Here is a 72,089-nt window from a genome sequence, read left to right on the forward strand (position 1 = left end):
CCTCCAGAGAAGAAAGGGTCCAGGATAGGCACAGTGTTATTAACCTGTGCATATCGCTGCAGGGGCCTCTGCTCCTGGTAAATAAAAGAGAGAATTTTAGAAAAGTTTAAAAACATGTCATTGTTTTGAAGTTCATGTTTCTCACTTTCTAACTTATTTGTGCTTTTACTTTTGTAAGTAATGTTGTTTGTTCAATAAAGTTTCCTTGTACTTCTGACTTGCTCTGTTTATGCTCAATATCTTACTTTGCTCCACAGTGTCAGCCATGTATGAATTTCTGGATTTACTCTAAAGAGAAATGATTACTACTAATGATTTATGTGCTTCACTAGGATGTATAGTACACAAAGTGGAATACAGTACATCCTAATGATAGAAGACATGAGGAGAAGGTATGTCGAATGCTGGTTATTTCGTTTGAAATACATCAGAGACACTCAGTAAAACAAACAGTAAAATAATAGTGTTATTAGTGGGGAATTACTGTTCACCTTTTATTCTTAGCTTACGTCCAATCAGATGAATAGTAATAGAAAGGCAGTGTAGGAGGACAGGGGGCGAGAAGTAATACTAACACTGTACTACAAACATCATATTTGATAGAAAAGGTACAAATAAGTTCTCATCCTAACATGTCATGAACAAATCAGCCAAGTTTTTAAGGCCACCTACCCAACCAGAGAGGTGAGCTATCAGGGCCCTCCTCCTCCTCCTCCTCCTCCTCCTCCTCCTCCTCCGCACCCTGTCTAATCTCTCCTGGTTCTCCCTCCGCAGTCGTGCTGCTTCCTCCTCGGCTTCACGGTACATCATACCTGCCATGGCAGCAGCCACCACTCATTCCATTGGTTTTTGTTACGTTTTGTGATGTTTTGTAACTCCACTACGTGTGCTTCTTACAACTGTGATGCCGAGTACGCTCGTGTTCCAATTGTTTGTTGAGCGCGATGCGTCCCCGTAAATTTGCATTTCCGCACTTGCGAGGACACCTTGCAAGTAGTTACTCGTGACGTAGGCGAGTACACACTGGCACTCTAAGAATTGGAAAACGGCCCGGATTTCCTGGGGTGCAATTCCCCAGGAAATGATTATTAATACCTCTGGTCAGGAGCAGTTGGTCATTAGGGGCAGGTGGAGCTGAGCACCACCTGATGAACCAGTGAAAAATAACTGCAGGCAAAGTACATTATTAATCCTTTAAGATCATCTATAGTATTTCATTTTCTGTGAATATAGCTTCCTCCTGAGTTGCATATTTGTGTGTGAGGATTGAACTTCCTGGTTCTTGGTCTCCTCTTGCTGCTTCAGGCTGAGTTTTCTCCTGATCCACACTGATGGTTGCATGAGTTGGACCAGCTCCTCTCTCTCAATGCAGTTTGTATTTCATGCAGTCAAATGTAAGTGTTCATGCTCAGGCTGTGGTACATTCATTCAGATCACATGATTTTTATGGAGAGTGGGGCTTGCAGCCCGAAGCCCTGCTCCAGGATGATTTAGAAGCTCAGAGCTGATTGGCTGGCGTCAATGGAGGCACTGCTTGACAGAACCAGAGTGAGTTGTGACGCCAGCTTATGCGCCGCGAGAGCTAACAGTTAAGAATCCAAATGAATGAGGTTGATTATTTACTGGTGTATAAATGTAAAACTCTGACTTTAGAGGAGAAACTGGAGGTAAAGTGAGTGTAAGGTCATAATAAAATCTGTGTAAGAATCTCACTTGTAAATCAATATGCTGCTCGTCTAGTGGAGGAATTCTTTCCTTGCAATCAGTCGGCCCGTGTTCAACTCCCCACCGAGACACAGTTTAGTTTATTAAATGATTTAATCAGAGGCTATTCCCCGTGTTAAACCTTTTCACAAGATGGGATCCTACAGTATATGGTTGTCATAAAGATGTTGGATCTCAAAACTTCTGCACAAACTTTAGTTTGGTATTAAGTGGTGTTGAACTCTGCGCTCAGTAGACCTGAAATAAAATCTCACCACCAAGTATTTACATGTTGAAACACCACCGCCTCTGGTGAAGAAACATCTGATCTCAATAAATAAATTCATTAGTTCAGTTATGTTAGAGATTTCTAATGTGTGTGTGTGTGTGTGTGTGTGTGTGTGTGTGTGTGTGTGTGTGTGTGTGTGTGTGTGTGTGTGTGTGTGTGTGTGTGTGTGTGTGTGTGTGTGTGTGTGTGTGTGTGTTCAGTGAAGTGTATCAGTGTGCAGCAGTCAGTTTCTGTTCAGTCTGACTGAGGGAGGTTTTTGTACGACGGTTTTTCACTGTGTGAACACCCACTGATTGTTGATGTAATGAAGACTCTGACAGTAATAAACTGCAGCATCTTCAGCTTGAACTCCACTGATGGTCAGAGTGAAGTCAGAGTTTGATCCACTGCCTGTAAAACGATCTGGAGTCCCTGATTCTCGACGGTTGGTCCAGTAAAAGAGCAATTTAGGAGGTTGTCCATCTCTCTGTTGGTACCAGGCTAAACAGTGATCAGCACCACTACAGACAGAAACATCCTGACTGGTCCTACATGTGATGGTGACGGAGGCTCCCAGAGCAGAGCTGACTGCTGCAGGCTGAGTCACTGTGACCTGGCCTCTGGACTCTGAGGAAACACAGACAGAAACATCAAGCAGCCTCATGGTTTTGTGGGCTTCATTTCAGAGGGACGGATGTTGACAGAGGAGAGGAGTTTGATTCTCTGGACTTTACCTGTGAAGCAGCAGCAGAGGAGAGTCCAGATGAGGACGCAGATCACACTCATGTTTCTGATGAGGAGGATTTCTCTGTCTTCTGTTGTCATGAAGGACGGCTGTCAGTCATCCAGTCTTCAACTGTCAGGACTATAAACTCTCCCAGAGCACTGGAGCATGGTGCTGCTGATGCAAAGTGGCTCTATGGAAATGTTCTGACTGACTCCAACAGGGACCTGGATCACTTTCATCTCTCAGTTTCACTCTGGATTCAAACTTTTATGACAATATTAAGGAATTAAACTGAATTATTAAAGATATATCTGTAGTTTTTATATTTTTTAAAATTATCAAATTTTTGCTGTCAAATCCCTTCAGGAATAAATTCCAATAGACATAATAGAATAAATATAAAATAATCTTTAAAACGCTCTCTATAAATATATGTATTTCAAGTAGACATTGCAGATGAAAGAACTGTTCTCTTGTGTTCCGTTAGGATCAGGTGGTAAAAGTTGTTTTGGTGAGTTTGTTGGTTTCAGAATCAGAGAGTGGCGTCTCTCTACAGTCAGAGGTTTTTGTACAGCGGCTCAATGAGTTTGTATCACTGTGGTACACGTTCGGTGGAGGAACCAGACTGGATGTTGGAAGTAAGTTTATTCTCCTTTAATACTTTCAACTAAATAATTCAAATTCATACATTAAACCTTGTTTTGAATGATTTGAGATTAGAAAGATGTTTTTTTTTCTTAATAATTATTGTAGTGATCAAGTTTTAATCTCCATTGATTTCATGTAGTTTAGCTCAGCTCTGTTTCACTTTAATTTGATCACAGAGAAAAGTTATTAGTTTTAAATTTACACCGGATTAAAATCTCATTAGTATTAAATGACAAAACCAAAGATCTTGTCAGTCTTTAAATGTGCTCAGTTAGAGCCTGATGGCTGTGGAACACACTGTTTTAACTCTACCAGTCTCATGTTGAAGCTGTTTTTACACTGACCTGTGTATTTAGGGACATTTCTGGTGCACTGGTCTGTCTTTGGGCTGAGTTTTAGTTGACATGTCCACTGTTTGAAATGTGTTTGTGTTGGAATGTGTGCAGGTTTTATTCTTCTTGTTTTATTGAGTGTCTCTTCATCACAGCTGGATTTATTCTTGGTTCTATAGAATGTTTCCCAATTCTGTTTCTCTTCTTACTTTAAAATGCATCATTAATATTGTTATTTTACAGTAAAATAGAAATACTGATGATACATGTTATAAAATTATGAAAACCTCTTGATATATATTTCACTGTTTTCTTTTACATTTTGCTCTAAATAATTGAAAATATTAATTTAGATTTGAAGTTCATGTTAAAGTTTCCAGTCATGAGTTGTAAAGTGTAAACTTTCTGATAACGTTGATGCAAATGAAGAGTAAACGTTGAGACATCAGCTTGTGTTCCTTCCTGTGTAGTTTGAGGTATTTCAGGTCAAAGTGTTGGATGATTCTCTCTGTGCTGATGTGCATGAGAGGCTTCTTAAAGGGAAGTGAAACAATGTGTGAGTGAGTGACTGCTGGAGCAGAAAAAGCCTCTGACAGCAACTTCTTCCAGGACCAAATCAGCTGTCTCCCACTAAAGCTGTCCAGGTGTGTGCTGGTTGATTGACAGCTGGGTGCTCCCTGTCCTCTAATTTGATTGGTGTCTCCTAGGTGATACCCGCCCCACCCTGACGGTGCTGCCCCCCTCCAGAGAGGAGCTGCAGCAGGGGAAGGCCACGCTCATGTGCCTGGCCAACGAGGGCTTCCCCTCAGACTGGAGTCTGAGCTGGAAGGTGGAGGACAGCAGCAGCAGCAGCAGCAGCAGCAGCTGGGAGGAGAGCAGGAGCCCCGGGGTGCTGCAGAAGGACGGCCTCTACAGCTGGAGCAGCACCCTGAGGCTCCCTGCAGACCAGTGGAGGAAGGTGGGCTCTGTGACCTGTGAGGCCACCCGGGGCTCCCAGACTCCCCTCAGAGAGACACTGAGGAGAGACCAGTGTTCCCAGTCCTGACCGGACTCACTGGGACTCTCACACTGCTTTTACTCTCACACTGATCTCACCTCTGTCATTCACCCTCTTTCACCTTCTTCTATCATCAAAGCAAACTGACTTCATCAATATTCATCTTCTTTCATCATCATTTTCTTCAAGCTTTGACAAAATAAAGACAGTTTTCACCTCAATCTTTGGTCTTTCATGACTTTTTTACAACAATAAAATCATCATGGCAAAGCGGTTTAGAAGATGGATGAATGGAAAAATAGTATAATAGAGTGTTTATATCCTCACATCCTTATTTATATCTTTCAATAAAAGCTGGAAGTTGAAACGTGTTTGCATGTCCTATAAATGGTAGGATTAGATTGTAACAGTGGCAGCCTTGCATTTCAGACCTCGGCCTTCACTAGTGCTGGTCTGAGTCAATCCACCCCTCAATCACTTTTTTATGGCTACAAAAACCAGGTCATCATGCAGAGATGCAGTATAAAAAGCCTTTGCATCACAGATAGATACTCGTGTGGCCAGAATAAATACCTTTATGGATGAAAAGAATCAAAGTTCAAGTCTCCTTCTGTTTCAGCTAAATAAAAAAAGCCGCTGTTATTCCCAGAATTCCTGGGGGCCGTGGACGGTGACAAACGTTTTTCATGGTTTGAAAATAATATAATGGGGAATAACATAATCCTGAATCCTGCCATGGAACTTGTAGTGAGCACAAGTAAATTGTACCGGACCTCTGTGTGCTTGGAGCCCTGCGGTGCGTTCAATGACCTCTAGGAAAAGTTCCACTTTAAAAATGTTTTGACAATAAATATGCAACCAAATCTCTTTATCTTCTCCTTTAGCCATTGTCGGTGGACAAAACCACTATTAAACAAACACAACTATAATATTGTTAATGCAGCTCGCTCCAGATGCAGTCGGCTGGCGCTGGAGAGTGAACTCTCTGACGAGCCAATCAGAGGGCTTGAATACGCTGACGTCACCCGAGGCCTGCTGGCGGGTCCTGAGTCACCAATATCTATTAGTGTCATAAAACCTGCTGTTTATTAAAGGTTTAGACATTTTGAATCATAACTGAAGTAATAAACATAAAAGAAACTGTTTTTATGAGAAAAGGAGAATAAGTCCCAGAGGAAAATCTTTTTGGATTTTTATCTTAACAGACATTGATTGGCAGAGAGCTTGGTTATTGCCATACAGATTTTGTATTGTCAATAAAATTAAGTAAGTACATATTAATATTTTGCACAACATATATTTAACAAATGTAAACTTATACAAATTTTTAGAAAGTGAAAATGAATCATTAAGTCATTAATTGTTTTACTGTTCCTATTCAACTATCTTATGGACTAAAATTGAGAATTTTATACTGTGTAAAACTAAAATCATGCTCAAATTGATTGTAAACATGTAATTGCATATTTTGATTACAAAAATAAAGACATAGAATTTATAGTTTATTTAATAATTCTAGTTGGAAAATTTCACATTCACAAATGCAGATTAGCAAAGGTAAACCCAGATTATGTTCAGTTTTATATTGAATTTAAAGAAACACATTAAAACACTAAGTAAAATAAACACCAAAATAAAGCATTAAAACTATTGAGTTAATTAAAGAATTATTCCAAAAAGAGTAATGAGACCCTCTGCTTCCCTCGTCCCTTTTGTGTTTTCTTTTTTTTTAATTATACTTTTCTTTTAAAATAAATAATGTCATCCTTATTTGTATTTGTTATAGTTATCTTTATAAGTTCATACCATGGAGCTTAAGATTATACTAATGTATTATTTGTGAGCATCGTCTGTTAAAATTGTTTGTTTTTGTTGTTTGATGTTTGTTTGCTCTGTTTGGATGTTCCCCCATTTGGGCAATAAAGTAAAAAATGAAATAAAATAAAATAAAATGAATCAATTAAAAAAAAAAGAGCATCAATATCAAAACCTGATTGGTTGAAGCAGCAGCGTGACCGACACTTATTTCACGTTGCAGTTGCAGAGGGGCCAGAATGAAAGTTTTTTAGACGTCTTTCTTGGACGTTGTCTGGATGTCTTTTCTGGACATCATATAGACGTCAATATTTGACATCCAGAAGACGTCCTCAGACGAGCCAGAATGAATGTTTTTTAGACGTCTTTCTTGGACGTTGTTTTCACGTCTTGTCTGGACGTCTTATGGACGTCAATGAAAATACGTTTCAAAAGAAAAAGGACAGGTCATCAGTCTTCCACAGGACACACACAGACACTTCATTTAGCATTAACATTACATGCAGTTTTTAGGAATGTGGGAGGAAACCAGAGAACCCTGAGGAAACACAAGGAAATTCCACAAACAGCTCCAGCTGGATTCGAACCCACAACCTTCTGTCAAGCGAGAGCGCTAAACAGTGCAGCAATGAGAGCATTAACAATGACAATGACATTTGATAATGCTGATAAAACAATGACTCATGTACATAGTTGTATTCACCAGATGAAAAGTTATCAAAGTGGTGAGTTTCTCCTTGGAGACTTAAAAAGTCTGAATTTTGACTTTATTCTGAAAATATTATATTAAAGTAAAATAAATAAAATCAGGATTTTGACTTTAAATACGTCATTTACAAAACATTAATGCATCTTTAATGTGTCCAGAATCATCGTCCGTACATGGAAAATCAAAGAATTGAGAATAATTTTATCACATCTAAAACTAAATGAGTGGAAACGCTGGCGTTAACAGCCATACGGTTCAGCAGAAATCAAGGTCAGATGTTATTAAGTTTGTGGCTGAAGCAGCAGGAAGATTTGTGGGAGTAAAGAATGACTCCCCACAGACACTTCATGCTTCTAAGAGGGTGAGTCAGGAGGGGTCAGTCCAGAAGTCCAGCAGCCGGTCTGACACAGGGGATGAGGAAGGTGAAGACATGGATGATGGTGACTTCATTGATGGTATCCAGGACGTTTCCTTTTTTCATAATGGTCTGAGGAAAGGAGAGGTGGAGGTCTGCACAGCAGAGAAAAGACAGAACATGTGAGAGAAGAGACAGGAGAAGAAGCTCAGAGCAGAGGTGGTGAGGCTCTGAGGTCAAGCGTCCAGAGGGATGGACAGTCCACAGAGAGGTTGAAGAAGTGAGGCAGTGTCAGGGCTGATGTGTGACAGAAGGACAACAGGAAGAGAGGAAGTGAAGCTTTACAAGGACGTCTACAAAATGTGCTTTGGAGTCGGTGCTGCTGCACATCCAAGTCAAAGAATCAACAGAGATTCAACAGTTTAAAATGAACTTACTACCAAAGGTCAAAGAATCTGCTGAGAGCTCAGCACTTACAAGAATCTAAAGATTGTTTTCCATCAATCAGTTGATCAATAGATGAGATATTAATCCATCAGTGTGACGATCAACTTGTTTGGCCTTTTGTCAAGAAAAGTGCCAAATTAACTAGAAAGAAAATGAGAGGGACACTGTCATGTGTTTAGGTTAAAGACATTATATGGTCCTGAAGTTTCTAAGGTTGTTAAAAAGTGTGCTATAGTTAAATAGTTAATGTAGTGACACATCTTCATCTTCTCCGTAGAGGATCGTTTTTTGTTGTAGCAGAGTGAGTGTTCCTCTCGCTCTACGATCTTTGCTGTTTTGTCTCTCGGTGAAGGTAAGCTAGCAGTACTACAGAAACGTGGCTGAAACTTCACAGGAACACGCTGTGTCGCTCTTAACACTTGAGCCTAGGGAAATTTTCGTCTTTGTAAGTATCTGTGGGTCATGTATAGTTCAAAATGCATCGGTTGTTGTAGTGACTGTTGTGTTACATGTGTATATCGAATTCAGTGTGTTTTCCATGCATGTATAGACAGTAATTGTTCTTTTTTCTGTATGTTTACAGTAACCACACTTTCACACACTTTCACATATTTACACACACACACACACTAGAAATCACTAAAACAAGAAAAGCAAGCCTTGTGCACAGTGTTTTCTTTGATGGTTCGCTGGCTGTCTAGCAACACACTGTCACGTGTTGTGAGGACAGCATAGACACTTTGGTTTAAAGTAGGGATGTCCCGATCAGATCGCTAGATATCGGATCGGGGCCGATATTGCTGATTTGTAAATGATCGGGAATCGGCAAATCCAGCCGATCGCCCCGCCGATCTAATTTAAAAAATATATATATTTTCCCGTCAGCTGCCGTAAAGCGAGCCCCGTTTGCAACCTGCCGTAAACTGAGGTTAGCAGTCTAAAACCATTGAGTGGATAAAATGTCAGCAGTCTGGAGGTATTTTAAGGTTGACAACCAAACCAGTCCAGCGGCCAGTTGGACTATTTGCTTCGCCACAGTCCCGAGAGGTGGAGCCCCACTACTTCGTTTAACACAACTAATTTGATAAGAAATCTAAAAAGTAAACATGCGGCGGAGTACGCTCAGCAAAGACGATCATCCGTGGAAAAAAAGATGACGTAATCGCCCCCCTCCTCCCCCCACCGTGGTCCTAAACGTCACCTAACAACCACAACAATCACGGACTTCAAGCTAGACCTAGATATATATATATATATATATATATAGAGAGAGAGAGAGAGAGAGAGAGAGAGAGAGAGAGAGAGAGAGAGAGAGAGAGAGAGAACAAAAGAAACCCAGAAAACGTTCAGATGTGCATGGCTATACATTGCATTTGACAATTATTATTGTATAATTGTACTACTACAGTATTTTTGTTATTGCTATTCTTATAATTATTGTATTCTCATATTATTATTTTATTTTATATTTATTGGTATTCTCATTGGACTATTATTATTGCTATATTATATTACCTTATTATAATTATCTAATGCTGTTTATTATTATTAGAGTTTTTATTATTTTATTATAGATACTGGATTCTTATAACATTATTGATATTATTTTTATAACCATTACTACGGCTGAGTATAGCCAGTAACCTATTTGGCCAAGATAACAGTATTATCACAATACAGCGATTCTACTCAGTATATCTCTGGAAATTTCATCCACGATACATTAAAGGGGACATATCATGCTAAATCCACTTTTTTAGCCCTTAAATGCATTTTGTTGTATATTTAGAGTGTTTAGAAGTACAGAAAAGTTCAAAGTAGTCTCTTCAGGTGCTCCGTTGATATCTTTATATTCTGTTTTGGTCATATTTTGCAGTCTGTTTCGATTTTTCTATTCTCTATTACGTTTTTTGAACAATGACGTCACAGTATTCGCAGCAGAACTGCCAGATTAGGACATCGACTCCAGGCCCAACACTTCGAGCAATCCGCCATTTTTGTTTCTCGCTGCGATTTTGTAGTCCAACCTCAAGGATGCCGAAGTTACGAGAGGATAAGTGGAAATGTTCGGTTGTTGGATGTAGTAACCCACAAGCTTCGTTACACCGTCTCCCAGCATCAGAACCTTTTCGAAGTGCCTGGTTGAGTTTTATTTTTCACAGAAATGTACCCACATCTGTGGGTAAGGTCATTTTTGTGTGCGCGAAGCACTTTAAGGACGACTGCTTCAGCAACCTCCGCCAGTATCAAGAAGGATTTGCCGAAAGACTTGGTCTGATTGAGCGGTCAGTTCCTTCTATCTATGGAGACGACGAACAGAGCACTTCGGTAAGCTGTATATAACGCTAAAAAGTGTGATGATAAGACGTCCCTGTCATTGTTTTGTTAGCATTAGCAGTTGCACCGTCTTCATATGTTAGCGCTGTGTGCTCGTTTTAGATCCTATGATCCTATGATATGGCCTACGTGATTTAATTTAGTGTAAATATAGTAACACACCATTGCGTTACATCCATATGAAGACGTTGTTCTGCAGGTGCATCATCGTCATTTTCATCTCGCTCCGCCGGGTCCGACTCTGGCTCCAACATGTATGGCTGGATGGACAAATCTTCCCTTGTTGACATTTTGTCAATAATGTGTGAATATAAAGTTTCTGCGCCGCTAGATAATTGTATCTGTTCTATCAAACTACAAAGATGGCCGAACAGGGTGACGTTGAACCGAGTGTCACCTCTGCAACCTGGAGAGGAGGCGGGGTTTGAAGTGTCTCATTTGCATTTGAAGAGACCGCCCCAAAACGAGTTGCTCTCAGAAGCACATCAGAAAAGGGGTAGAAAAGGGGCCTGTGGAGCTCTAATAATGAGGAATTCAGACCCAAGCATTGCAGTTCCGCTTTATATAGACCACAACTGTATGATTTATATGTAAAAAGGAAGGATTTAAAAGCAGGATATGTCTCCTTTAAGACGTCTGTCTATCTGAAGAAATTCACAATTTATTGACTGAACCCACTTCACAGGAATTATACAACATTGTCAATCAATTTCACAATAATGACAGCCCAGTACAACACATTAACACAGTAAACAAAGTGTGTACTGTACATTAACACACACTAAACAAAGTGTGTACTGCACATTAACACACAGTAAACAAAGTGTGTACTGCACATCAATGCACACAAACAAAGTGTGTACTGTACATTAACACACACTAAACAAAGTGTGTACTGCACATTAACACACTAAACAAAGTGTGTACTGCACATTAACACACTAAACAAAGTGTGTACTGCACATTAACACACAGTAAACAAAGTTTGTACTACACAATAACACATACTAAACAAAGTGTATACTGCACATTAACACATACTAAACAAAGTGTATACTGCACATTAACACTCACTAAACAAAGTGTGTACTGCACATTAACACACTAAACAAAGTGTGTACTGCACATTAACACACTAAACAAAGTGTGTACTGCACATTAACACACAGTAAACAAAGTTTGTACTACACAATAACACATACTAAACAAAGTGTATACTGCACATTAACACTCACTAAACAAAGTGTGTACTGCACATTAACACACAGTAAACAACGTTTGTACTACACATTAACACACACTAAACAAAGTGTATACTGCATATTAACACACACTAAACAGAGTGTATACTGCATATTAACACTCACTAAACAAAGTGTGTACTGCACATTAACACACACTAAACAAAGTGTATACTGCATATTAACACTCACTAAACAAAGTGTGTACTGCACATTAACACACTAAACAAAGTGTGTACTGCACCTTAACACACACTAAACAAAGTGTGTACTGCACATTAACACACACTAAACAAAGTGTGTACTGCACATTAACACTCACTAAACAAAGTCGCTACATGCATGACGTTTTTAAAAAGTCAAACAGTTTGGAAATCAGTTTAAAATTCAACTTATAATTCTACTTAGAGATTTAGGAAACCTCTTTCCATCGTCGATGTTCATTCACCCCTGCCGCCGCCACCACCACCGGTTCAAGATGGCGGAGCTGTTGATGTGTCCCTCCCCAGTCTATGGTTTTCTCTATTAAGGAGTGTGTTTTGAATTGGGAAGTGTTTTCTTAATTAGGAAGTGTTTTTTGGATTGGGAAGTGTTTTTTGGATTGGGAAGTGTTTTCTTAATTAGGAAGTGTTTTTTGAATTGGGAAGTGTTTTCTGTAGTTTGCAGCGTTTTGCACTTCCAGGCCACCGTAGTAATCAGTTACTTTTTACTCTGATTTCTGATCACAGCGATCTGTAATAAAGTCACAATTGATTTTAATCAGACCAAAACTTACATCATGTGTGTTCAGTACCAGTGTTGGCGGTAACATGTCACGAATTGCGTTAAGAATCGGAACCAACAAACATCACCACTAAACCTTAACATTGCTTCAACAACACATCTGCAGAGATATTACAACTTAATTTAATCAATCAATCAAATAAAGATTATTTGTCCCTGGGGGGTAATTACGTAAAAGGTTGCATAGAAAAAGCAGCGCAAATAAATAAATAGATGAATAGATAAATAGTTCAACAACAGACTACAACTACCTCACCGGGTAAATAAATACCAGTAGTTAAACACTGATAATCTTTAGTCTTCTTTAGGATTATATGATGCATTAGCAATTCTGAGTCGTGGAAGTTCAATAAATGTTGTACTTTTTTCATTCAGCTCACAGTATTGATGTAAATCATTAAATAATAAACGTACCAAAGGATCTGGACAGGCGGTGCAGTGGTAAGCCTTGTAAATAGTGTCAGTGAGCATTCAGGATCTCTCATCAATCTTTGATTTCTCAGGTGAACTCATAAGGAATCGAAAGATCAAAGGATGTCTCACACAAACAAACATGTCACAAAGGGTAATGACTTTGATACAAAGAGTTTTGTCTTTTATGATTTATTTATTTGTTTATTTATGAACATGTGCAAAAATAACAAACCAGAGAAACAAACAGACTTATTGTAGCACACAATAACATGTTAGCTCATCCACAAACCACAGATTAGCATGGGAGCTTGTTTATGTAGCACATGATAGCAGGTTAGCTTATAAACAAGGACTTTCCTGGTATTGTGTAATCCTGGTGTGAATGAAGCAACAGTGTTCTGACCACCTGCAGTTAGTGATGTCATCACAGTGGGCGAGAGGACGGATTTTATCCACATATTTTGGAAAAAAACTCCTCAGAATCCACAGTTTTCGGGCAAATATTTTCATAAAATTATCATTTCTTGAGAGGAAAATGTGTTGTCTTTCAGTCTGTGTGGGTTTGGAAGCATACAGACGTAAACTTTAGACACTAGGAGGCGCAGTTTGATGCAGACACATGATTTTGCTCCATCTGACTCATTTATAAATGTCTCTTGAAATCGCTGGAACCAAAAAAAATGACAGCGTTTTAGTGTTTCTAGGTGGCACTAGAGAGCACATTTTGGCACTCTGGGGGTTATTGTTTACATTTTCCTATATTTTTCGCCAGTCTTGATGAGTGTGCCAAATTTGGTTAGCATTTGAGCGTGTTAAGGGTGTAACATTTATTTTCCCTCAGAGGTAATAGCATTTGCGTGAGGGCCTTTTTTGGATGAAAATCTTACTTTGGAAGGCAAAATTGCAAACTTCCTGTTGAATCTAGGTTGGGGTATCAGGTGATTTTTAGGTCCTGATGAGACAAACAATTGAGTTTTGGTTTGATCTCCAGATGACATTCCTACGGGCCGTGGTGGCCATTTTAGTGTTTCTAGGTGGCGCTAGAGAGCACATTCTGGCACTCTGGGGGTTATTTTTTACATTTCCTTAATTTTTTTGTCAGTCTTGATGAGCGTACCAAATTTTATCAACATTTGATCGTGTTTAATGGGTCAAAATGTGGCTCAAAGCCGCGTCAGGAGTGGGAAAAAACAATAAGAAGAAACATATGAAATACAATAGGGTCCTGGTCTTTCAGGCTTGGTCCCTAAAAAAAATACCATGTGCAGCAATAACTTTATTATCTGATTATATATCCTCCAGGCACTTTCTACCACTTGTCCCATTTTCCCAGAATTGTCCAGAGACTCTGTGGCAAAGATCAGTCGTTCCTTTTTATGTCTTTTCTTCATGTCAGGAGAATTTTCCTCGTAAGAAAACCTCATGGAGACAGAAAACACAGGAATCAGACTGAGAGCGATTTGAGAAAGTTTAAGACCATTTTATTACATTAGTCTTGCAAGAAGAGACAAAGTCACAGTCCAACCTCTGCATGATTGTCCAGGAGTTTGTCTCACTCTGAAGTCAGACAGCGCCCCCTAAAGGCTGAATTGTTTTAAGTCTGCATGAAGGACACCAAAAGCAGCAGAGATGTTTGAACAGTGCTGACACAGGTCATCCTTCAACACAGACTGAACATTACACATCATTCTTTATGAGACAAAACAAGATTTCAGTAACACTTTGTAATATGTTTGATAATCAGACGTTGGTCTTCTGTATTGTGTCCATTGATATTTAGTTTATTTATTTTCTTTTTTAACTGTCTATGTCTCTCTAGGCCAAAGAAATAGGATGAGTTTCTCTCTCCAATGAATAATTGGTCTAATTCAGATTGAAGCTTGTTTAATTCTATTGAGTCTTCTCTTGATAGAACATTCTTTTTACCCAGACTGTTTAATTAAAGGACGATGTTTTGCTGTTTTTGTTTGTTTCTTTTCGTGATATTTTTACTGATTTTAATCCCAAGTTCATTTACTTTAAATTTGAACCTCTCCCATTTACTAATAGAAAACATTTCCAAGGGCTCAAGCTCTAAAATCAGCTGTTTTACTTCCTTACAAAATACAGTGCTATCCAACAGTGTATTATTACATTTTTAAATCAAATTTATGCTGGGACTATTCTTTGGAAGTACCAAGGATAATGTTATTATGCAATAGTCAGTTAAAGGTGAGGCAGAGATGTCCTGTTTGTTCAGAAACTCTTCAGAACACAGCAATGTGTTTGACTCGATCAGTGTTAGCCCCGCCCACTGAGTTTGATGGACGAGTTTAACAAGATAAAATTAATTCATGAAGCCGTGCAACACCGGACCATGAAATAATTAAATACATCATGAAATAATTATAGATGTTTTTACATCAAATTAATTCATTTTAATTCATTAACGACACATTTGATGACACATTTATGTATTTAATTCCAATTTAAATTAATTAATGACACATTTAATTATTTATTGAATGGTTTATTTCATTATTTAATTTTGGCACCGTCAGCCCTCCATAGGAGCACCACCTGATGAACCAGTGAAAAATAACTGCAGGCAAAGTACATTATTAATCCTTTAAGATCATCTATAGTATTTTATTTTCTGTGAATATAGCTTCCTCCTGAGTTGCATATTTGTGTGTGAGGATTGAACTTCCTGGTTCTTGGTCTCCTCTTGCTGCTTCAGGCTGAGTTTTCTCCTGATCCACACTGATGGTTGCATGAGTTGGACGAGCTCCTCTCTCTCAATGCAGTTTGTATTTCATGCAGTCAAATGTAAGTGTTCATGCTCAGGCTGTGGTACATTCATTCAGATCACATGATCTTTATGGAGAGTGGGGCTAGCAGCCCGAAGACCTGCTCCAGGATGATTTAGAAGCTCAGAGCTGATTGGCTGGCGTCAATGGAGGCACAGCTTGACAGAACCAGAGTGAGTTGTGACGCCAGCTTATGCGCCGCGAGAGCTAACAGTTAAGAATCCAAATGAATGAGGTTGATTATTTACTGGTGTATAAATGTAAAACTCTGACTTTAGAGGAGAAACTGGAGGTAAAGTGAGTGTAAGGTCATAATAAAATCTGTGTAAGAATCTCACTTGTAAATCAATATGCTGCTCGTCTAGTGGAGGAATTCTTTCCTTGCAATCAGTAGGCCCGTGTTCAACTCCCCACCGAGACACAGTTTAGTTTATTAAATGATTTAATCAGAGGCTATTCCCCGTGTTAAACCTTTTCACAAGATGGGATCCTACAGTATATGGTTGTCATAAAGATGTTGGAGCTCAAAACTTCTGCACAAACTTTAGTTTGGTATGAAGTGGTGTTGAACTCTGCGCTCAGTAGACCTGAAATAAAATCTCACCACCAAGTATTTACATGTTGAAACACCACCGCCTCTGGTGAAGAAACATCTGATCTCAATAAATAAATTCATTAGTTCAGTTTATGTTAGAGATATCTAATGTGTGTGTGTGTGTGTGTGTGTGTGTGTGTGTGTGTGTGTGTGTGTGTGTGTGTGTGTGTGTGTGTGTGTGTGTGTGTGTGTGTGTGTTCAGTGAAGTGTATCAGTGTGCAGCAGTCAGTTTCTGTTCAGTCTGACTGAGGGAGGTTTTTGTATGACGGTTTTTCACTGTGTGAACACACTCTGACTGTTGATGTAATGAGCACTCTGACAGTAATAAACTGCAGCATCTTCAGCTTGAACTCCACTGATGGTCAGAGTGAAGTCAGAGTTTGATCCACTGCCTGTAAAACGATCTGGAGTCCCTGATGCTCGAGAGCTGGCCCAGTAAATGAGCCTTTTAGGAGGTTGTCCATCTCTCTGTTGGTACCAGGCTAAACAGTGATAACCACTATAAACATAAACATTCTGACTGGTCCTACATGTGATGGTGACGGAGGCTCCCAGAGCAGAGCTGACTGCTGCAGGCTGAGTCACTGTGACCTGGCCTCTGGACTCTGAGGAAACACAGACAGAAACATCAAGCAGCCTCATGGTTTTGTGGGCTTCATTTCAGAGGGACGGATGTTGACAGAGGAGAGGAGTTTGATTCTCTGGACTTTACCTGTGAAGCAGCAGCAGAGGAGAGTCCAGATGAGGACGCAGATCACACTCATGTTTCTGATGAGGAGGATTTCTCTGTCTTCTGTTGTCATGAAGGACGGCTGTCAGTCATCCAGTCTTCAACTGTCAGGACTATAAACTCTCCCAGAGCACTGGAGCATGGTGCTGCTGATGCAAAGTGGCTCTATGGAAATGTTCTGACTGACTCCAACAGGGACCTGGATCACTTTCATCTCTCACTTTCACTCTGGATTCAAACTTTCATGACAATATTAAGGAATTAAACTGAATAATTAAAGATACGTCTGTAGTTTTTAAATTTAATTTACTGTTTTTGCTGTTAAATCCCTTCAGGAATAAATTCCAATAGACACAATAGAAAAAACAGAAAATAATCTTTAAAACAATCTCTATAAATATATGTATTTCAAGTAGACATTGCAGATGAAAGAACTGTTCTCTTGTGTTCCGTTAGGATCAGGTGGTAAAAGTTGTTTTGGTGAGTTTGTTGGTTTCAGAATCAGAGAGTGGCGTCTCTCTACAGTCAGAGGTTTTTGTACAGCGGCTCAATGAGTTTGTATCACTGTGGTACACGTTCGGTGGAGGAACCAGACTGGATGTTGGAAGTAAGTTTATTCTCCTTTTAATTCTTTCAACTAAATAATTCAAATTCATACATTAAACCTTGTTTTGAATGATTTGAGATTAGAAAGATGTTTTTTTTTCTTAATAATTATTGTAGTGATCAAGTTTTAATCTCCATTGATTTCATGTAGTTTAGCTCAGCTCTGTTTCACTTTAATTTGATCACAGAGAAAAGTTATTAGTTTTAAATTTACACCGGATTAAAATCTCATTAGGATTAAATGACAAAACAAAAGATATTGTCAGTCTTTAAATGTGCTCAGTTAGAGCCTGATGGCTGTGGAACACACTGTTTTAACTCTACCAGTCTCATGTTGAAGCTGTTTTTACACTGACCTGTGTATTTAGGGACATTTCTGGTGCACTGGTCTGTCTTTGGGCTGAGTTTTAGTTGACATGTCCACTGTTTGAAATGTGTTTGTGTTGGAATGTGTGCAGGTTTTATTCTTCTTGTTTTATTGAGTGTCTCTTCATCACAGCTGGATTTATTCTTGGTTCTATAGAATGTTTCCCAATTCTGTTTCTCTTCTTACTTTAAAATGCATCATTAATATTGTTATTTTACAGTAAAATAGAAATACTGATGATAAATGTTATAAAATTATGAAAACCTCTTGATATAATTTTCACAGTTTTTTTTTTCAAATTTAGCTCCTAATAATTGAAAATATTAATTTAGATTTGAAGTTCATGTTAAAGTTTCCAGTCATAAGTTGTAAAGTGTAAACTTTCTGATAACGTTGATGCAAATGAAGAGTAAACGTTGAGACATCAGCTTGTGTTCCTTCCTGTGTAGTTTGAGGTATTTCAGGTCAAAGTGTTGGATGATTCTCTCTGTGCTGATGTGCATGAGAGGCTTCTTAAAGGGAAGTGAAACAATGTGTGAGTGAGTGACTGCTGGAGCAGAAAAAGCCTCTGACAGCAACTTCTTCCAGGACCAAATCAGCTGTCTCCCACTAAAGCTGTCCAGGTGTGTGCTGGTTGATTGACAGCTGGGTGCTCCCTGTCCTCTAATTTGATTGGTGTCTCCTAGGTGATACCCGCCCCACCCTGACGGTGCTGCCCCCCTCCAGAGAGGAGCTGCAGCAGGGGAAGGCCACGCTCATGTGCCTGGCCAACGAGGGCTTCCCCTCAGACTGGAGTCTGAGCTGGAAGGTGGAGGACAGCAGCAGCAGCAGCAGCAGCAGCAGCTGGCAGGAGAGCAGGAGCCCCGGGGTGCTGCAGAAGGACGGCCTCTACAGCTGGAGCAGCACCCTGAGGCTCCCTGCAGACCAGTGGAGGAAGGTGGGCTCTGTGACCTGTGAGGCCACCCGGGGCTCCCAGACTCCCCTCAGAGAGACACTGAGGAGAGACCAGTGTTCCCAGTCCTGACCGGACTCACTGGGACTCTCACACTGCTTTTACTCTCACACTGATCTCACCTCTGTCATTCACCCTCTTTCACTTTCTTCTATCATCAAAGCAAACTGACTTCATCAATATTCATCTTCTTTCATCATCATCATTTTCTTCAAGCTTTGACAAAATAAAGACAGTTTTCACCTCAATCTTTGGTCTTTCATGACTTTTTTACAGCAATAAAATCATCATAACACCTTCTTTGGAGTAGAAATTTGACTTGATAGATACTCTCAGGATTCCACCTCTTGTTGCTGAATTACTTTCATATGAAACAGACTCAAAACACACAGTCAGTCAGAGGAAGCTGTGCTCTTCATTCATCATGAACAAATGTGGTTAAATACAAGTTCAGATAACTTTGACAGTTTACATTTTTTAGATTAAGTGTGATCAAGTCCCAGAATTTCCATTTTCTTTAGTTACACAGATGGATGATTTTCTGGAGGTAAAAAAACAACATCATCAGCATAAATGTTGATTTTATAAATTCTTACTGCATTTAATGAGCAATGTTGGAGCTTCTGTCTCTTCCTGTTGATATCAGGTTAATAAATACTCTGATGAATTACAGTGAACATCCAGACGGTTCTGATTAAACATTTCAACTCTTTGTTTACTACAAAAGATATTAGGAGACGTAGATGTGGAGTAAAGTAGATTACATGGAGAGTGATATTTCAGGTACTTTGCATTATAAGAAACCTAAAAATTCTTTTGAGTTCAAAATAAAACTCAAGAGAAATCTTTAAATTGTACATCTTTGCACGACTTATTTCCACCTGAAACAAATAAAATCTCCTCCTTTAGAGATGCTTTGATTTAGTCTGAAGATTTAGCAGAATTAGAATATAAGTATTGAAAAACGTCTGTTATTATTCAGAAAGGTCCATATTCTACTTCAATTGAACTTTATTTATATTTCACCAAATTCAACACAGTCATATCCAGGTACTTTTACTGAGAGAAAGAAAAACATATGTGGATAGAAGGTGAGAAAATGATGAGAGAGAGAGAGAGAGAGAGAGAGAGAGAGAGAGAGAGAGAGAGAGAGAGAGAGAGAGAGAGAGAGACAGACAGACAGACAGACAGACAGACAGAGATGTTAGTGATATGTTTTGGAGGACAGGGAGCCAGTGGAGGTTCAGGAGGACGGGGGTGATGTGTTCACAGGAGTTGCAGTGGGTGAGCAGACGAGCAGCAGAGTTCTAGATACACCAAAGTTTATTGAGGACTTTTGAAGATGAGCCGAGGAGAAGGTTGTTGCAGTCGTGGATTCAGGAAGTGATGAATGAGTGGATGAGGGTTTCAGCAGCAGAGGAGGAGAGTGAGTTGTGAAGGTGGGCCGTGTTTTTGAGGTGAAAGAAGGCGGTCCGAGTGATCTGGTTGATGTGTTGTTCAAAGGTGAGCTTGATGTGGAGAATAACTCTCAGATTACAGGTGTGAGGTGACGGAGACAGGGTGGAGTTTCCAGTGGTCAGGGTGAAGTTGTCCATGTGTTTTGTGAGGGATTTAGGTCTCATGATTATCATGTACAATTTGTCGTAGTTTAGTTCATGTTTCATGTTTTATCCATGTTTTTATTTCACTGAGGCAGTTGGTGAGGGTGGAGCAGGTTGTTGGGGTGACAGATTTGGTTGAAATGTAGATCTGGATGTTGTCGGCGTAGCAGTGGAAATGAAGATGATGTTTACTGATGATATTGCCAAGAAGGAGGATGTAGAGGATGAGCAGGAGGGAGCAGGGATGATCAGAAAACTCTCCATTAACTTCCATTACTATGCAGATGATCCACCAATGGATTTCTCTATGAAACCAGATGATACTGATCAACTTGTCAAACTAGAAGCTTCTCTTAGAGACACAAGAGTCTGGATGAATGATCATTTTCTGCTTCTGAACTCAGATTAAACACAAGTTATTATAGTTGTCCCAAATCATCTGAGAGAGAAATGATCTGAACATATAGTAACACTGGATGGTATTACTTTGACCTCCAGTACCACTGTGAGGAACCTGGAGTTACTTTGGACCAGGACTGATCCTTCAGCTCCACATTAAACAAATCTGCAGGACTGCCTTTTGTCACCTGCTTAATATTTCTAGTATCAGGAACATGTTGACTCAGAATGAAGCTGAGAAACTAATCCACACATTTGTTCCCTCCAGAGTAACTATTGTAACTCCCTAATATCAGGGTGTCTGAATAACTGCTGAAAGTCTTCCACTGATTCATAATGCCACAGCAAGAGTCCTGACAGGAACCAGCAGGAGAGAAGAACATTTGTCTTCTTCTGGTTTGTGTTTTTCTTTTTTTCTGCTCCTGCTTCATTTCCCCGGCCGGACGGTGTCTTGGTCCAGCTCAGGAGATTGCTGCTTGGACCTGCTGTCTTTTATTTATTGTTTTTAAATCTTTTTTTTTTTTAGCTTTTTCACTTTTCCTTTTACAACAAAAGAAAAATGTGTATAAACAGATGGGTTGAAAAGTAAGAGGGTCATTCAACGTAATGCATGATGGGGACAAGAAAAATAATCAGAGTATCAATACTGAATCAATTGAGCTCAATCTGCTTCTACAGCTGAACTAAAGTCCATGACTGTCCGTTGTCCCTTCCCACCCTTTAATTAAAACTTCATTCAAGACACAACTACATAAGGAACACAAATAGTTAAATGAAAAACAGAATTGGATTGGAAAACTAAGACGTAAATAGTTAAGTATGAGAATAAAGTAAAGAAAACAACAGAAGGAGACCTACAGAAAATAGACGGGGGAGTGGAGGGGAGGCATCTCGTTAGTTCCTGGTTCATAGTAGTATTGGATAGGGGTTTTATAAAGGGTTGCCAGGTTTCATAGAAAACAGAACTTGAGTTTGTGAGTGAAAATGGAATCTTTTCAAGTTTAATGTGATTTAGGACCTCCTTTAGTCAGTTGTTGTGTGTAGGAGGAGAGCATGTTTCCATTTGAACAAGGCCTGGGGCCAGTAGTGTTGACAGGCGATTACGCAGCGTTTTGTCACAGGTAGATTAGCTGTTGTAATTGGGGGCGACCCAAACAGTGCAGTGCAAGGTTCAGGGAAAAGCTCCATCTCAAGCACTGTAGCAAGGGGATCAACAATCTGCAGCCAGAAGCCAGTGAGATTTGAACAGGACCAGAGCATGTGTGTTTGGTTGACAGGTGACTGTTTACATCTATTACAACTGCCACTGGTGCCTGGGTACATTTGTGCCGGTCCAGCAGTTCTGTAGTGCACTCTAAGGAGAACCTTGCATTGAAAGAAGCCGTGCCGAGCACATATTGAGGTTGAGTGAACTCGCACATGAATTTCGTCCCATCGGCTGTCTGATATTGACGTTCTTATTTCCTCCTCCCAAGTCTGTTTCAGTTTGGTCATCTGGTTGGAGTTGAGGGAGTCAATGGAGTTGTAGATCACCTAGATGGAGCGTTTCTGTGCAGGGTCAAGAGAGAGCAGTGAGTCAAACTGAGACTCGGGTGGTGGGTAGAGCAGTGGAGGAAGGTGGTTTGGACAAAGTGCCTGGTTAATAGAAAAATTAAGAAGTGAGAGTGAGGTAGTTCAAGCCTGATTGAAAGCTCCATAAAATCAGTAAATATTTTCTTTATAAAGATCAGATAAATAACCATTTATAAAGGTTACTGACGGACAAAACAGGTCCTGAAAGATGCGTACGCCACTTCCCACGCAAAGTTTGTGATTTAAAGAAATAAGCTCTGCGGGAGAATGTGCGTACCGGTACGCCGACTTTGAACCTTGCGCACACACATTTTGGAGACGGTGGAAACTGGCGGTGCCGATTGTGAGGTGGAGAATTGAAGCCAGATTCATCTCATACATTTAATGTCTTCAAATGTCAGACTTATAGATCCAGGTGATCATAAACAGCCGAGCTTCAGTGTTATAGATGTTCCTTTAATGAGCCATTTCTACTGAATCAGCAGCACGAGGTTCATATGACAAACTTTCATCTTGAAATGATCCAGAGCGGTGGATAGAACTGACTGATTATCAATTGTGACAAGGTGTTTAACAACCGGTCCCATTGCTAAGAACGCATATAAATAGCACGGTGACAGTCGTGCATGAAGCTGCACTGTGGATGCGCTGCACCGCCATGCGCTCTGGACGCTCTGCTGCTGGAGACAGACGACCTCCACGTCACCCTCCGCCTCCAACTCTCCAGTGACTGAGGATACAACACAAAGTCCACTGAGCCTTTTTACAAGTCCCTGTTCAAGTATTTCATTCATACATTTAATCAACAGATAAAAGTGAACTTTATCGGTCCGCTGTGGTCTCCACCAGAAAGACACGCTGGCCGTCACAACCATGAGGGCTGTTATGGTGTCCAGCAGTGTGCTCAGGTGCTGCCCCCATGAGGTCACTCTCCTCGGGCCTCCACCTTCAGATCAGACTCTTCCTCTCCACCTCTGCAGTCACTGATCTCTCTGTGGCTGCCACACTGTTTACAGCAGTGACGACGTGCTGCCAATCGCTTGTTTTTACTTTTATTAGTGACTCTACTACCATGACCACCAGTGATGCTGGTTAGACAAGTAATCTAACGCGTTGTTATTTCCAAACCAGTAATCAGATTAAAGTTACTTCTCCAAGTCACTGTGCATTAATATTGTAGCGTCCAACAGGACGAGTAACTTGTCTGTAAAGCCGCTTTATCATTAAACAGAACCGGCCGCTCGTTCTCTCTCCTCCAAACACACAGGCCGTTTTCCAATACCCATACTCCTCCATACTTGTGCTCTCGTGTACCTGTTAAACGTCATCAGTGGGAGACCAAGTACTGTTTCTATTCTTAGGCCGTTTCTCACCGAGTACACATGGAATACCCGGATGTATCCTCGCTCCGCAAACTTTATCGAGGATGCATCGAAAGAGACCTGTTCAGTCTTGGGAAGCCAATTTACCCATAATGCATTTGGCAAGAGATGACGGAGGAGATCGCAGAAGGGGAAACACACAACGGTGCGTAAAAGATCTGAAATATTAGCGTCATTGTTTAACAGAGTGTAGTTTTAAGAGTGTTTTAGGCCAGACTATAGTTGTTATAAAATGTTGTTATGAGGTTATTTCAAGATCACGCTTACTTAAACATTTGTTCTGAGGTTTTCGGAGATTGTGGATCCAGACTGAGACGAGGCTGGCTGTGGTTCTCTACTGTGGTTAAACATGAGATATAATTGTTTTAGTGTAAATCTAACAGTGTTCATCTACATTTATATTTGCTGCTGAGGGGAAAGATCATGTTTAAAACTTTTTAACTTGACTGAGAGGTGAAGGTTCTACTGGCCATAGTGTTTTGTCTCAATTGCACTAAAGATTTCTACCCATCATACTGGAGGTTCTACTGGTTCCACTGGTTCTACTGGAGAATCTACTGGTTCTACTGAAGGATGCTGTGGATTCAAACTAACACCATGCACTATTTGAACCCAGGACTACTGAGGAACCTGAAGCCTGGTCCAGTGGAGAAGAGGAACTCCTCCAGATGAGGATCGGAGTGAGGATTGTTTTTGATGCTTGAATTATTACATGTATATACTTTATTCATACATGTGTTAATAACTTACTGAATTGGTAGTGTGTCATTCTTTTTGTTTTATGTCCTCCTCATAGACCTCATGATTGTTGAAATTCACCCCAGACAATTTCTTCTTTAAAGCAACATTACATTGTTTATCAAATGAAACAGAGAAATGTTCAGTTCTATATTTTACAGTCATAAACAATCATTTACAGTCTGTTGATCTCTCTGTCTTTATCCATCTATCTACATATATTTACACATGACTAGAGAACATGACTACATGAGGAGAGCTTCCTGTCTAGATGTAGTTCTCCTCTCTGAGGCCTGCAGGTCGTTCTTCAGCAGCAGGTAGCTGAACAGTCTCGCTCGCAGATCACTTCCTGCCAGGTCCCTCTGGGCGTCCTCAGTGTCACTTGGTCGTCTCCATCATCATCCCTGGAACTTCCTCCACCACCTCCATGATGTCACCAGATGCCACACAGACAGGCAGCAACAAGAGGACCTCTCTCCAGGCTCTCAGAAAGATGGAGCACCAGCAGGTTTGACCTGGTGTCTGTTGGGTTTCAACCTGCCTGTCAGTTAAAATTCACATGGAAAACATTTGATATATTTTGATGTAATCATGAATCAGAATTTATTATTTCCTTCGTGTTCATGACTGTGAATATTGAGATAAAGCAGGTTGCCAGTACAGTGATATAATAACAACTGTGTGCTGCAGGCATGGGTACAGTACTTCCTCCATCAGCCAGCAGAAAGTACCTGGTAGATATAGTACTTCCTCCATCAGCCAGCAGAAAGTACCTGGTAGATATAGTACTTCCTCCATCACCCAGCTGGTACCAGTACTTGCTGGTACATGGAGGATCTGTGCAGGACAAGAGCATCCTGCACAGATCCCCAGTTGCCAATGTACACGTCAATAAACCTCATATATTACAGAGTCTTTTTTAACAACAGGTAGATGCAGGAAAGATTCTACCTTGCTGGCATGTTTCAGCTACATCTGTAGTCTTCCTCAGAGCTTCATCTGGTTGTGATGACATGTCGGTCTTTATCAGGTGACCGGTGTCATTAAAAAAGAGTCTATAATATATGAGGTTTAGAACGACAAAATGAACACAATTCAACTTTCAATAAACCTCCTTTGGTATGACAAATAACTCCACTATGATAGAGGGGAAAAGTTTGTTGTTTAGGTAACAGATGTGTTGTGGCTCTGCAGGAGGAGGAATTAGAACGTGGCTCCATCAACGGCCCCAGCAGGAGGAAGAATTAGAAGGTGACACCATCAACCAGCAGTACAGTAGAATGCCTGATGACCAGCAGGAGGAAGAATTAGAAGGTGACACCATCAATCAGCAGTACAGCAGAATACCTGATGACCAGCAGGAGGAAGAATTAGAAGGTGACACCATCAACCAGCAGTACAGTAGAATGCCTGATGACCAGCAGGAGGAAGAATTAGAAGGTGACACCATCAATCAGCAGTACAGCAGAATGCCTGATGACCAGCAGGAGGAAGAATTAGAAGGTGACACCATCAATCAGCAGTACAGCAGAATACCTGATGACCAGCAGGAACATCAGTATCAACATAACGATGCTCCTGGAAACCCTGAAGCTGGAGTCACGACACCTCCAGGAGAGAAAGGTTCCAGGATAGGAACATTATTGACCTGTGTATCACTGCAGGGGTTCCTGGGAAATAAAAGAAAGAACTTTAGAATTTTTAAAAACAATGTCATTTTTCTGTGTACATAATGTTTCTAACTTGTGTTTTTACTGTTGTAGGTTCTGCTGAAGTTTATTAAATAAATGTTCCTTTATCTTCTGCTTGATATATTTCTTTGCTCGATAGTGTAAGCCATGTGTGTATTTATGTATTTACTCTCACACAGTATAAACCATTTATGTATTTATTCTAAAGAGAAGTTGTTACAACTAATGATTGGAGTGATTAACTGTAGGATGTATAATAGACAAATGTAATACAGTACATATTAATGACATGACCAGAAGGATGACAACAAGCAGCAGGTAAGAAAAGCTGGTTAATTATTTAATAAACATCAAGGATCTTCATTAAAACAGTAAAATAATTGTTTGTATTAGTAGGACATTTCTGATCAGCTGCTTTTGTTGTTACTGAACTCCAAGGAGATGAAGAGTAAAATAAAGGCTGTATAGGAGGTAGAAGTAATAGTAACACTGTACTATACATGGAACTATACACTGTACTTTATACAGTACTGTACACGGTACTAAACACAGTACTATACACGGTACAATACACTGTAATATACACCGCATGTATGTGACAGAAAAGGTACTATTTCACAATAATGTTCTAAAATTTAGATCATCATATAAAATATCAGGTACAAATCACCTTCCTGCTGAACCAGAGAGGAAACAGGTTCCTCCTCCTCCTCCTCCTCCTCCTCCTCCTCCTCCTCAGCTTCAGGGTCCATCATCCAGCCATGACAGCCACAGCGTCATGAAGTACTCGTGTTCCAATTCTCCATTAACGCCGATGCGTCCTCGTAAATTTGCATTTCCGCACTTCCGAGGACGCTGCAAGTAGTTACTCATGACGTAAGCGAGTACACACTGGCGCTCTAAGAATTGGAAAACGGCCACAGACACATGCAGCGCATGCAGTCTGACCTGACCCGCCCCCTTCTCCACTCTCAGCCAATCACAGACCAACTCGCTCTAACGGTTCAGGTGACACGAAACAATGGAAACCAAGAAATGTCAACACTAAACCATATTATTGCCACAAGAACACAACTGCAGAGATGTTGAACTCTTTTGACATTTTTTTCTTTTTCAATCAATCAATCAATCAATGAAAGACTTAATTTCTCCTCAAGGGGGGTAATTAAAAGGTCAACAACAGACTACAACTGGGTAAATAAATACCAGTAATTGTAAAAATCTGATCATTACAAAATGAGTCAGATATAAATACAAAGAATGAAGGTCAAAGGTTAAATCTGGATCAGCAGGAGGCCAGGCAGTGATCAGAACTCACTTTGTGGCCAAACCAGTTGTCCTTTTTATTTAGAGACGTGGGGCGGTGTCGGCAACTGTTGAAAGTAACTAAAAAGTTACTTGTAATCCAATTTAGTTCCTTTTAAAAACAAGTATTCAATAAAGTAACTAAATTACTTTTTAGGCGAGTGACTAGTAATCAGTAATCTAATTACTTTTGCAAGGTAACTGTGGCAACACTGGTGACCACCAACTAATATAATTTTCCTGACCTCCACCTCCTCCATGACTATTTCTCTCTCTGTAAAATTCCTTTTCTTTTCTTTTCTCTCAGGATTTAGCGTCAAATGCCGGCGATCAACGGGCCGATTGAGATGCAAAGATATTGACGAGACACTTTGCATCGACCATTTATGGTTGAAAGTGGACGTGTTGAGGGCGGGACATCAACTGTGGGACCTTCCAGGTGGACTGTGATCTATAACAGGAAAGTGCAGTACGCACGGTTTCACCAATCTGAATTTGTTTGGGCGCACGCCATTTTCAGCTTTAGAGCGCACCAACATTTTTAGTAGGAATCCTACGCAGTGTTTTATAAATGAGGCCCCAGGCCCTTGTTTTGCCAGATTTAAAATGCAGGATGTGATAGGGAGGGCGGAAATAGATGGTTTTTAACAATCAGTTCTTAAATTGAGGGGTAATTCAAGCTTTAATATTTACGGAACTGCAGCCAGATTTTCAAAGAATTGTTGACAACAGGGTTCTGTTAGATGTTATGAATGTTAACAGGGAGACGAGAAGTGAGGAGGGACTGGAGAGAGAACCTTGAAGATCGCCGTTCTATTTGAGCCCATGAAGGATCTGTGTCGGCTTCATTGTCCAGCCAATGACAGAGCTTATTAATATTGCATGACCAATAGTATTGTATGATGTAACTGTCGAAAAAAAGATTTTCTTATAAAGATTTGAATGTGTTGGAACAAATAAAGAAATTTAGGGAGATTATTAACCTGTGTTTTCTTCGTCTCCAGGTGGTGTAGGTTGACTGCAGCAGTTTCCTCCGTAGTGGTGGTGCAGTCTTCACAGTCGTCTCCCTCTTACTATGATTCTGTGAGTATTTGCAGTGTCACAGGTGATTCAGTTGAGGATTCCCGTCTCATTCGGTTGCCCTGCCGCATGCTGAGCTCCGGCCCTGACCTCACCCTCTTTCTTGTCCAGTTGCTCATTTTAGTGTGAACATGTTTGACTGGTGTGTGACCTTGTTCAGTTCTATTTCTTTTTATCTATTAATTTAATCAAAAATATTTTTTAATTAATTTGGAAATGGTCTTGTCTCGTGGTATTTTTGGACCTGTTTGACCTTATGTAGTATGTAGTACTACCTTATGTAGTAAAAGACCTTAGATAGGATTTCCTGGGGTGCAATTCCCCAGGACATTATTATTATGACCTCTGGTCAGGAGCAGTTGGTCATTAGGGGCAGGTGGAGCTGAGCACCACCTGATGAACCAGTGAAAAATAACTGCAGGTAAAGTACATTATTTATCCTTTAAGATCATCCATAGTATTTTATTTTCTGTGAATATAGCTTCCTCCTGAGTTGCATATTTGTGTGTGAGGATTGAACTTCCTGGTTCTTGGTCTCCTCTTGCTGCTTCAGGCTGAGTTTTCTCCTGATCCACACTGATGGTTGCATGAGTTGGACCAGCTCCTCTCTCTCAATGCAGTTTGTATTTCATGCAGTCAGATGTAAGTGTTCATGCTCAGGCTGTGGTACATTCATTCAGATCACATGATCTTTATGGAGAGTGGGGCTTGCAGCCCGAAGCCCTGCTCCAGGATGATTTAGAAGCTCAGAGCTGATTGGCTGGCGTCAATGGAGGCACTGCTTGACAGAACCAGAGTGAGTTGTGACGCCAGCTTATGCGCCGCGAGAGCTAACAGTTAAGAATCCAAATGAATGAGGTTGATTATTTACTGGTGTATAAATGTAAAACTCTGACTTCAGAGGAGAAACTGGAGGTAAAGTCAGTGTAAGGTCATAATAAAATCTGTGTAAGAATCTCACTTGTAAATCAATATGCTGCTCGTCTAGTGGAGGAATTCTTTCCTTGCAATCAGTAGGCCCGTGTTCAACTCCCCACCGAGACACAGTTTAGTTTATTAAATGATTTAATCAGAGGCTATTCCCCGTGTTAAACCTTTTCACAAGATGGGATCCTACAGTATATGGTTGTCATAAAGATGTTGGAGCTCAAAACTTCTGCACAAACTTTAGTTTGGTATGAAGTGGTGTTGAACTCTGCGCTCAGTAGACCTGAAATAAAATCTCACCACCAAGTATTTACATGTTGAAACACCACCGCCTCTGGTGAAGAAACATCTGATCTCAATAAATAAATTCATTAGTTCAGTTTATGTTAGAGATTTCTAATGTGTGTGTGTGTGTGTGTGTGTGTGTGTGTGTGTGTGTGTGTGTGTGTGTGTGTGTGTGTGTGTGTGTGTGTGTGTGTGTGTGTGTGTGTGTGTGTGTGTGTGTGTGTGTGTGTGTGTTCAGTGAAGTGTATCAGTGTGCAGCAGTCAGTTTCTGTTCAGTCTGACTGAGGGAGGTTTTTGTATGACGGTTTTTCACTGTGTGAACACACTCTGACTGTTGATGTAATGATCACTCTGACAGTAATAAACTGCAGCATCTTCAGCTTGAACTCCACTGATGGTCAGAGTGAAGTCAGAGTTTGATCCACTGCCTGTAAAACGATCTGGAGTCCCTGATTCTCGTGTGTTGGTCCAGTAAATGAGCCTTTTAGGAGGTTGTCCATCTCTCTGTTGGTACCAGGCTAAATAGTGATCACCACTACTATAAACATAAACATTCTGACTGGTCCTACATGTGATGGTGACGGAGGCTCCCAGAGCAGAGCTGACTGCTGCAGGCTGAGTCACTGTGACCTGGCCTCTGGACTCTGAGGAAACACAGACAGAAACATCAAGCAGCCTCATGGTTTTGTGGGCTTCATTTCAGAGGGACGGATGTTGACAGAGGAGAGGAGTTTGATTCTCTGGACTTTACCTGTGAAGCAGCAGCAGAGGAGAGTCCAGATGAGGACGCAGATCACACTCATGTTTCTGATGAGGAGGATTTCTCTGTCTTCTGTTGTCATGAAGGACGGCTGTCAGTCATCCAGTCTTCAACTGTCAGGACTATAAACTCTCCCAGAGCACTGGAGCATGGTGCTGCTGATGCAAAGTGGCTCTATGGAAATGTTCTGACTGACTCCAACAGGGACCTGGATCACTTTCATCTCTCACTTTCACTCTGGATTCAAACTTTAATGACAATATTAAGGAATTAAACTGAATAATTAAAGATATGTCTGTAGTTTTTACTTTTTAAAAATTTCCTATTTTTGCTGCCAAATCTATTTAGGAATAAATTCCAAAAGATATTATTGAATAAATATAAAATAATCTTTAAAACAATCTCTATAAATATATGTATTTCAAGTAGACATTGCAGATGAAAGAACTGTTCTCTTGTGTTCCGTTAGGATCAGGTGGTAAAAGTTGTTTTGGTGAGTTTGTTGGTTTCAGAATCAGAGAGTGGCGTCTCTCTACAGTCAGAGGTTTTTGTACAGCGGCTCAATGAGTTTGTATCACTGTGGTACACGTTCGGTGGAGGAACCAGACTGGATGTTGGAAGTAAGTTTATTCTCCTTTTAATTCTTTCAACTAAATAATTCAAATTCATACATTAAACCTTGTTTTGAATGATTTGAGATTAGAAAGATGTTTTTTTTTCTTAATAATTATTGTAGTGATCAAGTTTTAATCTCCATTGATTTCATGTAGTTTAGCTCAGCTCTGTTTCACTTTAATTTGATCACAGAGAAAAGTTATTAGTTTTAAATTTACACCGGATTAAAATCTCATTAGGATTAAATGACAAAACAAAAGATATTGTCAGTCTTTAAATGTGCTCAGTTAGAGCCTGATGGCTGTGGAACACACTGTTTTAACTCTACCAGTCTCATGTTGAAGCTGTTTTTACACTGACCTGTGTATTTAGGGACATTTCTGGTGCACTGGTCTGTCTTTGGGCTGAGTTTTAGTTGACATGTCCACTGTTTGAAATGTGTTTGTGTTGGAATGTGTGCAGGTTTTATTCTTCTTGTTTTATTGAGTGTCTCTTCATCACAGCTGGATTTATTCTTGGTTCTATAGAATGTTTCACAATTCTGTTTCTCTTCTTACTTTAAAATGTATTATTAATATTGTTATTTTACAGTAAAATAGAAATACTGATGATAAATGTAGAATAATCAAATCCTCCTGAGAGGTTATCTTTATTTACTGTTTTTTTCACATTTTGCTCCTAATAATTGAAAATATTAATTTAGATTTGAAGTTCATGTTAAAGTTTCCAGTCATACGTTGTAAAGTGTAAACTTTCTGATAACGTTGATGCAAATGAAGAGTAAACGTTGAGACATCAGCTTGTGTTCCTTCCTGTGTAGTTTGAGGTATTTCAAGTCAAAGTGTTGGATGATTCTCTCTGTGCTGATGTGCATGAGAGGCTTCTTAAAGGGAAGTGAAACAATGTGTGAGTGAGTGACTGCTGGAGCAGAAAAAGCCTCTGACAGCAACTTCTTCCAGGACCAAATCAGCTGTCTCCCACTAAAGCTGTCCAGGTGTGTGCTGGTTGATTGACAGCTGGGTGCTCCCTGTCCTCTAATTTGATTGGTGTCTCCTAGGTGATACCCGCCCCACCCTGACGGTGCTGCCCCCCTCCAGAGAGGAGCTGCAGCAGGGGAAGGCCACGCTCATGTGCCTGGCCAACGAGGGCTTCCCCTCAGACTGGAGTCTGAGCTGGAAGGTGGAGGACAGCAGCAGCAGCAGCAGCAGCAGCTGGGAGGAGAGCAGGAGCCCCGGGGTGCTGCAGAAGGACGGCCTCTACAGCTGGAGCAGCACCCTGAGGCTCCCTGCAGACCAGTGGAGGAAGGTGGGCTCTGTGACCTGTGAGGCCACCCGGGGCTCCCAGACTCCCCTCAGAGAGACACTGAGGAGAGACCAGTGTTCCCAGTCCTGACCGGACTCACTGGGACTCTCACACTGCTTTTACTCTCACACTGATCTCACCTCTGTCATTCACCCTCTTTCACTTTCTTCTATCATCAAAGCAAACTGACTTCATCAATATTCATCTTCTTTCATCATCATTTTCTTCAAGCTTTGACAAAATAAAGACAGTTTTCACCTCAATCTTTGGTCTTTCATGACTTTTTTTCAACAATAAAATAATCATGGCAAAGATGGATGAATGTAAAAATATTATATGAGAGTGTTTATATCCTCACATCCTTATTTATATCTTTCAATAAAAGCTGGAAGTTGAAACGTATTTGCATGTCCTATAAATGGTAGGATTAGATTGTAACAGTGGCAGCCTTGCATTTCAGACCTCGGCCTTCACTAGTGCTGGTCTGAGTCAATCCACCCCTCAATCACTTTTTTATGGCTACAAAAACCAGGTCATCATGCAGAGATGCAGTATAAAAAGCCTTTCCATGGAACTTGTAGTGAGCACAAGTAAATTGTACCGGACCTCTGTGTGCTTGGAGCCCTGCGGTGCGTTCAATGACCTCTAGGAAACGTCATTCTTGAAAATTGTTTTGACAATAAATCTGCAACCACATCTCTTTATCTTCTCCTTTAGCCATTGTAGGTTGACAAAACCACTATTAAACAAACACAACTATAATATTGTGAATGCAGCTCGCTCCAGATGCAGTCAGCTGGCGCTGGAGAGTGAACTCTGACGAGCCAATCAGAGGGCTTGAATACTCTGACGTCACCCGAGGCCTGCTGGCGGGTCCTGAGTCACCAATATCTATTTGTGTCATAAAAGCCATCGGCACTGGGTTACTTCACCTGATGAAGAGTCACCTACAATATCAAGAAGTTCTGAGGATAAAACCTGCTGTTTATTAAAGGTTTAGACATTTTGAATCTTCCATCATCCATTTTCTCCCTCTAATCCATTTCCGGGTGGTGGAGGTGTCAGTCTGAGCACCGTCACCCAGATCATATTTGTTGGAATAATCTTACGAAAGGTTATCACATTCATTGTACCAACATTCTTTCTCATCTAATACGACTTGTAATTTCTCCACTGTGATCTTTTATGGTTAGGAGGAATGTGGTCTGCAGATGGGAAGTGCCTTGAAATCAGATAAGAGGAACCCTAATAAAAGAAGAGGAGGCGGCAGAGGTTTTTCAGAGCGAGTTGGAGATTGTAACTGAAACACTCTCTGTCCGTTCTCCTCGCGAGTAAAAACCAATCTTAAACTTGTGTGTGTTCTTCCTTGCAGAATTAATAAATGTTCAGAGGTTGGACCTGACAATATTGCACCAATTAAGAACCTTCCTGCAGGTGGTGAGCCCACGTGAAGGTGGTGTCCGGTGTGAGACACCACCTTCAGGAAGGTTCTTAATCGGTGCAATGTGATCTGGGTGACGGTGTTTGCCACCCGGATAAGTGAGAGAGGAATTATATAGTGTGTAAAACTAAAATCATGCTCAAATTCATTGTAAAAGTGTAATTGCATATTTTCATTACAAAATAAAGACATAGAATTTATAGTTGATTTAACAATTCTAGTTGGAAAATTTCACAATTTCACAATGCAGATTAGCAAAGGTAAACCCAGATTATGTTCAGTTTTATATTGAACTTAAAGAACACATTAAAACACTCAGTAACATAAACACAGAAAAAAAGCAATAAAACTATTGAGTTATTTAAAGAATGTGATGGAGCGGCTCCATCACGCGCGATGACGTAGCACATATCATCGCGGCGCACCCGCCGCGTAACGCACACACACACACACACACACACACACACACACACACACACACACACACACACACACACACACACACACACACACACACACACACACACACTCACTTACCTACTCTGCAATAACCTGCACTCACGTACAAGCCAGTTTCTCCTCCTCTGTTGTCAGTATCGTGACCAAGGGTTCACACTTGTAGCAGTATGATTTCTCTCTCTCTCAGACATTCACACACACCTTCACTCACCTTCCAGTGTGGCGGAGGACAGCCGGCAGTGACGCGCCTGCAGGGTGACTGGCAAACCCGGGCCATACCACCAGTCGGGTTAAATGCTTTTGGGCCTGGAAGGTTTCACAGTCACGTGAACAATGTTATTATTTCTTTCCTTTAAAACTTATTGCCGAGTTTACTGAGGGGTTATTGTGGGACGGCAAGGTAAATGATGGAAAATCTATTTATTTATGTTGTAGGGTTTGTGTTTAAGAAAAAACAATGACTTTTTTCAGCGAAAGGTTACGCCCAGTGGGAGGGGCTAAGCGGATAAAACGGGCTGTGCTGGGCCTGATGGGAGAGTTGGACTCTGGTTAGAGGTGGTGGCAAGTATTGATCGGTGGAGCTTCATTGTTGTATCCTGAAGTTGAGGAAGAACTCATATGTATATAACCTGTACAGATTTGTATATAGAGTTTTCTTTGCTTTTGTTTATTTTCACATTTGGGTATTTTTTATTTTATTTTGCACTTTGTAAATAGTATGATTCACGGTTTGGAGAGGCCTGAAAAATAAATTAGAAAAACAACAACAACACAGCTGACGGCTACGCCATCGGTTTTCCCAGTTTGGGAAGGTTGTTGGGTGAACCCCGCGACAAAGAATTATTCCAAAAAGAATAATGAGACCCTCTGCTTCCCTCGTCTCTTTTGTGTTTTTTTTTTTTTTAATTATACTTTTCTTTTAAAATAAATAATGTCATCCTTATTTGTATCTGTTATAGTTATCTTTATAAGTTCATACCATGGAGCTTAAGATTATACTAATGTATTATTTGTGAGCATCGTCTGTTAAAATTGTTTGTTTTTGTTGTTTGATGTTTGTTTGCTCTGTTTGGATGTTCCCCCATTTGGGCAATAAAGTAGAAAATGAAATAAAATAAAATAAAATGAATCAATTAAAAAAAAAAAGAGCATCAATATCAAAACCTGATTGGTTGAAGCAGCAGCGTGATCGACACTTATTTCACGTTGCAGTTGCAGAGGGGCCAGAATGAAAGTTTTTTAGACGTCTTTCTTGGACGTTGTCTGGATGTCTTTTCTGGACATCATATAGACGTCAATATTTGACATCCAGAAGACGTCCTCAGACGAGCCAGAATGACGTTTTTTAGACGTCTTTCTTGGACGTTGTTTTCACGTCTTGTCTGGACGTCTTATGGACGTCAATGAAAATACGTTTCAAAAGAGAAAGGACAGGACATCAGTCTTCCACAGGACACACACAGACACTTCATTTAGCATTAACATTACATGCAGTTTTTAGGAATGTGGGAGGAAACCAGAGAAGCCTGAGGAAACACAAGGAAATTCCACAAACAGCTCCAGCTGGATTTGAACCCACAACCTTCTGTCAAGCGAGAGCGCTAAACAGTGCAGCAATGAGAGCATTAACAATGACAATGACAATTGATAATGCTGATAAAACAATGACTCATGTACATAGTTGTATTCACCAGATGAAAAGTTATCAAAGTGGTGAGTTTCTCCTTGGAGACTTAAAAAGTCTGAAGTTTGACTTTATTCTGAGAATATTATATTAAAGTAAAATAAATAAAATCAGGATTTTGACTTTAAAGACGTCATTTACAAAACGTTAATGCATCTTTAATGTGTCCAGAATCATCGTCCGTACATGGAAAATCAAAGAATTGAGAATAATTTTATCACATCTAAAACTAAATGAGTGGAAACGCTGGCGTTAACAGCCATACGGTTCAGCAGAAATCAAGGTCAGATGTTATTAAGTTTGTGGCTGAAGCAGCAGGAAGATTTGTGGGAGTAAAGAATGACTCCCCACAGACACTTCATGCTTCTAAGAGGGTGAGTCAGGAGGGGTCAGTCCAGAAGTCCAGCAGCCGGTCTGACACAGGGGATGAGGAAGGTGAAGACATGGATGATGGTGACTTCATTGATGGTATCCAGGACGTTTCCTTTTTTCATAATGGTCTGAGGAAAGGAGAGGTGGAGGTCTGCACAGCAGAGAAAAGACAGAACATGTGAGAGAAGAGACAGGAGAAGAAGCTCAGAGCAGAGGTGGTGAGGCTCTGAGGTCAAGCGTCCAGAGGGATGGACAGTCCACAGAGAGGTTGAAGAAGTGAGGCAGTGTCAGGGCTGATGTGTGACAGAAGGACAACAGGAAGAGAGGAAGTGAAGCTTTACAAGGACGTCTACAAAATGTGCTTTGGAGTCGGTGCTGCTGCACATCCAAGTCAAAGAATCAACAGAGATTCAACCGTTTAAAATGAACTTACTACCAAAGGTCAAAGAATCTGCTGAGAGCTCAGCACTTACAAGAATCTAAAGATTGTTTTCCATCAATCAGTTGATCAATAGATGAGATATTAATCCATCAGTGTGACGATCAACTTGTTTGGCCTTTTGTCAAGAAAAGTGCCAAATTAACTAGAAAGAAAATGAGAGGGACACTTTGCTTTAAAGTAGGGATGTCCCGATCAGATCGGTAGATATCGGATCGCGGCCGATATTGGTGATTTGTAAATAATCGGGAATCAGGAAATCCAGCCGATCGCCCCGCCGATCTAATTTAAAAAAAAAAAAACATTTTCACGTCAGCTGCCGTAAAGCGAGCCCCGTTTGCAACCTGCCGTAAACTGAGGTTAGCAGTCTAAAACCATTGAGTGGATAAAATGTCAGCAGTCTGGAGGTATTTTAAGGTTGACAACCAAACCAGTCCAGCGGCCAGTTGGACTATTTGCTTCGCCACAGTCCCGAGAGGTGGAGCCCCACTACTTCGTTTAACACAACTAATTTGATAAGACATCTAAAAAGTAAACATGCGGCGGAGTACGCTCAGCAAAGACGATCATCCGTGGAAAAAAAGATGACGTAATCGCCCCCCTCCTCCCCCCACCGTGGTCCTAAACGTCACCTAACAACCACAACAATCACGGACTTCAAGCTAGACCTAGATATATATATATATATAGAGAGAGAGAGAGAGAGAGAGAGAGAGAGAGAGAGAGAGAGAGAGAGAACAAAAGAAACCCAGAAAACGTTCAGATGTGCATGGCTATACATTGCATTTGACAATTATTATTGTATAATTGTACTACTACAGTATTATTGTTATTGCTATTCTTATAATTATTGTATTCTCATATTATTATTTTATTTTATATTTATTGGTATTCTCATTGTACTATTATTATTGCTATATTATTATATTACCTTATTATAATTATCTAATGCTGTTTATTATTATTATAGTTTTTATTACTGTATTAAAGATACTGGATTCTTATATCATTATTGATATTATTATTATAACCATTACTACGGCTGAGTATAGCCAGTAACCTATTTGCCCACGATAACAGTATTATCACAATACAGTGATTCTACTCAGTTTATCTCTGGAAATTTCATCCACGATACTTTAAGACGTCTGTCTATCTGAAGAAATTCACAATTTATTGACTGAACCCATTTCAGAGGAATTATACAACATTGTCAATCAATTTCACATGAATAACAGCCCAGTACAACACATTAACACAGTAAACAAAGTGTGTACTGCACATTAACAAACAGTAAACAAAGTGTGTACTGCACATTAACACAGTAAACAAAGTGTGTACTGCACATTAACACACACTAAACAAAGTGTATACTGCACATCAACACACACTAAACAAAGTGTATACTGCACATTAACACACTAAACACAGTGTGTACTGCACCTTAACACACACTAAACAAAGTGTGTACTGCACATTAACACACAAACAAAGTGTGTACTGCACATTAACACTCACTAAACAAAGTAGCTACATGTATGACGTTTTTAAAAAATCAAACAGTTTGGAAATCAGTTTAAAATTCAACTTATAATTCTACTTAGAGATTTAGGAAACCTCTTTCCATCGTCGATGTTCATTCACCCCTGCCGCCACCACCACCGGTTCAAGATGGCGGCGCTGTTGACGTGTCCCTCCCCAGTCGCCGAGGCGTCTACTCTTTATTATGTCTGTGGTTTTCTCTATTAGGAAGTGTGTTTTGAATTGGGAAGTGTTTTCTTACTTAAGAAGTGTGTTTTGAATTGGGAAGTGTTTTCTGTAGTTTGCAGCGTTTTGCACTTCCAGGCCACCGTAGTAATCAGTTACTTTTTACTCTGATTTCTGATCACAGCGATCTGTAATAAAGTCACAATTGATTTTAATCCAACCAAAACTTACATCATGTGTGTTCAGTACCAGTGTTGATGGTAACATGTCACGAATCGCGTTAAGAATCGGAACCAACAAACATCACCACTAAACCTTAACATTGCATCAACAACACATCTGCAGAGATATTACAACTTAATTTAATCAATCAATCAAATAAAGATTATTTGTCCCTGGGGGGTAATTACGTAAAAGGTTGCATAGAAAAAGCAGCGCAAATAAATAAATAGATGAATAGATAAATAGTTCAACAACAGACTACAACTACGTCACCGGGTAAATAAATACCAGTAGTTAAACACTGATAATCTTTAGTCTTCTTTAGGATTATATGATGCATTAGCAATTCTGAGTCGTGGAAGTTCAATAAATGTTGTACTTTTTTCATTCAGCTCACAGTATTGATGTAAATCATTAAATAATAAACGTACCAAAGGATCTGGACAGGCGGTGCAGTGGTAAAGCCTTGTAAATAGTGTCAGTGAGCATTCAGGATCTCTCAGTCAATCTTTGATTTCTCAGGTGAACTCATAAGGAATCGAAAGATCAAAGGATGTCTCACACAAACAAACATGTCACAACGGGTAATGACTTTGATACAAAGAGTTTTGTCTTTTAATATTTATTTATTTGTTTATTTATGAACATGTGCAAAAATAACAAACAAGAGAAACAAACAGACTTATTGTAGCACACAATAACATGTTAGCTCATCCACAAACCACAGATTAGCATGGTAGCTTGTTTATGTAGCACATGATAGCAGGTTAGCTCATAAACAAGGACTTTCCTGGTATTGTGTAATCCTGGTGTGAATGAAGCAACAGTGTTCTGACCACCTGCAGTTAGTGATGTCATCACAGTGGGTGAGAGGACGGATTTTATCCACATATTTTGGAAAAAAACTCATAAAATTATCATTTCTTGAGAGGAAAATGTGTTGTCTTTCAGTCTGTGTGGGTTTGGAAGCAGACAGACGTAAACTTTAGACATTAGGAGGCGCAGTTGGATGCAGACACACGATTTTGTTCCATCTGACTCATTTATAAATGTCTCTTGAAATCGCTGGAACCAAAAAAATGACAGCATTGTTCTCTCTTGTCAAAAAGGTATTTTTTTATGATATTTTCCCCACAAGCGTTACAACGTCTTGCTCGGCAGGTTCTTGTCGTGCTTCTGATCTGCTCGTTTTGTTTATCACAGTCATAGTTTAGCCACAGTGGCCACTTGTTCAGAGTGATCTGTCACGGCTGTTTTTGAAGAGACATTTTGGTTTTCCCATGTATTTGCATGAGAGGAGGAGGATGAGGGAGGAGGAGGAGGGAGGAGAGAGGAGGAGGGGGGAATTGGTGTTTGGAACTTTGACAGCTAATAAACATGAAACCGCTCGACGAATGATAAAGTTGAACTGAATTATTGAGCAGGAGAGTCTCCTCTGTCGTTTAATAGTGTTTTGGAGCCGATACGATATTCGCCCTCAGAGGAGATAGCGTTTATCTTGTTCTGAAAGGCGGACTTCCTGTTGGATTTAGGTCCGGGGTATCAGGTGATTTTTAGATCCTGATGAGACCAACAATTGAGTTTTGGTTTGATCTCTCTACGACATTGTGGCCGTTTTAGTGTTTCTAGGTGGCACTAGAGAGCACATTTTGGCACTCTGGGGGTTATTGTTTACATTTTCCTATATTTTTCGCCAGTCTTGATGAGTGTGCCAAATTTGGTGAGCATTTGAGCGTGTTTAGGGTATAACATTTATTCTCCCTCAGAGGTAATAGCATTTGCGTGAGGGCCTTTTTTGGATGAAAATCTTACTTTGGAAGGCAAAATTGCAAACTTCCTGTTGAATCTAGGTTGGGGTATCAGGTGATTTTTAGGTCCTGATGAGACAAACAATTGAGTTTTGGTTTGATCTCCAGATGACATTCCTACGGGCCGTGGTGGCCATTTTAGTGTTTCTAGGTGGCGCTAGAGAGCACATTCTGGCACTTGGAGTTGCTAAGCAACATGATACACAGAGCCAATGGACGAGATTTTCACTTGACACCTGGGCCAGCTTAGTAAAACAACTTAATATGCAGAACGAAATCCGGGTATTAATATGGCCTATTTACGACCCAGAATTTAGACTGGCCACTCAAGACGGAGGAGTCAAACAGTGGGAGCAACAGGGAGTTACTACATTATGTCTTCTGCTCGATGATTTGGAATTCCCAGATTTTAAATCAATGTCAGAGAAATATGATCTTAGCTGACAGGATTTTTATAGGTACCTTCAACTCAGACATTATTTTAAGAAAAATATTAAGGGATCTTTACCTACAAATATGACGGGTATCACACAAATGTTCATTAGGGCCTATAAAACCAAATTGTTCAAAAAGATTATTGGAGAACTGTACGGATATTTAAATGAACTCAGAGGCCACTCAACAAATTATGTGAGGGAAAAATGGGAGAAGGAATCGGGAATATCCATCGGTCAGGAGGATTGGACGAATATGATCAGGACTCAAATCTTAACCTCAGCTTCACAATGGTGGAGAGATTTCTTATGGAAAAACTTGATCAGGTTTTTCATAACCCCAAAACAAAAATCTAGACTGCCAAATGCACAATCTAACTGCTGGAGAGAATGTGGTAACGACATGGCAGACCATACACATATATTTTGGGCCTGCCCAGTTATTAGACCCTTTTGGGATGACATCCATAATACAGTTACACATTTTGTGGGGAACAATTTTGAATTTACCTTTATGACTTTCTACCTGGGAAAGATAGATTTGGAAATACCCAGAAAGGTCAGATACATTTTGCAGATTTTTATGGCTGCAAGCAAAAAGGCAATAACAAGGCGTTGGCTTTGTAAGGAACCACCCACCCTTAATCAGTGGATCGAAATAGTTAAAAATATACAGCATATGGAACAGATGACCTACAGTTTAAGGCTGAAGAGGGACATATGTGAGGCTCTCTGGGCACCATGGCAAACGTTCCTCACACATAGGGGTGACAACTAAACCTAAACTTGGAACACTTTATTCCCTGTGAATGTTGTGAAATATACAGATGTAACTCGTGATGCACATGATCCCCCCTCCCCCAATGTTACTGTTGTTGTTCAGGTTGTTCAGTAGTTTTTATCTGTGATATATAATTGAAATATAACTGTGATGTATAAATGCATAACTGTGTGACTTTACAGAGTGGTTCTGTACCTTATTAATTCCTGTGAAAAAATAAAATAAAAATAAAGTTTCAAAAAAGAAACTGTAATGAATGAAGCCAGATGTGTTAATTGTGTTCAAATTTTGCTGACTGTGGCAAACATTTTGCATCAAATGAGCTTTAATCTGAGAATTTGAGCAGAGTTTTTTGCAACTTGTGTTTTAGCAGGACAAAATGTGTTTAGATTTGTGAAAAAAGGAGGATTGTGTTTTGTGAATTGTGTCTTCATGTGAAATGTGTTTATGGTTTTGGCAAATGGGGGCTACTTTTATTAAATGTGTTTGGAAAACTGGTCATTTGGTTTAGAGAATTGGCTTTTGTGTTTTAGCAATTAGGAAAAACTGTAGAGTAATATTTCAGGTACTTTCATTTGGTGAGTAACCTAAAATTCTTCTGAGTTCAAAATGAAACTCAATAGAAATCTTTAAATTGTACATCTTTGCACGACGTATTTCCACCTGAAACAAATAAAATCTCCTCCTTTAGAGATGCTTTGATTTAGTCTGAAGATTTAGCAGAATTAGAATATAAGTATTAAAAAACATCTGTTATTATTCAGAAAGGTCCATGTTCTACTTCAATTGAACTTTATTTATATTTCACCAAATTCAACACAGTCATATCCGAGAGAAACAAAGACATATGTGGACAGAAGGGGAGAAAATGATGAGAGAGAGAGAGAGACAGACAGACAGACAGACAGAGATGTTAGTGATATGTTTTGGAGGACAGGGAGCCAGTGGAGGTTCAGGAGGACGGGGGTGATGTGTTCACAGGAGTTGCAGTGGGTGAGCAGACGAGCAGCAGAGTTCTAGATACACCAAAGTTTATTGAGGACTTTTGAAGATGAGCCGAGGAGAATGTTGTTGCAGTCGTGGATTCAGGATGTGATGAATGAGTGGATGAGGGTTTCAGCAGCAGAGGAGGAGAGTGAGTTGTGAAGGTGGGCCGTGTTTTTGAGGTGAAAGAAGGCGGTCCGAGTGATCTGGTTGATGTGTTGTTCAAAGGTGAGCTTGATGTGGAGAATAACTCTCAGATTACAGGTGTGAGGTGACGGAGACAGGGTGGAGTTTCCAGTGGTCAGGGTGAAGTTGTCCATGTGTTTTGTGAGGGATTTGGGTCTCATGATTATCATGTACAATTTGTCGTACTTTAGTTCATGTTTCATGTTGTATCCATGTTTTTATTTCACTGAGGCAGTTGGTGAGGGTGGAGCAGGTTGTTGGGGTGACAGATTTGGTTGAAATGTAGACCTGTATGTTGTCGGCGTAGCAGTGGAAATGAAGATGATGTTTACTGATGATGTTGCCAAGAAGGAGGATGTAGAGGATGAGCAGGAGGGAGCAGGGATGATCAGAAAACTCTCCATTAACTTCCATTACTATGCAGATGATCCACCAATGGATTTCTCTATGAAACCAGATGATACTGATCAACTTGTCAAACTAGAAGCTTCTCTTAGAGACACAAGAGTCTGGATGAATGATCATTTTCTGCTTCTGAACTCAGATTAAACACAGGTTATTATAGTTGTCCCAAATCATCTGAGAGAGAAATGATCTGAACATATAGTAACACTGGATGGTATTACTTTGACCTCCAGTACCACTGTGAGGAACCTGGAGTTACTTTGGACCAGGACTGATCCTTCAGCTCCACATTAAACAAATCTGCAGGACTGCCTTTTGTCACCTGCTTAATATTTCTAATATCAGGAACATGTTGACTCAGAATGAAGCTGAGAAACTAATCCACACATTTGTTCCCTCCAGAGTAACTATTGTAACTCCCTAATATCAGGGTGTCTGAATAACTGCTGAAAGTCTTCCACTGATTCATAATGCCACAGCAAGAGTCCTGACAGGAACCAGCAGGAGAGAAGAACATTTGTCTTCTTCTGGTTTGTGTTTTTCTTTTTTTCTGCTCCTGCTTCATTTCCCCGGCCGGATGGTGTCTTGGTCCAGCTCAGGAGATTGCTGCTTGGACCTGCTGTCTTTTATTTATTGTTTTTAAATCTTTTTTTTTTTTTAGCTTTTTCACTTTTCTTTTTACAACAAAAGAAAAATGTGTATAAACAGATGGGTTGAAAAGTAAGAGGGTCATTCAACGTAATGCATGATGGGGAAAAGAAAAATAATCACAGTATCAATATTGAATCAATTGAGCTCAATCTGCTTCTACAGCTGAACTAAAGTCCATGACTGTCCGTTGTCCCTTCCCACCCTTTAATTAAAACTTCATTCGAGACACAACTACATAAGGAACACAAATAGTTAAATGAAAAACAGAATTGGATTGGAAAACTAAGACGTAAATAGTTAAGTATGAGAATAAAGTAAAGAAAACAACAGAAGGAGACCTACAGAAAATAGACGGGGGAGTGGAGGGGAGGCATTTCGTTAGTTCCTGGTTCATAGTAGTATTGGACAGGGGTTTTATAAAGGGTTGCCAGGTTTCATTGAAAACAGAACTTGAGTTTGTGAGTGAAAATGGAATCTTTTCAAGTTTAATGTGATTTAGGACCTCCTTTAGTCAGTTGTTGTGTGTAGGAGGAGAGCATGTTTCCATTTGAACAAGGCCTGGGGCCAGTAGTGTTGACAGGCGATTACGCAGCGTTTTGTCACAGGTAGATTAGCTGTTGTAATTGGGGGCGACCCAAACAGTGCAGTGCAAGGTTCAGGGAAAAGCTCCATCTCAAGCACTGTAGCAAGGGGATCAACAATCTGCTGCCAGAAGCCAGTGAGATTTGAACAGGACCAGAGCATGTGTGTTTGGTTGACAGGTGACTGTTTACATCTATTACAACTGCCACTGGTGCCTGGGTACATTTGTGCCGGTCCAGCAGTTCTGTAGTGCACTCTAAGGAGAACCTTGCATTGAAAGAACCCGTGCCGAGCACATATTGAGGATGAGTGAACTCGCACATGAAGTTGGTCCCATCGGCTGTCTGATATTGACGTTCTTATTTCCTCCTCCCAAGTCTGTTTCAGTTTGGTCATCTGGTTGGAGTTGAGGGAGTCAATGGAGTTGTAGATCACCTAGATGGAGCGTTTCTGTGAAGGGTCAAGAGAGAGCAGTGAGTCAATCTGAGACTCGGGTGGTGGGTAGAGCAGTGGAGGAAGGTGGTTTGGACAAAGTGCCTGGTTAATAGAAAAATTAAGAAGTGAGAGTGAGGCAGTTCAAGCCTGATTGAAAGCTCCATAAAATCAGTAAATAGTTTCTTTATAAAGATCAGGGGCCTCATTTATAAAGGTTGCTGACGGACAAAACAGGTCCTGAAAGATGCGTATGCCACTTCCCACGCAAAGTTTGTGATCTAAAAAAATAAGCTCTGCGGGAGAATGTGCGTACCGGTACGGCAACTTTGAACCTTGCGCACACACATTTTGGAGATGGTGGAAACTGGCGGCGCCGATTGTGAGGTGGAGAATTGAAGCCAGATTCATCTCATACATTTAATGTCTTCAAATGTCAGACTTATAGATCCAGGTGATCATAAACAGCCGAGCTTCAGTGTTATAGATGTTCCTTTAATGAGCCATTACTACTGAATCAGCAGCACAATGTTCATATGACAAACTTTCATCTTCAAATGATCCAGAGCGGTGGATAGAACTGACTGATTATCAATTGTGACAAGGTGTTTAACAACCGGTCCCATTGCTAAGAACGCATATAAATAGCACGGTGACAGTCGTGCATGAAGCTGCACTGTGGATGCGCTGCACCGCCATGCGCTCTGGACGCTCTGCTGCTGGAGACAGACGACCTCCACGTCACCCTCCGCCTCCAACTCTCCAGTGACTGAGGATACAACACAAAGTCCACTGAGCCTTTTTACAAGTCCCTGTTCAAGTATTTCATTCATACATTTAATCAACAGATAAAAGTGAACTTTATCGGTCCGCTGTGGTCTCCACCAGAAAGACACGCTGGCCGTCACAACCATGAGGGCTGTTATGGTGTCCAGCAGTGTGCTCAGGTGCTGCCCCCATGAGGTCACTCTCCTCTGGCCTCCACCTTCAGATCAGACTCTTCCTCTCCACCTCTACAGTGACTGATCTCTCTGTGGCTGCCACACTGTTTACAGCAGTGACGACTTGCTGCCAATCGCTTGTTTTTACTTTTATTAGTGACTCTACTACCATGACCACCAGTGATGCTGGTTAGACAAGTAATCTAACGCGTTGTTATTTCCAAACCAGTAATCAGATTAAAGTTACTTCTCCAAGTCACTGTGCATTAATATTGTAGAGTCCAGCAGGACGAGTAACTTGTCTGCAAAGCCGCTTTATCATTAAACAGAACCGGCCGCTCGTTCTCTCTCCTCCAAACACACAGGCCGTTTTCCAATACCCATACTCCTCCATACTTGTGCTCTCGTGTACCTGTTAAACGTCATCAGTGGGAGACCAAGTACTGTTTCTATTCTTAGGCCGTTTCTCACCGAGTACACATGGAATACCCGGATGTATCCTCGCTCCGCCAACTTTATCGAGGATTCATCGAAACAGACCTGTTCAGTCTTGGGAAGCCAATTTACCCATAATGCATTTGGCAAGAGATGACGGAGGAGATCGCAGAGGGGGAAACACACAACGGCGCGTAAAAAATCTGAAATATTAGCGTCATTGTTTAACAGAGTGTAGTTTTAAGAGTGTTTTAGGCCAGACTATAGTTGTTATAAAATGTTGTTATGAGGTTGATATTTCAAGATCACGCTTACTTAAACATTTGTTCTGAGGTTTTCGGAGATTGTGGATCCAGACTGAGACGAGGCTGGCTGTGGTTCTCTACTGTGGTTAAACATGAGATATAATTGTTTTAGTGTAAATCTAACAGTGTTCATCTACATTTATATTTGCTGCTGAGGGGAAAGATCATGTTTAAAACTTTTTAACTTGACTGAGAGGTGAAGGTTCTACTGGCCATAGTGTTTTGTCTCAATTGCACTAAAGATTTCTACCCATCATACTGGAGGTTCTACTGGTTCCACTGGTTCTACTGGAGGTTCTACTGGTTCTACTGGAGAATCTACTGGCACTGGAGGATGCTGTGGATTCAAACTAACACCATGCACTATTTGAACCCAGGACTACTGAGGAACCTGAAGCCTGGTCCAGTGGAGAAGAGGAACTCCTCCAGATGAGGATGGGAGTGAGGATTGTTTTTGATGCTTGAATTATTACATGTATATATTTTATTCATACATGTGTTAATAACTTACTGAATTGGTAGTGTGTCATTCTTTTTGTTTTATGTCCTCCTCATAGACCTCATAATTGTTGAAATTCACCCCAGACAATTTCTTCTTTAAAGCAACATTACATTGTTTATCAAATGAAACAGAGAAATGTTCAGTTGTATATTTTACAGTCATAAACAATAATTTACAGTCTGTTGATCTCTCTGTCTTTATCCATCTATCTACATATATTTACACATGACTAGAGAACATGACTACATGAGGAGAGCTTCCTGTCTAGATGTGGTTCTCCTCTCTGAGGCCTGCAGGTCGTTCTTCAGCAGCAGACAGCTGGACAGTCTCGCTCGCACATCACTTCCTGCCAGGTCCCTCTGGGCGTCCTCAGTGTCACTTGGTCGTCTCCATCATCATCCCTGGAACTTCCTCTTCCTCCTCCCTGGACTTTCCTCCTCCTCCCTTCCTGGACCTTCCTCCACCACCTCCATGATGTCACCTGATGCCACACAGACAGGCAGCAACAAGAGGACGTCTCTCCAGGCTCTCAGAAAGATGGAGCACCAGCAGGTTTGACCTGGTGTCTGTTGGGTTTCAACCTGCCTGTCAGTAAAAATTCACATGGAAAACATTTGATATATTTTGATGTAATCATGAATTAGAATTTATTATTTCCTTCGTGTTCATGACTGTGAATATTGAGATAAAGCAGGTTGCCAGTACAGTGATATAATAACAACTGTGTGCTGCAGGCATGGGTACAGTACTTCCTCCATCACCCAGCAGAAAGTACCTGATAGATACAGTACTTCCTCCATCACCCAGCTGGTACCAGTACTTGCTGGTACATGGAGGATCTGTGCAGGACAAGAGCATCCTGCACAGATCCCCAGTTGCCAATGTACACGTCAATAAACCTCATATATTACAGAGTCTTTTTTAACAACAGGTAGATGCAGGAAAGATTCTACCTTGCTGGCATGTTTCAGCTGCATCTGTAGTCTTCCTCAGAGCTTCATCTAGTTGTGATGACATGTCGGTCTTTATCAGGTGACCGGTGTCATTAAATAAGAGTCTATAATATATGAGGTTTAGAACGACAAAATGAACACAATTCAACTTTCAATAAACCTCCTGTGGTATGACAAATAACTCCACTATGATAGAGGGGAAAGGTTTGTTGTTTAGGTAACAGATGTGTTGTGGCTCTGCAGGAGGAGGAATTAGAACGTGGCTCCATCAACGGCCCCAGCAGGAGGAAGAATTAGAAGGTGACACCATCAACCAGCAGTACAGTAGAATGCCTGATGACCAGCAGTAGGAAGAATTAGAAGGTGACACCATCAATCAGCAGTACAGCAGAATACCTGATGACCAGCAGGAGGAAGAATTAGAAGGTGACACCATCAATCAGCAGTACAGCAGAATGCCTGATGACCAGCAGGAGGAAGAATTAGAAGGTGACACCATCAATCAGCAGTACAGCAGAATACCTGATGACCAGCAGGAGGAAGAATTAGAAGGTGACACCATCAATCAGCAGTACAGCAGAATACCTGATGACCAGCAGGAGCATCAGTATCAACATAACGATGCTCCTGGAAACCCTGAAGCTGGAGTCACGACACCTCCAGGAGAGAAAGGTTCCAGGATAGGAACATTATTGACCTGTGTATCACTGCAGGGGTTCCTGGGAAATAAAAGAAAGAACTTTAGAATTTTTAAAAACAATGTCATTTTTCTGTGTACATAATGTTTCTAACTTGTGTTTTTACTGTTGTAGGTTCCGCTGAAGTTTATTAAATAAATGTTCCTTTATCTTCTGCTTGATATCTTTCTTTGCTCAATAGTGTAAGCCATGTGTGTATTTATGTATTTACTCTCACACAGTATAAACCATTTATGTATTTATTCTAAAGAGAAGTTGTTACAGCTAATGATTGGAGTGATTAACTGTAGGATGTATATTAGACAAATGTAATACAGTACATATTAATGACATGACCAGAAGGATGACAACAAGCAGCAGGTAAGAAAAGCTGGTTAATTATTTAATAAACATCAAGGATCTTCATTAAAACAGTAAAATAATTGTTTGTATTAGTAGGACATTTCTGATCAGCTGCTTTTGTTGTTACTGAACTCCAAGGAGATGAAGAGTAAAATAAAGGCTGTATAGGAGGTAGAAGTAATAGTAACACTGTACTATACACGGAACTATACACTGTACTTTATACAGTACTGTACACGGTACTAAACACAGTACTATACACGGTACAATACACTGTAACATACACCGCATGTATGTGACAGAAAAGGTACTATTTCACAATAATGTTCTAAAATTTAGATCATCATATAAAATATCAGGTACAAATCACCTTCCTGCTGAACCAGAGAGGAAACAGGTTCCTCCTCCTCCTCCTCCTCCTCCTCCTCCTCCTCCTCCTCAGCTTCAGGGTCCATCATCCAGCCATGACAGCCACAGCGTCATGAAGTACTCGTGTTCCAATTCTCCATTAACGCCGATGCGTCCTCGTAAATTTGTATTTCCGCACTTCCGAGGACGCTGCAAGTAGTTACTCATGACGTAAGCGAGTACACACTGGCGCTCTAAGAATTGGGAAACGGCCACAGACATACGCAGCGCATGCAGTCTGACCTGACCCGCCCCCTTCTCCACTCTCAGCCAATCACAGACCAACTCGCTCTAACGGTGCGTTCAGGTGACACGAAACAACGGAAACTAAGAAATGTCAACACTAAACCATATTATTGCCACAAGAACACAACTGCAGAGATGTTGAACTCTTTTTGTCATTTTTTTCTTTTTCAATCAATCAATCAATGAAAGACTTAATTTCTCCTCAAGGGGGGTAATTAAAAGGTCAACAACAGACTACAACTGGGTCAATAAATACCAGTAATGGTAAAAATCTGATCATTACAAAATGAGTCAGATATAAATACAAAGAATGAAGGTCAAAGGTTAAATCTGGATCAGCAGGAGGCCAGGCAGTGATCAGAACTCACTTTGTGGCCAAACCAGTTGTCCTTTTTATTTAGAGACGTGGGGCGGTGTCGGCAACTGTTGAAAGTAACTAAAAAGTTACTTGTAATCCAATTTAGTTCCTTTTAAAAACAAGTAATCAATGAAGTAACTAAATTACTTTTTAGGCGAGTGACTAGTAATCAGTAATCTGATTACTTTTGCAAGGTAACTGTGGCAACACTGGTGACCACCAACTAATATAATTTTCCTGACCTCCACCTCCTCCATGACTATTTCTCTCTCTGTAAAATTCCTTTTCTTCTTCTTTTCTCTCAGGATTTAGCGTCAAATGCCGGCGATCAACGGGCCGATTGAGATGCAAAGATATTGACGAGACACTTTGCATCGACCATTTATGGTTAAAAGTGGACGTGTTGAGGGCGGGACATCAACTGTGGGACCTTCCAGGTGGACTGTGATCTATAACAGGAAAGTGCAGTACGCACGGTTTCACCAATCTGAATTTGTTTGGGTGCACAACATTTTCAGCTTTAGAGCGCACCAACATTTTTAGTAGGAATCCTACGCAGTGTTTTATAAATGAGGCCCCAGGCCCTTGTTTTGCCAGATTTAAAATGCAGGATGTTATAGGGAGGGCGGAAATAGATGGTTTTTAACAATCAGTTCTTAAATTGAGGGGTTATTCAAGCTTTAATATTTACGGAACTGCAGCCAGATTTTCAAAGAATTCTTGACAACAGGGTTCTGTTAGATGTTATGAATGTTAACAGGGAGACGAGAAGTGAGGAGGGACTGGAGAGAGAACCTTGAAGATCGCCGTTCTATTTGAGCCCATGAAGGATCTGTGTCGGCTTCATTGTCCAGCCAATGACAGAGCTTATTAATATTGCATGACCAATAGTATTGTATGATGTAACTGTCGAAAAAAAGATTTTCTTATAAAGATTTGAATGTGTTGGAACAAATAAAGAAATTTAGGGAGATTATTAACCTGTGTTTTCTTCGTCTCCAGGTGGTGTAGGTTGACTGCAGCAGTTTCCTCCGTAGTGGTGGTGCAGTCTTCACAGTCGTCTCCCTCTTACTATGATTCTGTGAGTATTTGCAGTGTCACAGGTGATTCAGTTGAGGATTCCCGTCTCATTCGGTTGCCCTGCCGCATGCTGAGCTCCGGCCCTGACCTCACCCTCTTTCTTGTCCAGTTGCTCATTTTAGTGTGAACATGTTTGACTGGTGTGTGACCTTATTCAGTTCTATTTCTTTTTATCTATTAATTTAATCAAAAATATTTTTTAATTAATTTGGAAATGGTCTTGTCTCGTGGTATTTTTGGACCTGTTTGACCTTATGTAGTATGTAGTACTACCTTATGTAGTAAAAGACCTTAGATAGGATTTCCTGGGGTGCAATTCCCCAGGACATTATTATTATGACCTCTGGTCAGGAGCAGTTGGTCATTAGGGGCAGGTGGAGCTGAGCACCACCTGATGAACCAGTGAAAAATAACTGCAGGTAAAGTACATTATTTATCCTTTAAGATCATCTATAGTATTTTATTTTCTGTGAATATAGCTTCCTCCTGAGTTGCATATTTGTGTGTGAGGATTGAACTTCCTGGTTCTTGGTCTCCTCTTGCTGCTTCAGGCTGAGTTTTCTCCTGATCCACACTGATGGTTGCATGAGTTGGACCAGCTCCTCTCTCTCAATGCAGTTTGTATTTCATGCAGTCAAATGTAAGTGTTCATGCTCAGGCTGTGGTACATTCATTCAGATCACATGATCTTTATGGAGAGTGGGGCTTGCAGCCCGAAGCCCTGCTCCAGGATGATTTAGAAGCTCAGAGCTGATTGGCTGGCGTCAATGGAGGCACTGCTTGACAGAACCAGAGTGAGTTGTGACGCCAGCTTATGCGCCGCGAGAGCTAACAGTTAAGAATCCAAATGAATGAGGTTGATTATTTACTGGTGTATAAATGTAAAACTCTGACTTTAGAGGAGAAACTGGAGGTAAAGTGAGTGTAAGGTCATAATAAAATCTGTGTAAGAATCTCACTTGTAAATCAATATGCTGCTCGTCTAGTGGAGGAATTCTTTCCTTGCAATCAGTAGGCCCGTGTTCAACTCCCCACCGAGACACAGTTTAGTTTATTAAATGATTTAATCAGAGGCTATTCCCCGTGTTAAACCTTTTCACAAGATGGGATCCTACAGTATATGGTTGTCATAAAGATGTTGGAGCTCAAAATTTCTGCACAAACTTTAGTTTGGTATTAAGTGGTGTTGAACTCTGCGCTCAGTAGACCTGAAATAAAATCTCACCACCAAGTATTTACATGTTGAAACACCACCGCCTCTGGTGAAGAAACATCTGATCTCAATAAATAAATTCATTAGTTCAGTTTATGTTAGAGATTTCTAATGTGTGTGTGTGTGTGTGTGTGTGTGTGTGTGTGTGTGTGTGTGTGTGTGTGTGTGTGTGTGTGTGTGTGTGTGTGTGTGTGTGTGTGTGTGTGTTCAGTGAAGTGTATCAGTGTGCAGCAGTCAGTTTCTGTTCAGTCTGACTGAGGGAGGTTTTTGTACGACGGTTTTTCACTGTGTGAACACCCACTGACTGTTGATGGAATGATAACTCTGACAGTAATAAACTGCAGCATCTTCAGCTTGAACTCCACTGATGGTCAGAGTGAAGTCAGAGTTTGATCCACTGCCTGTAAAACGACCTGGAGCACCTGAATCTCTGGAGCTGGCCCAGTAAATGAGCCTTTTAGGAGGTTGTCCATCTCTCTGTTGGTACCAGGCTAAACAGTGATAAGCACCATTAACATAAACATTCTGACTGGTCCTACATGTGATGGTGACGGAGGCTCCCAGAGCAGAGCTGACTGCTGCAGGCTGAGTCACTGTGACCTGGCCTCTGGACTCTGAGGAAACACAGACAGAAACATCAAGCAGCCTCATGGTTTTGTGGGCTTCATTTCAGAGGGACGGATGTTGACAGAGGAGAGGAGTTTGATTCTCTGGACTTTACCTGTGAAGCAGCAGCAGAGGAGAGTCCAGATGAGGACGCAGATCACACTCGTGTTTCTGATGAGGAGGATTTCTCTGTCTTCTGTTGTCATGAAGGACGGCTGTCAGTCATCCAGTCTTCAACTGTCAGGACTATAAACTCTCCCAGAGCACTGGAGCATGGTGCTGCTGATGCAAAGTGGCTCTATGGAAATGTTCTGACTGACTCCAACAGGGACCTGGATCACTTTCATCTCTCAGTTTCACTCTGGATTCAAACTTTCATGAGAATATTAAGGAATTAAACAGAATAATTAAAGATGTGTCTGTAGTTTTCAAATTTAATTTACTGTTTTTGCTGTTAAATCCCTTCAGGAATAAATTCCAATAGACACAATAGAAAAAACAGAAAATAATCTTTAAAACAATCTCTATAAATATATGTATTTCAAGTAGACATTGCAGATGAAAGAACTGTTCTCTTGTGTTCCGTTAGGATCAGGTGGTAAAAGTTGTTTTGGTGAGTTTGTTGGTTTCAGAATCAGAGAGTGGCGTCTCTCTACAGTCAGAGGTTTTTGTACAGCGGCTCAATGAGTTTGTATCACTGTGGTACACGTTCGGTGGAGGAACCAGACTGGATGTTGGAAGTAAGTTTATTCTCCTTTTAATACTTTCAACTAAATAATTCAAATTCATACATTAAACCTTGTTTTGAATGATTTGAGATTAGAAAGATGTTTCTTTTTCTTAATAATTATTGTAGTGATCAAGTTTTAATCTCCATTGATTTCATGTAGTTTAGCTCAGCTCTGTTTCACTTTAATTTGATCACAGAGAAAAGTTATTAGTTTTAAATTTACACCGGATTAAAATCTCATAAGGATTAAATGACAAAACCAAAGATATTGTCAGTCTTTAAATGTGCTCAGTTAGAGCCTGATGGCTGTGGAACACACTGTTTTAACTCTACCAGTCTCATGTTGAAGCTGTTTTTACACTGACCTGTGTATTTAGGGACATTTCTGGTGCACTGGTCTGTCTTTGGGCTGAGTTTTAGTTGACATGTCCACTGTTTGAAATGTGTTTGTGTTGGAATGTGTGCAGGTTTTATTCTTCTTGTTTTATTGAGTGTCTCTTCATCACAGCTGGATTTATTCTTGGTTCTATAGAATGTTTCCCAATTCTGTTTCTCTTCTTACTTTAAAATGTATCATTAATATTGTTATTTTACAGTAAAATAGAAATACTGATGATAAATGTTGTACATTTATCAAATCCTCCAAAGAAGTTATCTTTATTTCCTGTTTATTTCACATTTTGCTCTAAATAATTGAAAATATTAATTTAGATTTGAAGTTCATGTTAAAGTTTCCAGTCATAAGTTGTAAAGTGTAAACTTTCTGATAACGTTGATGCAAATGAAGAGTAAACGTTGAGACATCAGCTTGTGTTCCTTCCTGTGTAGTTTGAGGTATTTCAGGTCAAAGTGTTGGATGATTCTCTCTGTGCTGATGTGCATGAGAGGCTTCTTAAAGGGAAGTGAAACAATGTGTGAGTGAGTGACTGCTGGAGCAGAAAAAGCCTCTGACAGCAACTTCTTCCAGGACCAAATCAGCTGTCTCCCACTAAAGCTGTCCAGGTGTGTGCTGGTTGATTGACAGCTGGGTGCTCCCTGTCCTCTAATTTGATTGGTGTCTCCTAGGTGATACCCGCCCCACCCTGACGGTGCTGCCCCCCTCCAGAGAGGAGCTGCAGCAGGGGAAGGCCACGCTCATGTGCCTGGCCAACGAGGGCTTCCCCTCAGACTGGAGTCTGAGCTGGAAGGTGGAGGACAGCAGCAGCAGCAGCAGCAGCAGCAGCAGCTGGGAGGAGAGCAGGAGCCCCGGGGTGCTGCAGAAGGACGGCCTCTACAGCTGGAGCAGCACCCTGAGGCTCCCTGCAGACCAGTGGAGGAAGGTGGGCTCTGTGACCTGTGAGGCCACCCGGGGCTCCCAGACTCCCCTCAGAGAGACACTGAGGAGAGACCAGTGTTCCCAGTCCTGACCGGACTCACTGGGACTCTCACACTGCTTTTACTCTCACACTGATCTCACCTCTGTCATTCACCCTCTTTCACTTTCTTCTATCATCAAAGCAAACTGACTTCATCAATATTCATCTTCTTTCATCATCATTTTCTTCAAGCTTTGACAAAATAAAGACAGTTTTCACCTCAATCTTTGGTCTTTCATGACTTTTTTACAGCAATAAAATAATCATGGCAAAGCGGTTTAGAAGATGGATGAATGGAAAAATATTATATGAGAGTGTTTATATCCTCACATCCTTATTTATATCTTTCAATAAAAGCTGGAAGTTGAAACGTATTTGCATGTCCTATAAATGGTTGGATTAGATTGCAACAGTGGCAGCCTTGCATTTCAGACCTTGGCCTTCACTAGTGCTGGTCTGAGTCAATCCACCCCTCAATCACTTTTTTATGGCTACAAAAACCAGGTCATCATGTAGAGATGCTGTATAAAAAGCCTTTGCATCACAGATAGATACTCATGCTGCCAGAATAAAAACCTTTATGGATGAAAAGAATCAAAGTTCAAGTCTCCTTCTGTTTCAGCTTCATAAAAAAAGCCGCTGTTATTCCCAGAATTCCTGGGGGCCGTGGACGGTGACAAAGTTTTTTGTGGTTTGAAAATAATATAATGGGGAATAACATAATCCTGAATCCTGCCATGGAACTTGTAGTGAGCACAAGTAAATTGTACCGGACCTCTGTGTGCTTGGAGGCCTGCGGTGCGTTCAATGACCTCTAGGAAAAGTTCCACTTGAAAATTGTTTTGACAATAAATCTGCAACCAAATCTCTTTATCTTCTCCTTTAGCCATTGTCGGTGTACAAAACCACTATTAAACAAACACAACTATAATATTGTTAATGCAGCTCGCTCCAGATGCAGTCAGCTGGCGCTGGAGAGTGAACTCTCTGACGAGCCAATCAGAGGGCTTGAATACGCTGACATCACCCGAGGCCTGCTGGCGGGTCCTGAGTCACCAATATCTATTTGTGTCATAAAACCTGCTGTTTATTAAAGGTTTAGATATTTTGATTCATAACTGAAGTAATAAACATATAAGAAACTGTTTTTATGAGAAAAGGAGAATAAGTCCCAGAGGAAAATCTTTTTGGATTTTTATCTTAACAGACATTGATTGGCAGAGAGCTTGGTTATTGCCATACAGATTTTGTATTGTCAATAAAATTAGGTAAGTACATATTAATATTTTGCACAACATATATTTAACAAATGTAAACTTATACAAATTTTTAGAAAGTGAAAATGAATCATTAAGTCAATAATTGTTTTACTGTTCCTATTCAACTATCTTATGGACTAAAATTGAGAATTTTATACTGTGTAAAACTAAAATCATGCTCAAATTGATTGTAAACATGTAATTGCATATTTTAATTACAAAAATAACGACATAGAATTTATAGTTTATTTAATAATTCTAGTTGGAAAATTTCCCATTCGCAAATGCAGATTAGCAAAGGTAAACCCAGATTATGTTCAGTTTTATATTGAATTTAAAGAAACACATTAAAACACTAAGTAACATAAACACCAAAATAAAGCATTAAAACTATTGAGTTAATTAAAGAATTATTCCAAAAAGAATAATGAGACCCTCTGCTTCCCTCGTCCCTTTTGTGTTTTCTTTTTTTTTAATTATACTTTTCTTTTAAAATAAATAATGTCATCCTTATTTGTATTTGTTATAGTTATCTTTATAAGTTCATACCATGGAGCTTAAGATTATACTAATGTATTATTTGTGAGCATCGTCTGTTAAAATTGTTTGTTTTTGTTGTTTGATGTTTGTTTGCTCTGTTTGGATGTTCCCCCATTTGGGCAATAAAGTAAAAAATGAAATAAAATATAATAAAATTAATGAATTAAAAAAAAAAGAGCATCAATATCAAAACCTGATTGGTTGAAGCAGCAGCGTGACCGACACTTATTTCACGTTGCAGTTGCAGAGGGGCCAGAATGAAAGTTTTTTAGACGTCTTTCTTGGACGTTGTCTGGATGTCTTTTCTGGACATCATATAGACGTCAATATTTGACATCCAGAAGACGTCCTCAGACGAGCCAGAATGACGTTTTTTAGACGTCTTTCTTGGACGTTGTTTTCACGTCTTGTCTGGACGTCATATGGACGTCCATGAAAATACGTTTCAAAAGAGAAAGGACAGGTCATCAGTCTTCCACAGGACACACACAGACACTTCATTTAGCATTAACATTACATGCAGTTTTTTGGAATGTGGGAGGAAACCAGAGAACCCTGAGGAAACACAAGGAAATTCCACAAACAGCTCCAGCTGGATTTGAACCCACAACCTTCTGTCAAGCGAGAGCGCTAAACAGTGCAGCAATGAGAGCATTAACAATGACAATGACATTTGATAATGCTGATAAAACATTGACTCATGTACATAGTTGTATTCACCAGATGAAAAGTTATCAAAGTGGTGAGTTTCTCCTTGGAGACTTAAAAAGTCTGAAGTTTGACTTTATTCTGAGAATATTATATTAAAGTAAAATAAATAAAATCAGGATTTTGACTTTAAAGACGTCATTTACAAAACGTTAATGCATCTTTAATGTGTCCAGAATCATCGTCCGTACATGGAAAATCAAAGAATTGAGAATAATTTTATCACATCTAAAACTAAATGAGTGGAAACGCTGGCGTTAACAGCCATACGGTTCAGCAGAAATCAAGGTCAGATGTTATTAAGTTTGTGGCTGAAGCAGCAGGAAGATTTGTGGGAGTAAAGAATGACTCCCCACAGACACTTCATGCTTCTAAGAGGGTGAGTCAGGAGGGGTCAGTCCAGAAGTCCAGCAGCCGGTCTGACACAGGGGATGAGGAAGGTGAAGACATGGATGATGGTGACTTCATTGATGGTATCCAGGACGTTTCCTTTTTTCATAATGGTCTGAGGAAAGGAGAGGTGGAGGTCTGCACAGCAGAGAAAAGACAGAACATGTGAGAGAAGAGACAGGAGAAGAAGCTCAGAGCAGAGGTGGTGAGGCTCTGAGGTCAAGCGTCCAGAGGGATGGACAGTCCACAGAGAGGTTGAAGAAGTGAGGCAGTGTCAGGGCTGATGTGTGACAGAAGGACAACAGGAAGAGAGGAAGTGAAGCTTTACAAGGACGTCTACAAAATGTGCTTTGGAGTCGGTGCTGCTGCACATCCAAGTCAAAGAATCAACAGAGATTCAACAGTTTAAAATGAACTTACTACCAAAGGTCAAAGAATCTGCTGAGAGCTCAGCACTTACAAGAATCTAAAGATTGTTTTCCATCAATCAGTTGATCAATAGATGAGATATTAATCCATCAGTGTGACGATCAACTTGTTTGGCCTTTTGTCAAGAAAAGTGCCAAATTAACTAGAAAGAAAATGAGAGGGACACTTTGCTTTTAAGTAGGGATGTCCCGATCAGATCGGTAGATATCGGATCGGGGCCGATATTGCTGATTTGTAAATAATCGGGAATCAGGAAATCCAGCCGATCGCCCCGCCGATCTAATTTAAAAAAAAAAAAACATTTTCACGTCAGCTGCCGTAAAGCGAGCCCCGTTTGCAACCTGCCGTAAACTGAGGTTAGCAGTCTAAAACCATTGAGTGGATAAAATGTCAGCAGTCTGGAGGTATTTTAAGGTTGACAACCAAACCAGTCCAGCGGCCAGTTGGACTATTTGCTTCGCCACAGTGCCGAGAGGTGGAGCCCCACTACTTCGTTTAACACAACTAATTTGATAAGAAATCTAAAAAGTAAACATGCGGCGGAGTACGCTCAGCAAAGACGATCATCCGTGGAAAAAAAGATGACGTAATCGCCCCCCTCCTCCCCCCACCGTGGTCCTAAACGTCACCTAACAACCACAACAATCACGGACTTCAAGCTCTGGTCGAGCTGCAGAAGCTAGAAGCAGGCGGAGCGGGGCCATAGACCGAGATATATATATATATATATATTATATATTATTATTATTATATTATATATATATATAGAGAGAGAGAGAGAGAGAGAGAGAGAGAGAGAGAGAGAGAGAGAGAGAGAGAGAGAGAGAGAGAGAGAAAACAAAAGAAACCCAGAAAACGTTCAGATGTGCATGGCTATACATTGCATTTGACAATTATTATTGTATAATTGTAACTACTACAGTATTATTATTGTTTATTATTATTATAGTTTTTATTATTGTATTATAGATACTGGATTCTTCGATCATTATTGATATTATTATTATAACCATTACTACGGCTGAGTATAGCCGGTAACCTATTTGCCCACGATAACAGTATTATCACAATACAGCGATTCTACTCAGTATATCTCTGGAAATTTCATCCACGATACTTTAAGACGTCTGTCTATCTGAAGAAATTCACAATTTATTGACTGAACCCATTTCAGAGGAATTATACAACATTGTCAATCAATTTCACATGAATAACAGCCCAGTACAACACATTAACACACTAAACAAAGTGTGTACTGCACATTAACACACACTAAACAAAGTGTATACTGTACATTAACACACACTAAACAAAGTGTGTACTGCACATTAACACTCACTAAACAAAGTGTATACTGCACATCAACACACACTAAACAAAGTGTATACTGCACATCAACACACTAAACAAAGTGCATACTGCACATTAACACACAGTAAACAAAGTGTGTACTGCACATTAATACACAGTAAACAAAGTGTGTACTGCACATTAATACACAGTAAACAAAGTGTGTACTGCACACTAACACACACTAAACAAAGTGTGTACTGCACACTAAACACACTAAACAAAGTGTATACTGCACATCAACACACACTAAACAAAGTGTGTACTGCAAAATAACACACACGAAACAAAGTGTGTACTGCACATTAACACACTAAACAAAGTGTGTACTGCACATTAATACACTAAACAAAGTGTATACTGCACATCAATGCACACAAACAAAGTGTGTACTGCACAATAACACACACTAAACAAAGTGTGTACTGCACATTAACACTCACTAAACAAAGTGTGTACTGCACATTAACACACTAAACAAAGTGTATACTGCACATTAACACACTAAACAAAGTGTGTACTGCACATTAACACACACTAAACAAAGTGTGTACTGCACATTAACACACTAAACAAAGTGTGTACTGCACATTAACACACAAACAAAGTGTGTACTGCACATTAACACACACTAAACAAAGTGTGTACTGCACATTAACACTCACTAAACAAAGTGTGTACTGCACATTAACACACACTAAACAAAGTGTGTACTGCACATTAACACAAACAAAGTGTGTACTGCACATTAACACTCACTAAACAAAGTGTATACTGCATATTAACACTCACTAAACAAAGTGTGTACTGCACATTAACACACACTAAACAAAGTGTGTACTGCACATTAACACACAAACAAAGTGTGTACTGCACATTAACACACAAACAAAGTGTGTACTGCACATTAACACACACTTAACAAAGTAGCTACATGTACGACGTTTTTAAAAAATCAAACAGTTTGGAAATCAGTTTAAAATTCAACTTATAATTCTACTTAGAGATTTAGGAAACCTCTTTCCATCGTCGATGTTCATTCACCTCTGCCGCCACCACCACCGGTCCAAGATGGCGGTGCTGTTGATGTGTCCCTCCCCAGTCTATGGTTTTCTCTATTAGGAAGTGTTTTTTGAATTGGGAAGTGTTTTCTTAATTAGGAAGTGTTTTTTGAATTGGGAAGTGTTTTCTGTAGTTTGCAGCGTTTTGCACTTCCAGGCCACCGTAGTAATCAGTTACTTTTTACTCTGATTTCTGATCACAGCGATCTGTAATAAAGTCACAATTGATTTTAATCAGACCAAAACTTACATCATGTGTGTTCAGTACCAGTGTTGATGGTAACATGTCACGAATTGCGTTAAGAATCGGAACCAACAAACATCACCACTAAACCTTAACATTGCATCAACAACACATCTGCAGAGATGTTACAACTTAATTTAATCAATCAATCAAATAAAGATTATTTGTCCCTGGGGGGGAATTACGTAAAAGGTTGCATAGAAAAAGCAGCGCAAATAAATAAATAGATGAATAGATAAATAGTTCAACAACAGACTACAACTACGTCACCGGGTAAATAAATACCAGTAGTTAAACACTGATAATCTTTAGTCTTCTTTAGGATTATATGATGCATTAGCAATTCTGAGTCGTGTAAGTTCAATAAATGTTGTACTTTTTTCATTCAGCTCACAGTACTGATGTAAATCATTAAATAATAAACGTACCAAAGGATCTGGACAGGCGGTGCAGTGGTAAAGCCTCGTAAATAGTGTCAGTGAGCATTCAGGATCTCTCATCAATCTTTGATTTCTCAGGTGAACTCATAAGGAATCGAAAGATCAAAGGATGTCTCACACAAACAAACATGTCACAAAGGGTAATGACTTTGATACAAAGAGTTTTGTCTTTTATGATTTATTTATTTGTTTATTTATGAACATGTGCCAAAATAACAAACAAGAGAAACAAACAGACTTATTGTAGCACACAATAACATGTTAGCTCATCCACAAACCACAGATTAGCATGGTAGCTTGTTTATGTAGCACATGATAGCAGGTTAGCTCATAAACAAGGACTTTCCTGGTATTGTGTAATCCTGGTGTGAATGAAGCAACAGTGTTCTGACCACCTGCAGTTAGTGATGTCATCACAGTGGGTGAGAGGACGGATTTTATCCACATATTTTGGAAAAAAAACTCAGAATCCACAGTTTTCGGGCAAATATTTTCATAAAATTATCATTTCTTGAGAGGAAAATGTGTTTTTCTTTCAGTCTGTGTGGGTTTGGAAGCAGACAGACGTAAACTTTAGACACTAGGAGGCACAGTTTGATGCAGACACACGATTTTGCTCCATCTGACTCATTTATAAATGTCTCTTGAAATCGCTGGAACCAAAAAAATGACAGCATTGTTCTCTCTCGTCAAAAAGGTATTTTTTTATGATATTTTCCCCACAAGCGTTGCAACGTCTTGCTCGGCAGGTTCTTGTCGTGCTTCTGATCTGCTCGTTTTGTTTATCACAGTCATAGTTTAGCCACAGTGGCCACTTGTTCAGAGTGATCTGTCACGGCTGTTTTTGAAGAGACATTTTGGTTTTCCCATGTATTTGAATGAGAGGAGGAGGAGGAGGGAGGAGGAGGAGGGAGGAGGAGGAGGAGGGAGGTGGAGGAGGGAGGAGGAGGAGGAGGAGGGAGGAGGAGGGAGGAGGAGGAGGAGGGAGGAGGAGGGATGAGGAGGGAGGAGGAGGAGGTGGAGGAGGGAGGAGGAGGGATGAGGAGGAGGAGGGAGGAGGTGGAGGAGGGAGGAGGAGGGATGAGGAGGAGGAGGGATGAGGAGGAGGAGGGAGGAGGAGGGATGAGGAGGAGGAGGGACTAGGAGGAGGAGGGAGGTGGAGGGATGAGGAGGAGGAGGGATGAGGAGGAGGGAGGAGGAGGAGGAGGAGGAGGAGGGAGGAGGCGGGAATCGGTGTTCGGAACTTTGACAGCTAATAAACATGAAACTGCTCGACGAATGACAAAGTTGAACTGAATTATTGAGCAGGAGAGTCTCCTCTGTCGTTTAATAGTGTTTTGGAGCCGAATTCAACACAGTCATATCCAGGTACTTTTACTGAGAGAAAGAAAAACATATGTGGATAGAAGGTGAGAAAATGATGAGAGAGAGAGAGAGAGAGAGAGAGAGAGAGAGAGAGAGAGAGAGAGAGAGAGACAGACAGACAGACAGACAGACAGACAGACAGAGATGTTAGTGATATGTTTTGGAGGACAGGGAGCCAGTGGAGGTTCAGGAGGACGGGGGTGATGTGTTCACAGGAGTTGCAGTGGGTGAGCAGACGAGCAGCAGAGTTCTAGATACACCAAAGTTTATTGAGGACTTTTGAAGATGAGCCGAGGAGAATGTTGTTGCAGTCGTGGATTCAGGATGTGATGAATGAGTGGATGAGGGTTTCAGCAGCAGAGGAGGAGAGTGAGTTGTGAAGGTGGGCCGTGTTTTTGAGGTGAAAGAAGGCGGTCCGAGTGATCTGGTTGATGTGTTGTTCAAAGGTGAGCTTGATGTGGAGAATAACTCTCAGATTACAGGTGTGAGGTGACGGAGACAGGGTGGAGTTTCCAGTGGTCAGGGTGAAGTTGTCCATGTGTTTTGTGAGGGATTTAGGTCTCATGATTATCATGTACAATTTGTCGTAGTTTAGTTCATGTTTCATGTTTTATCCATGTTTTTATTTCACTGAGGCAGTTGGTGAGGGTGGAGCAGGTTGTTGGGGTGACAGATTTGGTTGAAATGTAGATCTGGATGTTGTCGGCGTAGCAGTGGGAATGAAGATGATGTTTACTGATGATATTGCCAAGAAGGAGGATGTAGAGGATGAGCAGGAGGGAGCAGGGATGATCAGAAAACTCTCCATTAACTTCCATTACTATGCAGATGATCCACCAATCGATTTCTCTATGAAACCAGATGATACTGATCAACTTGTCAAACTACAAGCTTCTCTTAGAGACACAAGAGTCTGGATGAATGATCATTTTCTGCTTCTGAACTCAGATTAAACACAAGTTATTATAGTTGTCCCAAATCATCTGAGAGAGAAATGATCTGAACATATAGTAACACTGGATGGTATTACTTTGACCTCCAGTACCACTGTGAGGAACCTGGAGTTACTTTGGACCAGGACTGATCCTTCAGCTCCACATTAAACAAATCTGCAGGACTGCCTTTTGTCACCTGCTTAATATTTCTAGTATCAGGAACATGTTGACTCAGAATGAAGCTGAGAAACTAATCCACACATTTGTTCCCTCCAGAGTAACTATTGTAACTCCCTAATATCAGGGTGTCTGAATAACTGCTGAAAGTCTTCCACTGATTCATAATGCCACAGCAAGAGTCCTGACAGGAACCAGCAGGAGAGAACAACATTTATCTTCTTCTGGTTTGTGTTTTTCTTTTTTTCTGCTCCTGCTTCATTTCCCCGGCCGGATGGTGTCTTGGTCCAGCTCAGGAGATTGCTGCTTGGACCTGCTGTCTTTTATTTATTGTTTTTAAATCTTTTTTTTTTTTTAGCATTTTCACTTTTCCTTTTACAACAAAAGAAAAATGTATATAAACAGATGGGTTGAAAAGTAAGAGGGTCATTCAACGTAATGCATGATGGGGACAAGAAAAATAATCACAGTATCAATATTGAATCAATTGAGCTCAATCTGCTTCTACAGCTGAACTAAAGTCCATGACTGTCCGTTGTCCCTTCCCACCCTTTAATTAAAACGTCATTCGAGACACAACTACATAAGGAACACAAATAGTTAAATGAAAAGCAGAATTGGATTGGAAAACTAAGACGTAAATAGTTAAGTATGAGAAACAATTAAAGAAAACAACAGAAGGAGACCTACAGAAAATAGACGGGGGAGTGGAGGGGAGGCATCTCGTTAGTTCCTGGTTCATAGTAATATTGGACAGGGGTTTTATAAAGGGTTGCCAGGTTTCATTGAAAACAGAACTTGAGTTTGTGAGTGAAAATGGAATCTTTTCAAGTTTAATGTGATTTAGGACCTCCTTTAGTCAGTTGTTGTGTGTAGGAGGAGAGCATGTTTCCATTTGAACAAGGCCTGGGGCCAGTAGTGTTGACAGGCGATTACGCAGCGTTTTGTCACAGGTAGATTAGCTGTTGTAATTGGGGGCGACCCAAACAGTGCAGTGCAAGGTTCAGGGAAAAGCTCCATCTCAAGCACTGTAGCAAGGGGATCAACAATCTGCTGCCAGAAGCCAGTGAGATTTGAACAGGACCAGAGCATGTGTGTTTGGTTGACAGGTGACTGTTTACATCTATTACAACTGCCACTGGTGCCTGGGTACATTTGTGCCGGTCCAGCAGTTCTGTAGTGCACTCTAAGGAGAACCTTGCATTGAAAGAAGCCGTGCCGAGCACATATTCAGGATGAGTGAACTCGCACATGAATTTGGTCCCATCGGCTGTCTGATATTGACGTTCTTATTTCCTCCTCCCAAGTCTGTTTCAGTTTGGTCATCTGGTTGGAGTTGAGGGAGTCAATGGAGTTGTAGATCACCTAGATGGAGCGTTTCTGTGCAGGGTCGAGAGAGAGCAGTGAGTCAATCTGAGACGCGGGTGGTGGGTAGAGCAGTGGAGGAAGGTGGTTTGGACAAAGTGCCTGGTTAATAGAAAAATTAAGAAGTGAGAGTGAGGTAGTTCAAGCCTGGTTGAAAGCTCCATAAAATCAGTAAATATTTTCTTTATAAAGATCAGATAAATAACCATTTATAAAGGTTACTGACGGACAAAACAGGTCCTGAAAGATGCGTACGCCACTTCCCACGCAAAGTTTGTGATTTAAAGAAATAAGCTCTGCAGGAGAATGTGCGTACCGGTACGCCGACTTTGAAGCTTGCGCACACACATTTTGGAGACGGTGGAAACTGGCGGCGCCGATTGTGAGGTGGAGAATTGAAGCCAGATTCATCTCATACATTTAATGTCTTCAAATGTCAGACTTATAGATCCAGGTGATCATAAACAGCCGAGCTTCAGTGTTATAGATGTTCCTTTAATGAGCCATTACTACTGAATCAGCAGCACGAGGTTCATATGACAAACTTTCATCTTGAAATGATCCAGAGCGGTGGATAGAACTGACTGATTATCAATTGTGACAAGGTGTTTAACAACCGGTCCCATTGCTAAGAACGCATATAAATAGCACGGTGACAGTCGTGCATGAAGCTGCACTGTGGATGCGCTGCACCGCCATGCGCTCTGGACGCTCTGCTGCTGGAGACAGACGACCTCCACGTCACCCTCCGCCTCCAACTCTCCAGTGACTGAGGATACAACACAAAGTCCACTGAGCCTTTTTACAAGTCCCTGTTCAAGTATTTCATTCATACATTTAATAAACAGATAAAAGTGAACTTTATCGGTCCGCTGTGGTCTCCACCAGAAAGACACGCTGGCCGTCACAACCATGAGGGCTGTTATGGTGTCCAGCAGTGTGCTCAGGTGCTGCCCCCATGAGGTCACTCTCCTCGGGCCTCCACCTTCAGATCAGACTCTTCTTCTCCACCTCTGCAGTCACTGATCTCTCTGTGGCTGCCACACTGTTTACAGCAGTGACGACGCGCTGCCAATCGCTTGTTTTTACTTTTATTAGTGACTCTACTACCATGACCACCAGTGATGCTGGTTAGACAAGTAATCTAACGCGTTGTTATTTCCAAACCAGTAATCAGATTAAAGTTACTTCTCCAAGTCACTGTGCATTAATATTGTAGCGTCCAGCAGGATGAGTAACTTGTCTGTAAAGCCGCTTTATCATTAAACAGAACCGGCCGCTCGTTCTCTCTCCTCCAAACACACAGGCCGTTTTCCAATACCCATACTCCTCCATACTTGTGCTCTCGTGTACCTGTTAAACGTAATCAGTGGCAGACCAAGTACTGTTTCTATTCTTAGGCCGTTTCTCACCGAGTACACATGGAATACCCGGATGTATCCTCGCTCCGCCAACTTTATCGAGGATTCATCGAAACAGACCTGTTCAGTCTTGGGAAGCCAATTTACCCATAATGCATTTGGCAAGAGATGACGGAGGAGATCGCAGAGGGGGAAACACACAACGGTGCGTAAAAGATCTGAAATATTAGCGTCATTGTTTAACAGAGTGCAGTTTTAAGAGTGTTTTAGGCCAGACTATAGTTGTTATAAAATGTTGTTATGAGGTTGATATTTCAAGATCACGCTTACTTAAACATTTGTTCTGAGGTTTTCGGAGATTGTGGATCCAGACTGAGACGAGGCTGGCTGTGGTTCTCTACTGTGGTTAAACATGAGATATAATTGTTTTAGTGTAAATCTAACAGTGTTCATCTACATTTTTATTTGCTGCTGAGGGGAAAGATCATGTTTAAAACTTTTGAACTTGACTGAGAGGTGAAGGTTCTACTGGCCATAGTGTTTTGTCTCAATTGCACTAAAGATTTCTACCCATCATACTGGAGGTTCTACTGGTTCTACTGGAGAATCTACTGGCACTGGAGGATGCTGTGGATTCAAACTAACACCATGCACTATTTGAACCCAGGACTATTGAGGAACCTGAAGCCTGGTCCAGTGGAGAAGAGGAACTCCTCCAGATGAGGATGGGAGTGAGGATTGTTTTTGATGCTTGAATTATTACATGTATATACTTTATTCATACATGTGTTAATAACTTACTGAATTGGTAGTGTGTCATTCTTTTTGTTTTATGTCCTCCTCATAGACCTCATGATTGTTGAAATTCACCCCAGACAATTTCTTCTTTAAAGCAACATTACATTGTTTATCAAATGAAACAGAGAAATGTTCAGTTCTATATTTTACAGTCATAAACAATCATTTACAGTCTGTTGATCTCTCTGTCTTTATCCATCTATCTACATATATTTACACATGACTAGAGAACATGACTACATGAGGAGAGCTTCCTGTCTAGATGTGGTTCTCCTCTCTGAGGCCTGCAGGTCGTTCTTCAGCAGCAGACAGCTGGACAGTCTGGCTCGCAGATCACTTCCTGCCAGGTCCCTCTGGGCGTCCTCAGTGTCACTTGGTCGTCTCCATCATCATCCCTGGACCTTCCTCTTCCTCCTCCCTGGACTTTCCTCCTCCTCCCTTCCTGGACCTTCCTCCACCACCTCCATGTTGTCACCTGATGCCACACAGACAGGCAGCAACAAGAGGACGTCTCTCCAGGCTCTCAGAAAGATGGAGCACCAGCAGGTTTGACCTGGTGTCTGTTGGGTTTCAACTTGCCTGTCAGTTAAAATTCACATGGAAAACATTTGATATATTTTGATGTAATCATGAATCAGAATTTATTATTTCCTTCGTGTTCATGACTGTTATTATTGAGATAAAGCAGGTTGCCAGTACAGTGATATAATAACTGTGTGCTGCAGGCATGGGTACAGTACTTCCTCCATCACCCAGCAGAAAGTACCTGGTAGATATAGTACTTCCTCCATCAGCCAGCAGAAAGTAACTAGTAGATATAGCACTTCCTCCATCACCCAGCTGGTACCAGTACTTGCTGGTACATGGAGGATCTGTGCAGGACAAGAGCATCCTGCACAGATCCCCAGTTGCCAATGTACACGTCAATAAACCTCATATATTACAGAGTCTTTTTTAACAACAGGTAGATGCAGGAAAGATTCTACCTTGCTGGCATGTTTCAGCTGCATCTGTAGTCTTCCTCAGAGCTTCATAAGGTTGTGATGACATGTCGGTCTTTATCAGGTGACCGGTGTCATTAAAAAAGAGTCTATAATATATGAGGTTTAGAACGACAAAATGAACACAATTCAACTTTCAATAAACCTCCTGTGGTATGACAAATAACTCCACTATGATAGAGGGGAAAAGTTTGTTGTTTAGGTAACAGATGTGTTGTGGCTCTGCAGGAGGAGGAATTAGAATGTGGCTCCATCAACGGCCCCAGCAGGAGGAAGAATTAGAAGGTGACACCATCAACCAGCAGTACAGCAGAATACCTGATGACCAGCAGGAGGAAGAATTAGAAGGTGACACCATCAATCAGCAGTACAGCAGAATACCTGATGACCAGCAGTAGGAAGAATTAGAAGGTGACACCATCAATCAGCAGTACAGCAGAATACCTGATGACCAGCAGGAACATCAGTATCAACATAACGATGCTCCTGGAAACCCTGAAGCTGGAGTCACGACACCTCCAGGAGAGAAAGGTTCCAGGATAGGAACATTATGGACCTGTGTATCACTGCAGGGGTTCCTGGGAAATAAAAGAAAGAACTTTAGAATTTTTAAAAACAATGTCATTTTTCTGTGTACATAATGTTTCTAACTTGTGTTTTTACTGTTGTAGGTTCCACTGAAGTTTATTAAATAAATGTTCCTTTATCTTCTGCTTGATATCTTTCTTTGCTCGATAGTGTAAGCCATGTGTGTATTTATGTATTTACTCTCACACAGTATAAACCATTTATGTATTTATTCTAAAGAGAAGTTGTTACAACTAATGATTGGAGTGATTAACTGTAGGATGTATATTAGACAAATGTAATACAGTACATATTAATGACATGACCAGAAGGATGACAACAAGCAGCAGGGAAGAAAAGCTGGTTAATTATTTAATAAACATCAAGGATCTTCATTAAAACAGTAAAATAATTGTTTGTATTAGTAGGACATTTCTGATCAGCTGCTTTTGTTGTTACTGAACTCCAAGGAGATGAAGAGTAAAATAAAGGCTGTATAGGAGGTAGAAGTAATAGTAACACTGTACTATACACGGAACTATACACTGTACTTTATACAGTACTGTACACGGTACTAAACACAGTACTATACACGGTACAATACACTGTAACATACACCGCATGTATGTGACAGAAAAGGTACTATTTTACAATAATGTTCTAAAATTTAGATCATCATATAAAATATCAGGTACAAATCACCTTCCTGCTGAACCAGAGAGGAAACAGGTTCCTCCTCCTCCTCCTCCTCCTCCTCCTCCTCCTCCTCCTCCTCCTCCTCCTCAGCTTCAGGGTCCATCATCCAGCCATGACAGCCACAGCGTCATGAAGTACTCGTGTTCCAATTCTCCATTAACGCCGATGCGTCCTCGTAAATTTGCATTTCCGCACTTCCGAGGACGCTGCAAGTAGTTACTCGTGACGTAAGCGAGTACACACTGGCGCTCTAAGAATTGGGAAACGGCCACAGACATACGCAGTGCATGCAGTCCGACCTGACCCGCCCCCTTCTCCACTCTCAGCCAATCACAGACCAACTCGCTCTAACGGTGCGTTCAGGTGACACGAAACAACGGAAACTAAGAAATGTCAACACTAAACCATATTATTGCCACAAGAACACAACTGCAGAGATGTTGAACTCTTTTGACATTTTTTTCTTTTTCAATCAATCAATCAATCAATGAAAGACTTAATTTCTCCTCAAGGGGGGTAATTAAAAGGTCAACAACAGACTACAACTGGGTAAATAAATACCAGTAATTGTAAAAATCTGATAATTACAAAATGAGTCAGATATAAATACAAAGAATGAAGGTCAAAGGTTAAATCTGGATCAGCAGGAGGCCAGGCAGTGATCAGAACTCACTTTGTGGCCAAACCAGTTGTCCTTTTTATTTAGAGACGTGGGGCGGTGTCGGCAACTGTTGAAAGTAACTAAAAAGTTACTTGTAATCCAATTTAGTTACTTTTAAAAACAAGTAATCAATGAAGTAACTAAATTACTTTTTAAGGCGAGTGACTAGTAATCAGTAATCTAATTACTTTTGCAAGGTAACTGTGGCAACACTGGTGACCACCAACTAATATAATTTTCCTGACCTCCACCTCCTCCATGACTATTTCTCTCTCTGTAAAATTCCTTTTCTTTTCTTTTCTCTCAGGATTTAGCGTCAAATGCCGGCGATCAACGGGCCGATTGAGATGCAAAGATATTGACGAGACACTTTGCATCGACCATTTATGGTTAAAAGTGGACGTGTTGAGGGCGGGACATCAACTGTGGGACCTTCCAGGTGGACTGTGATCTATAACAGGAAAGTGCAATACGCACGGTTTCACCAATCTGAATTTGTTTGGGCGCACGCCATTTTCAGCTTTAGAGCGCACCAACATTTTTAGTAGGAATCCTACGCAGTGTTTTATAAATGAGGCCCCAGGCCCTTGTTTTGCCAGATTTAAAATGCAGGATGTGATAGGGAGGGCGGAAATAGATGGTTTTTAACAATCAGTTCTTAAATTGAGGGGTTATTCAAGCTTTAATATTTACGGAACTGCAGCCAGATTTTCAAAGAATTGTTTACAACAGGGTTCTGTTAGATGTTATGAATGTTACCAGGGAGACGAGAAGTGAGGAGGGACTGGAGAGAGAACCTTGAAGATCGCCGTTCTATTTGAGCCCATGAAGGATCTGTGTCGGCTTCATTGTCCAGCCAATGACAGAGCTTATTAATATTGCATGACCAATAGTATTGTATGATGTTACGTCGTGCAAGACCGTCCCGCTTTTTGGGAAGTTGTAGAATAATTATTTTGATGCAAGGAGTCTGGTTCAACCACAAACATTATATTATTGTCTGATCTGTTAAAAAAAAAGATTTTCTTATAAAAATTGGAATGTGTTGGAACAAATAAAGAAATTTAGGGAGAATCACCATCTTTACCAAGTTACCAGTTAGAGAGAGGGGGAGGGAAGACCAGCGGGACATAGCCACAGTCATGCCGGTAACGCATTAATTAATAACACGTTACTCTGTCATTAAAATGTTGCATAGAGCAGGTTGTGCAAACAAATAAATACTATTGCTCTATTGAAAACAGATAAATAGTGCAACAATAGACTAAACTATGTACTAATAAATACCAGTAATAGTAAAAATCTGATAATAAAACCATGAGTCGGATATAAATACAACAAAGAATGAAGGTCAAAGGTTAAATCTGTATCAGCAGGAGGCCAGGCAGTGATCAGAACTCAGTTTCTGGTAAAACCAGTTGTCATTTTTATGTTGAGATTGAGGGGGGCATGTTGTTGGCAGCTGCTGAAAGTAACTATAAGATTACTTGTAATCTAACTTAGTTACTTT

The 72,089-nt window shown here is 40.5% G+C and overlaps 3 gene segments (V, D, J or C); all 3 read left to right on the plus strand.

Moving 5' to 3' along the window:
- The first annotated feature begins 23,878 nt into the window (after positions 1 to 23,878).
- On the plus strand, positions 23,879 to 32,735 carry LOC308117903 (Ig kappa-b4 chain C region-like). The segment is given in 3 exons: positions 23,879 to 23,915; positions 31,075 to 31,176; positions 32,229 to 32,735.
- A 5,804-nt stretch (positions 32,736 to 38,539) lies between these two features.
- LOC308117904 (immunoglobulin kappa constant-like) lies at positions 38,540 to 55,448 on the plus strand. The segment is given in 3 exons: positions 38,540 to 38,596; positions 53,806 to 53,887; positions 54,943 to 55,448.
- Positions 55,449 to 71,721: 16,273 nt separating this feature from the next.
- Positions 71,722 to 72,089, plus strand: part of LOC308117905 (Ig kappa-b4 chain C region-like) — a 3,668-nt gene continuing 3,300 nt past the window's right edge. Inside the window, exon 1 of the C gene segment in view lies at positions 71,722 to 71,727.

This window comes from Lipophrys pholis (genome assembly GCF_963383615.2).
Source record: "Lipophrys pholis genome assembly, chromosome: 12".
Taxonomy (NCBI): Eukaryota; Metazoa; Chordata; class Actinopteri; order Blenniiformes; family Blenniidae; genus Lipophrys; species Lipophrys pholis.